At 39.7% G+C, this 72,089-nt stretch overlaps 1 long non-coding RNA gene across 2 annotated transcripts; it reads right to left on the bottom strand.

Moving 5' to 3' along the window:
• Nucleotides 1–23,739: 23,739 nt before the first annotated feature.
• Nucleotides 23,740–60,525, bottom strand: LOC311608477. Of its 2 annotated transcripts, none has more exons than XR_014782983.1 (3): nucleotides 60,305–60,525; nucleotides 29,834–30,053; nucleotides 23,740–23,967 (listed from the first exon to the last, which is right to left on the bottom strand). It is a non-coding gene; the product is annotated as an uncharacterized lncRNA (long non-coding RNA). The 2 variants fall into 2 exon arrangements; XR_014782984.1 differs by lacking the exon at nucleotides 60,305–60,525 and adding an exon at nucleotides 30,760–30,848.
• Nucleotides 60,526–72,089: the final 11,564 nt, after the last annotated feature.

Below are 72,089 nucleotides of genomic sequence, written 5' to 3'. Positions count from 1 at the left end.
TGTTGGTATAGTTTCAGAAGCCAGCACAGCATGAGCAAGAGACTCTGCCAGCCAAGGAAACAGTCACCCACCTATCTGATCCCCTGTGACATGCTGAAATCATGGGCACCTATGGGCACATTATGCTTATTCTAGAGGAATTTGAACGTTTTCCACTTTGGCTTAAATGATCTCTCTTGCACCATTCCAGAGGAGACAAGAGGGCTATCCAGGCACAGATGCTGCCTAAGGGGAAAGCACAAGCATTTCTTGTGTAGGGATTGCTATAAAGTGATGGGTTTGGTCCTGGATAAGCTGAGGATGAGGATGGCTAGTGTTGTTTAGGATGCTACCTTTTCATCAGTGAGCATGTTTAGATGCTGACTAGGCCACAGGCTCTGTGCTAAATGATACTGATACAATATTGAATACATTCAGATACACTCTTTATTGTACATAATGTGGAAATGATGGCCAGATTGAAGAGGTCTTTGATGGTCATCTATAGTCAAGAGGTCTCTGGCCACATGAGACTTTAAATTTGGAAACATGTGTCTTTCACCATCAACTTCTACTGCTTTTACTCCTATAGTTAAATTATTTCTTCCCAGACAATTTATTTATTATATCTTGGCTGGATCTCTCTAATGCTAAGAAATACAATTTTTAAAACTTGTTTTTATACTTCATTCCATTCTTTATTAATAGTAATAGTAAGAGCAGGAATGTGTTATTGGGGACACCTTTGCCAAGAGGTCACTTGCGGTTGCTTGGTTGGCATTCAAAGCATATTATTTAGTGCTAAACCTTGCTACCTAGCACACAGGCCTATGTTTAGTCCATAAGTGCCTATGCAGTAAGCAATGTCCAGTACAACTACATGAGAAAATGTTTTCTTGGAAAGACACACTCAAGGAATTCTGGGAAAATAAAAATTATGACTTATTTGAAACAAGTCGTTCCTGTTCTAATGATATAAAGACCTCCATTTTGGTCATTTCTTACCATATCCCAGACTCATTCTGTAATAAGTGAGGAATGAGAGCTAAGATTAACCTCAAGGTGGGGAGGATGCTTCACACCCAATTTTGAAAGTCTCCATAACTGCAGCCATGCTAATGCTTTTGACCTTCCTCTTCTTCTTCTTCTTCTTCTTCTTCTTCTTCTTCTTCTTCTTCTTCTTCTTCTTCTTCTTCTTCTTCTTCTTCTTCTTCTTCTTCTTTGAATTTGGGCACTAATAGCCTTTGCGTCCTGATATTATTAGGAAGCTGGGTAAGACCATAGGAAGTATTTCATGTCTAGCATATGGTGTGGGCTCAGCGTTAAGGGCGGCCGGAGCCCGAGAAGAGCTGTGTTATATGTCACAGGGCAGTTCACAGTTTTACAGGCAGGCTTTCCGTCAGTCGGAGGCAAGATCATACCGCCCTTGGGAGATCTAATCTGAAAATGGCTTCTCTTTGAGAGAGTCTCCTTTAGCCATCTTGGAAGGCTGTGTGTGGCCCTGAGTCTGGCAGGGACTGAGCTGAGCAGAGCTGTTCGCAGCAAGTCTGTGGTGGTGATCTTCTCGTCTGTCTTCTAAGCTGTGGGCGGCTCCTTCTTTGGGAAACAAGTTATAATCGGAACTTGGAACAAGCTACGCGGCAAACAATGCTCTCATTGCCTCTCCTGCCATTTAATTAATGCCAGTCTGAGTTTATAGAAAGTATATAAATATGACTTATGCATATTTGCACCTATTTTTTTTTCACGAGGCTTGCCATGAGGTGTATAGACATGCCAATTACATCCTCCTGATAAAAACCGTTGTCCTGAATGTCTAACGTTCTTCTGATAGCCCCATTTCAGACACATGGATAAGACAGCACTTAACCTAACCTTTAAGTTACCATTGAAGGCAACCAGGATTTGCACCACCTGCCTATTCAAAATTATATTTTGCTGGAAGACTTAGGTAGATTTTAGCAGATCAGAGTCAACGGCCTTTTCCTAGTGCTTTCTTTCCCATTCGTGTCAATTTAACTAAAGAAATTCTGTGACCTGTAGGCCACCACTTGAAAGATAGGCCAACATGAGCCGAACAGTCTGCTTTTCCTTTTATCTCCACAAGATCAAATCAGAGCATGACTTTAAACGCACGCGGCTCCTGAGTTGTCCTAAGGGACCAATCAGGTGTCTCAAGGAAGATCTGCTGTTTCAATGCAACATCATTTGCCATGCGTCTGTGAGCATGCATGTCAACAAGCAGATTTTATTAGTAGAAACTTTGAAGAAAAGCCTGTTCCTTTACCAAACAGGGATTAAAAAAAAACAGAAAACAAAACAAAACAAAACAAAAAACCAATAAAATTAGCATTGTCAAGTCACACGGAATATTGTCCTAAGCAGGAGTCTGGAAACCTGGTTTTGCTTCAGTTCTTTATTCAAATTAACAAACAATACATTTGTTCTAAAGCGTTTTTGACCCCTTTGCGACAGAGCTAGAAGAGCCCATCCTACGGAAATCCTCCTTTTCCAGTATGGGATCCGTCACTTTCCCATAGATTTTCCAGGTCAGCCAGCCTTGTGTTTATAGGCACCAAGACAAAGAAAGATTCGGTCTCTAGAATCCGACACTTGTATTTTTAAGAAGTGATTATAACACAGACCTTCAGTTTTATTTTTTGAGATTTTCTGTGGAAACTATAGAATCAGACATTAAAATGCAAAAATCATATCTTTAACATATTTAGCGCAAACCTTCCTGTTGTTTTCTTCCTTTAAATTTCAAATTGACTTTATTTTTAACCCTTGCTCTACCTCCTTCCTCAAATTTTAACACTAAATGGTTACCTAAAATTTGATACTTAGGAAGAATGTAGTGGTAACTGCAGGACCATGAGTTGATGGATACTTCTTGAGCTAAAATTTCACTGTAAGAATAATTCTTGAACGTCTGTAAATAGATTTATTTTTTTTCTTTTTCCCTGATGTTACCATGTTACATAAAATTCTTCTTCATTCATTTGCCAAAGTACGTCCCCAGAAGACAGGACTTAAAAATTTCTCAAGCCTTTTATTTAACTAATTTATATTCATGGTTAGTATCTCTGTGACAGGATACAAACAGTTTTAATAGTAACATTTTATCTTTAATTTTAAACAATCTCCTAAATAGTCCAGGTAGGTGTCCCAGTGCTTGTACTTGGTGTCATGGAGACGCAGCAGGTCAAACGGCTTGTCCATAGTTACATGGTTGATGCCATGGCCACAATAGGGATCCTGATCTTTATGTGCAAAGCACTCTTTACTACCCTGCACAAAAGTAAACTGTCGAATTAGACAAACCTCTAGGTAGGTGCTTGGCCAATGTGATGAGACAGCTATAGGGAGCAAGGCATCCTCCATTCTCGGCAGTTTATTATGGCATTCCTGGACATCCAGCTCCCTGGATACTCTCTGGAATTAGTCTGAAGTTATAATGGTGATTTCAAGCATGCTGGAATATAGCATCGGAGACCTGGGGAGGTCCAAGTAGTGGACTGGAATAGCTACAGCTATTAAATATCTAGGTCACCCTTTATATAGGGCTGTAATACATCCTCCAGCCTCTGATTTCCGTGCTGACAGAAGGAAAAAAAAATTCCATCCTGCTAAAATGTAGTCAGACGGCAGTTTGTCTTTCCAAAACATTATTAGGTATTATTACAGAGCGTGAACACCTTTCATTCCTGACAAACAGGAAATGTATGCTGCACTACTGGTGTGTCAATCAGAGTGATAGCATCAAATTTATGGTTTTTAATTCATCCCCACCTCCTGTGGAGCCTTTTGCTCATCCCAAATTATGAATCTTAAAAGGTACATGATTAAGAAGAAAAAAATATCTCTGCCTGTGTGAGCTCCCCGTGTGAAGAGCTGAGAGGTAGATATTTCAGAGATTTGAAAGCATCCCCTGGTTGCTCAGAAGCTGGACAGGTTACTTTCCTGCAGCCAGGAATATCTGTGCCTGCTTTCCCTATGGTCTTTCACTAGAACTCAAGGGTGTATTTCTAATATATTGCTGCCTTTGTATATTTAAGGAATAATAATTTTAAAAATAATGTGATAGATGCTACATGTGTCAGTCCATGGCGCTACTGAAATCTGTTTCAATTCAAGATTTCTATGGCTGTTTCTTGAACTGTGATGTTTTCTTGCTTTTTGATATATTAAATAATGAAAATGTAGCCAATTTCATAGCCTAGCTTTCCATTAATTAGAGTGATAGTTTACATAAATCTTTTTTTGTTCTGTCTTTTTATTCTTTTCTTCAACATATAATAAAAAAATAAGAGCATAGTCAGTTCAATATGAAGTGAAACTTTGCAAAACTAAATTGGAAATGTAAGCACACACACATGCACGCACGCACAAGCACGCACACATGCACGCACACACACACATACACACAACTTCACAACAGGGGATTCAGGAGCCTGGGGTGTCGGAATCTGTCCTCTCCGGTTCCTTTCTTGTTTCTGGTGAGGAGCCATTTTTCTTGTTTTTCCTATGTAGCTCCACCTGGTCTCCATTTGTTGCCACAAATTCTGCAAATACCACACACTTATTTACGATTTAGGAGTGTGACCTGATAGGTGCTGTTGGAAGGTGAAGTAATAATTAGCAAAGTCAATTTTTTCTGTTGCTGACTGCAAACCGATGGCTTCCTGGTCTGCAGACAAGTCTCTATTTGCTGATAGCACATGATGAGCTATTTTGGAGATATTTTATAGGAACTCTCACTGTATGGTGGCCTTCATGTTCAAATCGCACTTGGTCATCTCCACCACGGCTTTAACATTTCTGATGCTTCAGTGTCTCAGCGTGAGTGCATGGGGCTTTTAAGTAACTCGTGTAGCATTCGCTTGCACAGAATATCTCATTCTGCTTTTTCCTACAACTTCTTTATGATTCAGGATGGAACTATGTGGGTTCTCATGCAAGAAAGAAAAGAGAAAGGAACTACGAATTCCCATTTTCCTGTTGGGCCCCCAGCATAGAACACCAACCTCGGAGAGTGATGGTAGCTAGGTAGGTAACTGCCTGATGCACCGGGACTTGCCTTGTAAGGAAAGAAATGACCTAAAGGAAGCTATCTTTTTCAATGGGGAAGAAATACAGGATCTGGGGACTCTGGTAGAGGAGCTTCCTCTGAGGACCTTTTCCTCACCTGTTTTTGTGTTTGTGGTGTCAACATTTCCAAAGTGTATGCACCCTCTGTCTCTTCCTTACTTCCCCAATTAATTACATCACAGTGCCCTAGGCACACAAATCCAAACTTTGGAGCGGTGGACAACCTGCCTTATTTCCTTTAGTTCCTTTAGATGGTGCATGGTAGAAGTCAGCTTTGAACCTGTTTTCCACCTCCAAAGCTACTGTTCTTTGATACATGCCTGCATATATCAAAGTAGGACATATAAAAAGTAGGGCCTCTTTTTGACACCCCCTTTTAATTTGAATTTCTTTGGAGCATATTTGATTGTTCCTTAATGAAATGAACATATTTATGTAACAGGGACCTGCACGTGGTGCATTCTACCCTAAGTAATTTTGATAATGGGATTACCCTATTTTCCTCATTCACCTCTTCTTCTTATTATTATACAACTTACAAATGTGAATGTTTGTAATTATTTTAAGACTTATCTCGGGCAATGGGAACACTAGTTGATTATGATGGATGAAATGTTAATGTTGCCTCAAAATCCAGGTTTTGAAGCTCTATCCTCTAGTGTGGCTACCTTTGGAGATGAGGACTTTAAGGAGGCAATTGAGTTAACGAAGTCATTACAAAGCTTTGATTTGATAGGGTGAGATCTTTGTAGGATGTGACGTCAGAAAAAAAGAGAAAAAGGGACTGGTCACTCACATACCTACTTGACAAACCAATGTAAGGATGAAGAGAAGACAGACTTTTACAAAACAGTATTTCTTTTTGTATTTGTTTTTGTTTGTTTGTTTGTTGTTTCTTTTGCTTGGGAACTAAGTATTTATAGTCAAGAAAAGTGAAATTAAGCAGAAGTTATGTTGTTTGTTTCTTAAGTTCTGTCTTTTACTTTAGCAAGCCAGAAATATCATCCTCACCTAACATGGAATCACTTGGAATTGTGAGAGTTGTGAGAGTAGATTTTCAAGCCTCTGGATCTGTAAGAAAATATTTTTTTTCTGCTTTATCTGAGCACTCTAAGATGTTTTTTACAGGACTCTTGACAAGTGAATGCCCTAAATACGTATACCTCTGGAGAATAAATACACGTATTTAGTCCCTCTGAGATTAAATATCAAGGTTATTATATCACTGTGGTCAAAACACCCTCCATGTGAAATAGCAAAATAAAAATTGATTAAATAGCATGTATGTTGTTTAATTTTATGCACCAGTAACTGTGTCTGCAATTATGACTAACGGGGACCAGGCAGACTTCACAGAGATGAGCTTGTGTCTTGCAGAACAAACAACAGTTTTCTGGCAAGGAGGGTGGAAGAATGTGTCCCTTCCACAGAAAGAGCCGTGTCATGAGAAACATGATAGAACCAGGGTTCTGGAGACTCTTCCAAACTGGTAAGCAGAAGTCAGGGGCCACGTGGAAGACAAGGCTGTAAACATAAGAACCAGTTCATTAAGAACACTCCAAATGCTGAGCTTATAACATGGGTGACATAAAAGGAAGTGTTGGTCTAGAGAAATGGTTCAGTAGTTAAGAGCAGTTGCTTCTCTACTGCACGGTGACTTTGGTTCCTAGCACCACCCTCAGGCAGCTGACAATCACCTGTGACTCTGGCTTTAGAACCCAGTGCTCTCTTCTGAACTCTGAAGACACAGCAGGCAACAATCAAAATATTCCCTCCCTCCCTTCCTCTCTCCCTCCCTTCCTCCCTCTCTCTCTCTCACACACACACCCTCATGCACACATAATTTAAATATTTTTGAAATGATATTTTATTTTTATAGTTATAGAATCTGGTTTACAGTTTTGAAATTTAGTCAAGGTACACTGGAGATAACATGAGAATTAGCCCAGGCCTTCACATGGTACTTCGATCATACTGGACCAGAAATATCTTATAATTGGTTATTGCATTTTTTCTTTTGTTACTATCTTACCTCAAGGACTCAGCTCAAAATCCCACCCACTTTAGAGTTCAAATAAGCCTCTATATTCTTTGTTACAGAACTTAGCTTATTTTTTTTTAAATAGTAAGTAATCACCCCCTCTACATGCAAGTTTAATTTTTCCATGTGGATTTTACACCACATAAATGACACTCATCTGTTGGAATTTTAGAATGACCCTACATGGGTTAGCTAGTGGGCGTGGTAGAAAGCTGAGCTTTGTTTGCCATTTTGGAACACTCTTTAGTTTCATTTTTCTGAGGTACCACACTGTCCCATGTTTTTAGCTGTATCCACTTGGATTTCCTTAGTTTGATGTTTTAGAAACCAGTGAAGGGAACAGTGTGTATATTCGCCAGCTAACTGTGAGTGCCAACCCTGAATTCAGCACACGTGCTAACCTGTACGGAGGAATCTTTTGCTGGCCAAGATGCTGTGTGGTGAACGTAAGTGACCAATGGGAGAAAGGTTTATGTTGGTGATATGAACTGGGTTTGGATTTCATGGGCTAGTGGCTAATGTACCTTAAAACTATAAGTGACTATTATCCCTAAACTCTGCTGAGGATAATTCGCTTTTGGAAAAGGGGGAGAGTTGTGGCTTACAGTGCACATGCTTTTCCTTATTATCTGTTCTGTCTTTCATTCACCTTCAAGCAAATGAAAATACCGGCACATTGGAAAGACCCTTTTGTGTCGCACATGGAACACTTTACGATGATGTGGATATCATGCCACCAGCAACTGTCCTGCTTCGTGTGCACATATTATCAATCTGGGAATCTTGTTACCCTAGTTACCCCAGAATGTTTCCTTCTGACTGCATTCTTTCTATCTGTAAGTAACTCTTTTACTCAACAGGGAACAAGGGGCCAGATGGCATGCAGACATGTGCTTAAAGCTGGGCGAGTCTCATTTGTTCTCTATTTCTTGTTACTTTCTGTCACTCCTTAAGTAACCACACAGAAGGGACAGACCCTGTGGGCTGCTTTTCTCTGTGTGTATCTGACACATGCTTTTAGCAATGTGTTTTGTGTTACCATTACTGTTATCGTGGTTTCTTTTCTTCTATACTTGTTGTTTTAATCCGCTTGAATTTTCTGAAAGATGGGATAAAAATAAGTTCAACAATATAGACAGGTCAGCCAGAAGACAGACATGCAAATACAATGAGTGTTGTCCGTTCTAATTAATAACCTTGAGCTTATTCCAAAAGCAGCAGTACAGTTCAAAAATAATTTTATTTAGGAAACTCTTTCTGGAAAGTTTCCTTTAAGCCTCTGCCTATCAATCACAGCAATCATCCTTTAAGATTGGGTTTGAGCTTTTTTAAACAACTCATTGAACAAATAATTGTTAGGTACTTCTTAAGTGGCAGGCAGTAGATCAGGAGCAAGGAGCAAGACAGACATGGTTTCTGCCTTCCAAGACATTTATGATCAAATCTGAAATGAGTGTCTGAGAACTGGATAATGCTGCTTCTGATAAGTGCGAGATTTGACTATACAGTGACAACCTTAACTACCTCAAATGACAATTTTAAAGAAGAGATTTAAAACATTTTGAGTAATGCAAGCATCTCTGGAGTAGCTCTCAAACATACTACCCAGTGAGAAAATACTAATTTTTTTTTCACATACGGTTAGGTAATATACAGATCACACATTTGATGTACATTAATATCACTCCTCTCAGAGTATAAATATTGGACTGTTCACTAGGTATAGTAGCTTTTCTCGGTTGTCAACTTGACTCCATCTGGAGTTCAGTAAGACCCAGGTGACTGGGTACACATGTGAGGAATTTTGTCTTAAATCATTTGAAGTGGGAAGACCCAATTCTAACCCTTAATCTTTTGAGGTGAGTAGATATGCCTTTACTCCATTTTCAACTTGGCCACACTTTCTGCCAGAAGTCTATATAAAAGACACAGAAAAAGGAAGCTTGATTTCTCATTGTTTGCATGGTCTCTCACTGTTAGCAAGTCCATTCTTTCAGTGGCTTATGACTTATTGGGGTGGGGGAAATCTGGCACAGCCAAGCTCATGGACTGAAGAACTACAGGATTCTTGGACTTTCTATTGGTAGAGAGCCATTGTTGGATTAGCTGGGCCATACCTATAAGGCATTCTAATAAATCCCATTTATGTATGTATGCTTGGGAAAAGAATCTTCTCTCTAGCAGCCACAGAGCACAAGTTTCAGGAAACCAAACCAAAGCTCTCATTTTAAGTTTGTTTGAATTACAGAAAAAAAAAAGCAAAACAAACAAACAAAAAACAAAACAAATCCAATCCTTTTTCGGTGTTGGTGGTTAAAGTAAAAACATGAATGGACAAAGAATAGATCCTATAGCTTGGGATGAGGATGTGTGGGAAGACCCTCTTGAAGCTGAGCACTTTGAACCCTCAGAATCTCAAGGGTTTCTTTCACCTGAGGAAATAGTCTCTCCTTCTGTAGTAGACAATGACTTTCACCCTCATCCCCTGAGATGTTGCCTTTTTTGCCTTTCACTGAGGAAGTTAATCCTTCATTGTCTACTAAACCAGCATTGACTTCCTCTGAAGGAGATGCCAGGCAAGACAGTACTGATATCCCTTGGGACCCAACAAAAGTTGACTCTAGACCTATAATGAGACTTAAGGCTAAGCAGATTTCTAGGCAGGAGGTAGAAAGTACAGTCCGTGAGATGGTATGCTACACTACTAAAGAGGTAAGTGAGTTTGCAAATTCATTCCACCAGAAATCTGTGGAATATGTGGGAGAAATGCATTTTAAGAGTGTGGAATCATAGTGGAAGGAACATAAAACTGGATCAGGCTCAGATTTTTGAGAGATTCTATATTTAACATGGTAGTTCACACAGTTAGGAAAGGTGTCAACAGCATCAACAAACCAGAGCTCACAGAAACTGAAGCAACAATCAGGGAGCCTGCATGGGTCTGACCTAGGTCCTCTGTATATATTATGGTTGTATAGCTTGGTGCTCTTGTGTGACTCCTAACAGTGTGAGCAAGGTCTGTCTCTAACTCTTTTATTTTATTTTATTTTTTGGGGGGAGCCCTTTCCTCTTAATAGGTTGCACTGTCCAGCCTTGATATGAGATATATGTCTAGTCTTATTGTAACCCTTTGTGCTATGTGTTGGGGATAGTAGGCCACATGGCCAGTGTTCAGCCATCTTGTCCAAGTCTGCAACTTTAAGTTTCTATTTCTCCCAGAGCTTGCCTTTTACCAGAAACTAGCTGATCCTATTATGGTTTAACAGATAGACTAGACAAAGATAGAGCAAGATATCCTGTGTGGCAGGATGTTATGACCCTGCCTGGAATTCCCTGTGTTTTGAGATAGCCTGCAGCTGGGTTGCCACAGCAATATGCCTCCTGCCTTATAAAAACTGCTGCCTGAAAAAGAAAAGTTTGAGAGCTTGATCAATATTCAGACTTGCTCTCCTTCTTTGTGTCTTGTGTTTTTTCCCTCATTCAGATTATTCTCCTCCTGAGCTTTAGTCGAACGCCCGCTGGTTGGGGCAGCTATGTTTGGCTGATATCCCTGGGTTGGGAGAGGGGAGAGCAGCTGCTCTTTTCTGGAGATAAATGGAAGAAGAGTGGATCTCTGGGAGAGAGGAGGTGGGAAAGAAGGACTGAGAGAAGAGAAGAGGGGAAACTGTGTTTGGGATGTAATACATGAGAGAAGAATAAATAAGTAAATAAATAAATAAATATGTATTTTAGGAAAGAAAAGTGTAAAAACGCTTGTTTAATGGTTGGTTGAAGCATCTGTCAAAAGATGGTCTATGGAATGGGAGTTGGAGATGCTTGATATCCCTTGGCTTAGTGTTGATTAATGGATCTTAAGACTCAGGGTATTTGCAATGTGAGAGTGGGTACGCTGTATAAAACCTAATCCTCACAAAGGAAAAGCCCAGAAAACATGCCCTTCACTAATCCAAAAGACACAAAATGGTGAGAGGAACACCAACACTTTGAAAGGCTTTGCTACTGGAGACATTGCTCAGTTGGGTGAATTTAATGTAATAGGTTTAATTGGACCAAGAAGTAGTAAGGACTAGGTGGCAGGACCGAATTGCCAAATGCAAGGTGATCATAGTTATTGTAAAGGCAAAGCAATGTTAATAATGGCCTAATCCATATTGGCCAGCACTGGCAAAGTGGTGTTATTGCCATATGACTCATATAGAGTTTTGGTACAAGCTATTCAATTATGGTGTTTCCAGGCAAGATCTAGATAAGAAGGCTATAGCATTTGTATTTGTTCTAGTAAGTGGAAAAATTCTCAAACAAATGAAAGGGAACCAATTTCCAGAGTAGAGCCCATTTAGACCCAGATCCCTTGAATGAAGGGAAGGCAAGATTCCCCCTAAGAAGGACCTTGTTATGACTTTTGCTGTTAGTCTTTCTCCAGTCCTTCCCCAGAGTGACCTAATGCATTTTAGGAGAATACCTGCACAATGGAGAAAATCAACAATCAGACTGTTTACACTCTCCTGGATATTGGTTCTGAATTGATCCAGACAGATTTAAGGAGACCCCAGAAACACTATGGTTCTCCAAGGAAAGTACAGGATTATAGAGGTCAGGTAATTAATGGAGATTTGGAGGAAGTCTGTCTGACTCACAGTAGGTCCTGTGGGTCTCTCATCTCATCTTGTGGTATTTCCCTCACCCCAGAATGTATAATTGGGATCGCTATGTTGGAAGGTTGGCAGAATTCTCACCTCCATCCTCTGACCTGCAGAGTGAGGGCTGTTAGAATTGGAGAGGCTGACTCAGTGAATGAGTATTGCACTCTTTTAATATAGTTTTTCATGTTGTAGTGACCTCCAAAAAATACAATTATTTTCATTGCTACTTCATAATTAAAATTTGCTCTTATTATGAATTGTAATGTCAATATTATTGGGGATAAAAGTTTGCAAATGGAACTGTGACCTTCAAGTTGAGAACCGTTGGACTAAATGGAAGCCTTTAGAGTTGCCTCTGTCAGGGAAAATAGTGAATCAAAACCAATATCACATTCTTGGAGAGATTGCAGAAATTAGTGCAACCATCAAGGCCTTGATGGTCCCCATCACATCTCCCTTTAACTCTCCTATCTGGTGGTTGCAGAGGATAGGTGTTTTGGATCATGGAATGACAGTTGCTTACCTGAATCAAGTAGTGACTCCAATGGCAGCTTCTGTACCATATGTGGTGTCTTAACTTGAGCAGGTGAACACAGATCCTGGTGAATAGTATACATCGATTGATCTAGCAAACTCCTTTTTCTTGGTACCTGTCCAAAAAGACCACTAGAAGCAATTGGCTTTCCACTGGTAAAGTCAGCAGTATAGCTTTACAGTTGTACCTCAAGGATCTATGAACTCTTCAGCCCTGTGTCATAACTTAGAAGAGATCTTGATCACCTGCCTCCTCCACAAAATATCGTATTTGTTCACTATCTTGAAGACATTATTCTGATCGGACCAAGTGAGCAGAAACTGGCAATCACTTTGGACTTGCTGGTAACACAGATGCATTTTAGAGGATGGGAAATAAATCCACCCCAACCTCAAGGACCTTCTACCTCACTGAAATTCTTAGGAGTCCAGGGGTATGGAGCACAAAGAGATATTCCTTCTCAGGTAAAGCTTACATTATTATACCTGCGCCCCACCCCCCACCCCCATCACCATGAAAGAAGTACAATGTTTAGAGTGCCTATTCTGAAGACAGTACATTCCTCACTTGGGTGTGTCACTCTGGCCTACATACCAAGTGCCTCGGCAAGTTCCTAGCTTTGAATGGGGCCTGGAACAGGAGAAGGCTCTTAAATAGGTCCAAGCTGCTACGCAGGCTGCTCTACCACTTGTAGCACATGATTCAGCAGATCCAATGGTACCTGATACATCAGGAGTAGACACTAATGTTGTTTGGAGAGTTTCCGTAGGTTCCTATACATGAATCACAGAAGAGACCTCTGGGACTTTGGAGCTGGGCTCTGCCATCATCTACTCTCTATTTGAGAAATGACTCTATTGGAAACTGAACACTTAAAAATGGACCACCAAGTTACCAAGTTACCCAGGCTGTCCATCATGAGTGTGCTCTCTGAAGTAAGCCATGAAGTAGGCTGTACATAGCAGCAATCTATTATCAAATGGAAATGATATATATGTGATTGGGTCCAAACAGTTCCTGAAGGCACAAACAAACTACATGTAGAAGTTGCCCAAATGTCTATGGTTTCTACTCCTATTACAATACTGCCTGCTGCCAAACATGAACCTGTAGCCTCATGACTGTGCCTTATGATCAGTTGACCGATGAAGATAATACTAGGGCCTGGGTTACTGAAGGCTCTGCAAGTTATGCAGGTACCAAAGAAGTGGATGGCTGCCACGTTATGACCCCTTTCTGAGACAAACCTGAAAGATACTGGAGAAGGGAAGTGTTCAGAGTGGGCAGAACTTTGGGCAGTACACATGGTCATACATTTTATTTGGAAGGGGAAATTGCCAGATGTGCAATTGTTCACTGAGTCATGGACTATAGCCAACGCATGGGTTGGATAGTCAAGGACTTACAAGAGTTAGGAAATTGATGAGAAAGATGTCTAGAAAAGTATATAGATAGATCTCTTCACATGGGTGAAGGATACGAAGATACTTGTGTGTTATGTAAATGCTCATCAAAAGGTGACTACAGGAGGGGAACATTCAATAACTAAGTAGACTGAATGACTCATTCTGTGGTCAATCATCTTATTTCCCCAGCTATCCTTGTCATTGCCCAAAGGGTCCGTGAACAAAATGCCATGGTGGCACAGATGGAGGTTGTGCATTGGCTCACCAACATGGATCACTACTCTGCAAGGTTGACATGACTACAGCTGTTGTTGAGTACCAGATCTGCCAACAACAGAGTCCAACACTGAGTCTCAGATATGGCAGCATTCCACATCATTCGACAGGGTGCCCAGGTAGCAAACTGACATCATTTCTTCAAAGGAGTAGATACTTAGTCTGGTTATGGATATGCCTATCCTGCATGTAATGCTTTTGCTAAAACTTACAGAATGCCATATCTACCATCATGGTATTCCTTATAATATTGCTTCTGACCAATGAACTCACTTCATAGCCAGAGAAGTATGACAGTGGGACCACAATCATGCAATCTACTGGTCTTATCACGTTCTTCACCACCCTGAGGCAGCTGTCCTGATAGAAAGATGGAATGTCCCATTAAAGAGAAAGCACCAATTAGGTGCAAGCAGAGGGATGATGCTAGGTCCTCAAGATGATGGTATATGCTTTGAATCAGCATCCTATACATAGTACAGTTCTTCGATAGGTCCAGGAATCAAGGCATTGAAACAGAATAGTTCCACTCACTATAACTCCAAGTGACCCACTAGGACATTTTTTGTTTCCTGTTTCCTTAAGTTCTACTGGCCTAAAATTTTGGTTCCCAGGCAGGGAACCAAAGCACTTGTGCCAGGAGACAGAACAAATATTCTATTGAATAAACTTCCCTTGGCCACTTTGGACTTCTGATGCCCTTAAACCTACAAGCTAAGAAACAACATTAGGAGGGATGATTGATCCAGATTACCAAGGGGACATTGGATGGCTTCTCCACAACAAGGGTAAGAAAGAGTATGTCCGAAGGGTACAGGATTCATCACAATGTGGTGCTACCCTGTCCTGTGAAGAAAATCAATGAGAAAAATGTAACAATGCCAATGTCATGCAGGCAAGATAATAAAGGGCATACAGTCTTCAGGAACAAAGGTATGGGGCCCTCCTCCAGAAAAAGAGCCAAGACCTGCTGATGTGCTTGGTAAAAGGGGAGAGGAAGTAAAGAATGGGTAGTAGAGAAAGGTAGTTATAAATAATAGCTAAAGCATGTGATCAGTGGTAGAGACAAGGATTATAATTGATAAGAACATTTCTGTCACATTTTGTTAGGAGTGCATTTGCATGGACATTTGTATTTTATCTCCTTGATTTCTTTAACATAAAGTATATTTACAATTAAAAGAATTATCAGTCAGCGGTTATTATATTTAAGTCTGAGATACTAAAAGAACATCCCTTAAGGGACATTGCCACCTATTCTAAAACTTATAATGCATTTGGAGTTTCAAGAGGAAGAGTTATGACATATTAGGTCTAGTTATGACGTTGTCTAGTATATAATGAACTTACAGATTGCACATGGGATGGTTGTAGCATAATTATGACCGGGTTATTGTTCTAATTTGAAAAGTAAGCATGGCTTAAGGAGATAATATTGTGTGTTCAATTCACAAAGGGTAGGTAGATTTCTAATGGCTATTCTTCATCGTCGACCGTACCTGAAATTAACTCAAAGCCAAGCGGCTGGAGATACCTGTGAGGGATTTTTCTTAACTAAATCATTTGAGGTGGGAAGACTGACTTTCAATCTGAACCTTTTGTGGTGGGAGATGCTCCCTTTAATCTGGCTCACACCTTCTGCTTGGCAGCCTATATAAAGGACATAGAAGAAGGCAGCATGCTCCTGCCTGCAAATCCACTCCTTCACTGCAGTGAGAGACTACTTGTTTGTGCTTCTTGTGTATACTGAAGACCGACTGAGACATTCATCCTTGTGAACTAAGCATCTACTGGATCGTTGGACTTTGCATTGATATACAGTCATTGTTGGACAAACTGGACCATAGCACATAAGCCATTCTTAAAAATCGCCCCCCTTTATGCATCTATCATCTATTGATAGATATTTCATCTATAGATATATATCCTTTATATGTAGATAGATAATAGATAGATAGGTAGGTAGAGAGACAGAGACAGAGATGGAGACACACACACACAGAGAGAGAGAGAGAGAGAGAGGGAGAGAGAGAGAGAGAATAGATAGATGATAAATTCAGTCTATAAGCTGTATTCCTCTAGAGAACTCCTACAAATACCGTAGGTTCAAATGTAATTTTTTTTCTCCTGAAAATGAATGATTTCTAGAAGTTTTTTGCTATTTTTATGTTCCCTGCTCCATGTATTCACAGTGTTACATGGCTTTCTCACTTTAGAAAAGTACCATGTGGCCTGATTTCGTAACAGAGATGTGAGTTTTTCCTGCGTATGGGGCATGTAGGATCCCGGGAAAGGTTGAACTGCATTCTTTCAATCTCTAATTGAGGAGTAGGGGAACATGGTAAAGTCCTAGATGTAAAGCATGAGGGAGATTCTGAAATATCAAGTTTAAAAAACAATCAAAGAAAGTAAGAAGACCTAAAACACACAGCATTGGCTAGGCAGAGGGAAAGGTGAAGCAGAGGATCTAAAAGGTCACCTTAAAGAAATGTGGTTTCTTCTCATGGGTGTGAGCCAGAGACCAAAAACCACTAGAGAGGTTAAACGCAAAGGGAATCTTTTAAAAACTGGCTTTCCCCTAATCCCATCAGTTAAACAACTAAAATAAAAATAAAGTCTAGCCGCACTCTAAAGTTTTATGCTGTTACCTGTTCTACCCTTGAGATTTCTTTGAAATGAAAATGCCGAGTATCCATCAAATGGAACATATTGGTAATCAGCTAACAGAAAAGTATTGAAACTGAAGTTGACTTTCCTTTACATCTCTTGCTCTCTGAGCTTTCTTTGTCTATATGAAAAAAAAAAAATAGAGGTGTTTCTAAGTCCAAGTAGTAAGTAGATATAGAAATGGCTTTTCTGTCAAAATTGTATACTCGGTGGAGAGTCACAGGAAATCTGTATAAAGACTTCCTCAGCCCATACAAATAACTACAGTGTTGGAGCATGACATTTTAACTCTCAGCTACCTCTCCAGAACCTTCTCTGCCTGTGTGCCACCAAGCTTCCGACTATGACTATAACTGACTAAACCTCTGACGCTGTAAGCCCAGGCCAATTAAATGTTTTCTTTTATCAGAATTGTTATGGTTATAATGTCTTAATGGGCCATACCAGTAGGAACATAGAAGATGGTGGTGCTGAGGGTAATTTGAATATGAGGGCCCAGCTCCAGAAGTTTCAGGGGATAACAATATTAATATGTGGCCTAGAGTCAGATCTTGTGTTATTTTAGCAAAGAATGTGGCTGCTTGTCGCACTTGTCCAAAAAAATAAAATAAAAAAGTAAAATCTGCCTGAAGCTAAATTGGGAGACTTTTGAATTAATGAAATTGACAAGGGAGATCTCAAAACAACTTAGTATTGACACAGCTGCATAGTTATTAGTGGCCAGTCTTATGCAGATCTATAATGAAAAAGAGCAAATTGATCAAAGAACAATAGAAAACCTAAAATGTGGGTAGCGGAAAGTGTAATGGAGTTAGGTCCTGTGCTCGAAGAGAAAAACAGATTTAAAAAAAGGATGGATGCTAAATGGAATAAAGGGAGTGGTAACTTCAGCTCAAGTGTTGACCCAGCTAAGCTTCCAACTTGTAAAATGGAAACAGAAAGCTGGTGAAAAAATGTATTTGCGCTATTAGGCCGTGTTCCACCCCTAGAAAGTAGCAGAACTTGGGCAGCTTCAGCCAATTGGTTCTGACTTTAGAGTCAGGACACACACACACAAAAAAGAAGGGTTCCAGAATGTCTTTTTGTCACTAAGGAGAGCTTCTGAGGCCATCAGGCATGTGGCAGGGGTGTCGCTGCATGAGCCCCAGAAAGGCCATTGCACGAAGCTGCAAAGGTAAAGCCTAGATTGCCTTAGAGAACCCCAGAATATTGAAGATGCTGGAGCTGTAGCAAACCAGCTGAGGAAAATTGCTGCCAGGGAATAAAACCAGGCCAAAAGTGAGAAGTGTGATGCAGTCAACAAAGCTAAAAGGAGTTGAAGATCTGAAAAATGCTTCCCTGACATCAAACATGGGGATGCAGAGTTTGGCGTTTGCCTGTGATTCAGCCGGGGTTTCTCTTCCTCACAGACTGGCCCTTTCTCTCCCTACCTCCGGAGGAGAACTGCATGGACCTCTAAGTCAAACGTTCCAAGGTCCTGTTTCTTGCTTGGGGGCAGCTCAGAGCACACAGGGTGAGGCCTGAGGCTGGGCACTTAGACCTTGCTACCAGTCTGTCAGGGGGAGGTAGAAAATTAGTTTTCTACGGAGTGTTACAGTGTAGCTCTTTTAGAAAGAGACTGTAGGTCTCAGATGGTAGTGGATACTTGGGAGTTCCACAGCCTGTGGTGATACCAAAAGTGCTATAGCTCCTTGTGTTGAGCGGCTGCGTTAAGCAAACAGAGGAAGAAGATGGATGTTTGAAACCAGCCGGTAGGCGGATCCTGTGAGATGTGGGTCTGGTGATGCTTCACCTTGGGGATCAGCACTGGGCTAGTATAGGTGGAGCATCTGCCAAGGCAGCTCTGCCATTGCTGTCTTACCAGTGAACACCTAGTGGCAGCGCCGCCAGCTCCGTCCCGCCCCCCGCCCCCCCCCCCCCCCGCCAGGAATAAATGACGTCTCATATGGTTATGGTGGGGAAATGGCGAGCAAGTGATCAAGCAAGTCAGCCTGCCTTTATTTATAAGCCTTGGGCAGTAGGGAGGGGTTTGGAGGTGAATGTGACTGAATCTACGGGACTAAGGGTGCCAAGATACTTAATCTACATACAAAGGTACAGGGCCTCATTTTACAAGCAGTAACATAAGGTCCAATCACCTGAAGAAAGCGGCCCTTAATTAGTCTATGAGTAAGTGCAATTAAAGGTCATTTGCTGGAGGCTAGGATCTTCTCAGCACAGGGTGGGGCACTTCCAGGAATTCCCTGTGTTTGCTGAACAAGTTCCTTTTCAGGAAAGGATTGGATCTGTAATCTTCCTTAAGGGCTATGTGACACTCCTTCAAAGATCTGGGGTTACCAGATCAGGTGGAGTGGGCGCCCCACTGAGAAAAGGGAGTCTACTGTCCTTGAGCAAAATGGCTTTCTAGAGACATCAGACTTCAGCCTTATCCAGCCGAGTCCCACATCTGCACAGCTGATTTTAAGTCTTGCTTTGGTCCAGAGTCCAGTATTTCTCTATTACGTTCCCTTTTCTCCCTTTTGGAATGGTGTGTATTCTATGCCATTGTTTTTTTAGAAGTATGTTGCCTCTGCTTTTCCATTGCGGTTTTACAGGGGATTACAGTTAAGAGTACCAGGAGACTCCAAAAAGACTTTGGACTTTGGGCTTTGAAACAGTGTTGAGACTGTGATACACTATGAGGACTTTTGAAGTTGGGCTAAATGCGTTATGCATTATGATGTGGCTACATGTCTATGGGACGCAGGGTGTGGAATGTGATGGGTTGAATAAGAATGGCGCTCATAAGCTTACAGGATTCAGTGTTTGGTAACAAGAGAGGGGCACTATTAGGAGGTGTGGTCTTGTTGGAGTAGGTGTGGACTTGCAGGAAGTGTGGACTTGTTGGAGGCAGTGTCACTTGGGGGGTGGACTTTGAGGTTTCAAATGCTCTAGCCAGGCCCAGTGTTTGTCTCTCCCTGCAGCCTGCAGAGCCCGATGTAGAACTCTCAGATAACTCTCTATCACCGTGTTTGCTCGCATGCTCCCAAGCTTCTAGCCATGAGAATGGTCTGAAACTGCAAGCAAACACACACACACACACACACACACACAGAGAGAGAGAGAGAGAGAGAGAGAGAGAGAGAGAGAGAGAGAGAGAAACAGACAGACAGACACACACACAGACACACAGACACACACAGAGAGAGAGAGAGAGAGGGAGGGAGGGAGGGAGGGAGGGAGAGAGAGAGAGAGAGAGAGAGAGAGAGAGAGAGAGAGAGAGAGAGAGAGAGAAGGCAGGAACACATGAAAGAGCACTTGGAACATTTTGCTTCAGGCTTTTTTTTTTTTTTCCTTCCACATTTGAGGCTGTGTCCCTTCATGCAAATGAGATGAAAATAGCTAGATGAATGCGCACACTAGTTGCAGGTAAAAGGAAAAAGTTAACAGTCTGCGTCTAGATTATTATGGTTCTAGCTTTGAGGGTCTTTTGCTTCGAGACACAGTTAATAGTAATTCATCACACTGACGCCTCCCCCGACCCCCGGGTTCTTCAAAGGCTACTTGGTATCCAGGCGTTTCCCCCCCCCCTGTCAGCCACTTTGCAGAAGTTTGACTCCAGTGAGTGCTCACAGGCCTCTCCTACTTTGCTGTTGTTGTTGTTTATTCCACTTGACACATTTATAACATGAGGTCACACTCTATCCCTGAAGCTTTGTTTTCCATCCGCTCTCCATTTTTATTCTGTTATTAGGCTGGGTTTCTGGTATCTTGATCCTGCTTCATTTCCAAGACCCTTGCTGACATCAGTGGGAAACGTCGTAGGCTTGAGGACAGTGTGATACTCCGCATGGCTCCACAGACTGTTTAGAGAAGGCTGGTTGGTCTTCTTGATGTTGGACTTCCGCTGGATGAACCCCTGCGTATTTCCGACAGACAGTGAAGCCTACGCAGAATATGTAAGGCAACCTCCAGTACAGAATGATGTACCTGATCCACCACCTGCACGTATTGACTTTCTGCTAAAAGCCTTTTAACATAAATATTAAGGCAACAACCAAATACCTCATAAGCTATTGCTGATAATGCAAGCTTTTTAACTATGTTTCTCCTACATTGATTTCAGTTAATATATTTCAACCGCCCCCTTATTTGACTGTGCCTTTTAATTTGGTATTCATTTCTTTCAAGCCAGAACTGTACAAGAAGCACTCTAGACCCACAGGAACTGAAATAGTTTGCTTTCGTTATCTGGTAGGACTTCTCGAGTCAGTAGCCCTGGCAGAAACCACAAAACTGTACAAACTGGCAACTGTGGCTTTGTCTGTTCTCTATTGATTCTATTTCTGGAAAGAAAGACACACACACACACACACACACACACACACACACACACACACGTCAGTGAACAAGCCATGTGATTGTCTTACTTTAAGCCTTTAAGCTACCGTCAGAAGGAAGACAGGTACCTTTTTTGAGCAGGTCAGGATGGGATGTAGGTTTTGTACTATTTGCCTTTCATGAATAGATTTTGGTAGCTCTGTCTTTAAAGTTTAACTCTGAATAGTCTGTGACCTGATATGTACAAGACTGCTAAATATGTGATTACAATTTTGGAGTTCCATTAGTCAAACTGCTCAAACATTTAAGAAGCTACATAATAAAATAGTAATATAGACTAGTTTATAAAGACTCAATTCTTTCTTCTAAGAACTGGAAAGCATTGCTACCATAGAACTATAAAGAAAAAAAAATACTTGTAATTTTCAGAGATTAAAACTCTGACCTTGAATTGTCCCCTTCTCCTTTCAGTGACCTGGCACTACTCAAGTAAATAAAAAGTAGGGTTTTATTTACTTACTTATTTACTGTTTTTATGTTGTATGGCCTAATGAAAGAGTTCTGGTGCTTGTTTTAACAAGCTAAGTGCCTTTGGATCTTTTTTTTTTTTTCATATCCATTAACTATTAAATGATCAAAAGATTGCTAGTGACTGTTCTAATATTCAAAGTAAAAACCAGCCTTTGCCAGCATGGGAGAAGTCTCTACAGTGGAGAACATAGGGAGTGGAGAACAGAGGTCTATGAAACACACGCATGGAATCATACACGTATACACACTCAACAGAAAAACCAAAATAGCTCCTCTCTCCTCCTCCCCCAACAATGACAATGCAGCCATCTGTTGGATGTTCCACTGCACTTAGCAGCTGCTCTCAGATACAGAAATCTGCATTCCTGCAGCTTGTGTGGTATGCGGGCAGCATGTGTGGGTACTAGCATTTGACACTCCCACCCAAAGGAATGGCTTTCATTGAATAAAAAGGATCACAGGCGTTTCTTATTTTCTCATCCCATAAATGCCTGCTTCCTGACCATTGGCATTTGGGCTATCTCCACTCTCCTGCCTATTAACACGACCATTTTGGACACTTCACGTCAAGCAAGAGCCTAAAATTGAAAAGGACAACCAGGGAAGTGCTTCAGGGAAACCCTTGTCTTGCTAGAAACTTCTTCCTTGAAGTAGAGGGAGCCTGGCAGCTGGGACATGAGCTTCCATTCGACTTTCATTTTGCCTTGCCCCCCAGCAATGCACTGGAGAATGTGCATTGTTCAACTATGGAGGCTAGGAGGCTTTAAACACAGCATTAATCTTAACATCAAACTAAACGAAAATATATACGAGTCTCAAAATAAATAAATAAATAAAAAGAATGAAAAATGAAGTTTCCTGAATATTCTCCTCCCCAAGCCGTCCTTCACGTGCTGAACTTTGTCTTCTGCGTGTATGTTATATAAAGCGCCACATCTTTTTTTTTTTTTTTTTTTAAGCACTTGCAACGTGGGCTTTGGGGGTTGAAAGGAGCCACAGTTCCAAACACACAAACCGAGAAAGGGTCCTGCCGGCTCTAGAAGAGAATCTTGTGTAAAATTGGATCCTCTTTTGAGTACATAATTTAGGACATTTGTTACAAGATTACTGTGGTTTTCTATAAATGTTACTTTGCTGTATTATTTTCCATGAACTAGTTTTCGAAAATGCAGAATATTTTTGCCCCCCCAAACATGGAAGCTGGATGAGACACTGATTCATGGGGTGTCACCCAGAAACAGCTGGTCAGCCATCTGCAGCCCCAGAGTCCTCTTTTTTTTTTTTTTTTTTTATTTTTTTTTTACTATATTCAGCTAATTCTTTATGTAGAGGGGAGGAAGATGCATAAATCCTAGGAGAAAAAGCACAGCTCGTGTGAGAAATGACTAACTCCGGCCGGAGAAGAGCTGGTGGCCTGATGTGCAGATTGGGGCCGCCCTCTTCTCATGCACACTAGACTCTAACCTCTTCCCTACATGTGCACTATTTTCTGTGCATCCTGTTCTTTCGAGATGCGATTGATTGGTTTGTGGGAACCGGTCCAGATAAAAAGCTCCCTCGAGAGCTATAACCGGCCATTTCAAAGCAGGCCGAAGAGTCTGCAAGACCAAGGATAAGCCTGAAGTTCTGACCTGTGTGTCTGTCCGCTCCTCTCTCAAGGGCACTAAACTAGACCTTTTAACAGCTAGAGATCTTGTGGTTAAACATGTTGGGCATGACAAATGCTATAGATTTTCTTTTTTGTTGGGAAGATTAAGTGAAATAGTACATTTTTAGACAGTGTTCCTCTACTTTAAGCTTTGGTATTACTGTATTACATTTGTAGATAGCCAGAATAAATTTTTTGTTTTGTTTTGTTTTGTTTTCCTTCCTTAATGAGCAAGGGACCTTTTTGGCAGAGGAAAGACGGCTAATGATGTTATGCCTTTCTTGTACTACTTGAGACCACTCATTCAGATATCAGAGCCATGTTGGTAGGTGCCCAGGTTCATTCTGCCTTCCGGCAGGCATATTATAATTTAACCTTATCTTTGTGTGTCTCTGGAGAGCCTTTTGGGCATGGGCATACCTTTAATTTTTTTTCTTGAATCATCAAAGTCTTTTATTCATTCTTCCCATAAGCATAAATATATACCGCACACACACACACACACACACACACACACACGCACATACACACACACACATGCACACATACACGCACACATACATGCACACGCACACTCACACACACACAGACACACACAAACATGCACACAAATACACAGACACAGCTTTCTCACTTTATTTCTTGATCTTGGTTTATTAGTACTAAGGATTTAAATCTACTTTATTGTATATACTAGGGGTTGGAGAGGTGACTCAGTGGGTAAGAGCACTGGTTGCTCTTCGAGAGGACACAGGTTCAATTCCCAGGCCTGACATGGCAACACACAACTGTTTGTAACTCCAGGCCCATGGGATTCGACAACGTCATACCTAAAAATAAAAATAAATGAAATAAATTATTATATGCACTATCACAAAACAAGATCACTTTCCATCCCTAAAATAAAAAGACAAGAGAGAGAAACTTTCATCACTGCTTATGATTTTTGTGGTTTTAATGAGGTTCCAACATAATTGACTTATCATCTGAGGTTTTTCTGGTATGTATCTATGCTAACTTCATAGAACAAGAGGTAAGTACACCTTTCATTGATAAGGCAGAACATTTCATAAAAGTATGGTAAAACCGTCTGCTCTGTAAACTCTTGAGTTCTTATTCATTACTGTTTACTTTGCTCCTCAGCTTCAAATAAAGACTGTTTTCACCTCAGCAACACCCAAATCACGTGGACTATCCTTCAGGCTGTCAGTCATAGAAAAGATATACATATGCCCAGAGCATACACTTGCGCTTGTTCAGTGTTATTTGGGGAAAATATGTTGCATGTTCTCCTGGCTCTCCTAGTTTTACATCTTGAATTAATGCAATTTATTCTAATTTATGGCAACTGTTTGAAAGGCTCAGGCTCCATTTTCCAGTTTATAAAGAGGTTATTTACATGGAAGTGGAGCACAGTAGGAAAATGAATCGATTTGTAGGGAAATGAATTGACTTGGAAAATCAGGTGGACTGAGGCAGACAAAGTGAGTGAACTCCGCTGGTGAGTCAGCACTGTGCTCTAGGGCTGGCTCTGAGGACATCTCTTGTAACAATTTTTTTTTCTGCCTCTTTAGATATAAGAATAAATTTATGGAGAACCTTTTTTCCTCCCGCTTCTTAAAAAAGCTTTATACAATCGAGCTAATTGCCTCCTCTTTCTCTCTTGTTCTCTATTCTTGTATTTATAAAGCAGCTATCACAATAGGACCTACACATATTGATAAGAGAACTAGTCAGTAGGGGCGGGGCTTATGGCAAGAGGAAAATGTTGCTCCTTTTTTTCCGACAAGATTCCCCTAAGGTCAAGCAACTGTATCAAGTTCAAAGGGATTTTAAGGAATCATCGTTCACAGCCATCACTAGCATTCATGCTGCCAAATCCCTTGTTTAAAACAAACTCCATTTGCACAGGGCTCTATCTTGCCTTCTACCCTGCCATCTGGACTCTCTTCTGAAAGGACCTAATAGTGGAAAAGGAGTCTTCCAAGGCCCACAATTGAGGAGATGAGATTGCGGGAGCAGTAGATGCTCCAGATGTCCCTTGTAGTACTCATGAAGTTCCATCTCCTGCTGACTGGCAGCACTTACCTTGATCACCTTATTACACGGATTTGTAGCGTCAACGCAGCTATTAATTGGGAAAGTCACCAGTCTTACAAGGGAGAATGGACCACATTCCAGTCCGAGATATGCCTCACAATCTTACATGTATGTGGATGCGCTAATTACTTAAACCCTGTAATGTTTTTATGTAGCATACCCCATTACAGGGAGTAATATCAAATTACATAACTGAGAAAGTGAAGTGACCTCTGAGGACATGAAGTAACAAGTGTGTGTGTGGATTTGCTATTTGAATGCTGAGCCATCTCATTTGAACATCTATGGTTTTAATGACCAACCGGGCTATTCTGGCTCGCTATCATTTTCCTCGGAAGTACCCTTTGAAGGTGCAGGTGTTAAGGGATGGACTGACAACTGCTCATCTTTGGGAAGCAGTTGGATTATGAGGACACTAGCCTCATTGGTAGACCCATGACTTGATGGCACCGGAAGGTGGTAGAAAGTAGGAGGGTCTGGCTTTGCTGGAGGAAGTAGGACACAGGAAGCACGACATTAAAGATTATCAAACTCTTCCCCTTTTTTTTTTCTGTTTCCCAGCCACTTCCTGTGAGCTGCTTTGTTCCACCAACGTTTCCTGCCATGTCACTGCACGCATGAAAACGCAACAACGAACAGCAGAGACAGTAGAACCCAGGGTTCACATATTAAAATTTCTGAAACCGGGAACCAGAATAACTCCTTTCTCCCTTATGTTGACTCCCTACGTGACAATGGTGAGATGAAGAGAAAGACCAACTTCAAAAGAAGCAAGGAAGTCTTACAGTGAATCAGAAATCAGACCTGGAAAATGTTAAAGAAGCATGGTGTGAAGCCTTCATTTCTGTCCTCACACCACAAATCTAATCAGGCAACTGTACTATTGTCTTATTGTTGGGACAAAATACCCAACAAACACAACCTAAGGAAAGAAAGATTATCTGGGCCCACACTTTGAGGGTATAGTGTGCCATGTCAAAGATGTCACGGCGGCATGAGCTTGAGGCAGTGGGCCACACTGCGTATCTGTTAGGGAGCGGAAATGTTCATGTTCAGTTTGCTTCCTTCCTTTTAAAGTAAGCCATTGAAGTCTTATTTACTTAAGAAGAAGTAGAAGAAGAAGAAGAAGAAGAAGAAGAAGAAGAAGAAGAAGAAGAAGAAGAAGAAGAAGAAGAAATGTTTCTTCTTCCACATCTTGTTTATGTACAGCTTTATATCATGTAATTAAAGTTAGTTAAATCAAGAAAGAAGAAAGAGAAAGAAAGAAAGGAAGAAAGGAAGACAGAAAGTAAGTAAAAAAGACAGGAAGAAAGAAAGAAAGAAAGAAAGAAAGAAAGAAAAAGAAAATGAATTCTGTGGAGATTAATTATGTGCTGAAATGGAATGAAATAAAAGGAGGCACAGTTCCCATGATTAGCTAATGAGTCCAGAGGGGCTTCCTAGAGGAGATGAGAGAACAATTCACTGATGATGTTAAGTTGTTGAGTGTGCACAGCAGAGGCACTTTCTTCAACTGTCTTTAAGGAACCAGTCTCCCTTTTAGATCAGCTATATGAAGATACAGCAATCCTGGGACTGAGGGAGCTCAGGCTTAGAGAGAAAAATGGCTTGCTCTGAGTCACAAAATTCTTGTAGGCAGATCAAAGACTCCAAGTCTGTGGTCAAACCTTTCCACATCCTTGTGGCACATGACTCTGAAGTTTGTGCAGGCATCTGCTGGGAACGCAGCCCTCTGTTCTAAGTGTGCCCTGCAGTTCTCCTCCAAGCCTCCTCTGCCTGCTCTACCCTGACACACCAGCACAAGAAGACAGGGCTAGTCTTTCCACTTCTCTCTTCTGTGCCCACCTCTATCCTTTAGGCTGGGACCTGCAATCTGAGCAAATATCAGCATTCATATAGGGAGAGCTGAGCCTTCCTGAAGCTGAGTGCCACCTGTATGGTACAGATAGATGAACATAAGACCAGCAACTGGGTGTATCAGTCACTTCCGTGTTGCTATGGTAATAGCACTTAAGAGAAACAGTTCGCAGAGAGGAGAGCTTATTTTGGTTAACATTTAGTAGTGTCCACACCATGGGCAAGAAGGCATGGTGTTCATACCAGTCAGTGAATGCCACATTCTCATGCCACAGCTGGTTAGGGCACAGAGAATTGTGGGTTATAAACCACAAAGGTCTGCGCATAGCTATGGCTTCTGACAGGAAGGCCTCCCCTTCTAAAGTCCCTACCATCTTCGAATTTATGGCCAATAGCTGGGAAACAAAAAGCCTTTGGGGATGTCAAACACAGGGACAGAGGCGAAAAACATGTTGAACTTTCATGACTTAGTGCAGACAGTTTCATGGAACACTGAAACTGCTAGAAGAAAGCATAAAGGAAACATTTCCTGGGATACGAATAATGAAGAAATCCTTAAAAAGGACTGCAATCACTCAATAAAAAGTGTCACGTGTGGACAAATGAGACCACATGAAATGAAAAAGGTTCTCAGTGAGTTCGCAGAGATGGCACAGTGGGTACAATGGAAACATGAGAGCTTGAGTTTGCATCTGGAGAAGCTATGTGAGGTCTGACATGATAGAGCACATCTGGAACACTAGTGTTCCTTCCATGAGGTAGGGGATCAACACAGAGTCTCTGACTATGCAAGGGGGCAGTTTGCCTGGCATAAGCATTACCAAACAACAGAGAGCTGCTGTCTCAAACAAAATGAAGGATGAGGGCTGACACTTGACATTGTCCTCTGGCCTCCGCTCATGTTCTGTGGCGTTCAGTTACCCACACTCAACTCATGCACACATTCAAGAACACATATACCACACCACACACACACACACACACACACACACACACGTTTGCAGAACAAAGAAAAGAATCAGCAAAATGAAGAGGCAGCCTATAGAATGGAAAAAAAAATCTCACCAAAGAGTTAGCATCTAAAATACATAAAGAAAACAAACAAATCCACAAATCCAAAATCTTCAATAATAGTTGGTCAAATGCATTAAACAGATATTTCTCAAAATAAACAAGTTCAACCAGAGGTAAATAAATTAAAAGTACTGTGCAATCCCTTCTCATCTCATTAACTGTAATTCTCATATATATCTCACATATGCATGTGTGTGTGTATGTGTGTGTGTGTATGTTAAATAAGTGAGAAGAATAATCAGAGGAAAGAGGTTGTCACCTTGAGAGTGAAGAGGCATGGGAGGGGCTTAAGGGAGAGTATCTAAGAGGGCAGAAGCTATGAAAGTTATGTACTTCTATTTCAACTAAAAACACATTAAATAAAATAAACATATGATCCAAGGATGTAGGCAAAAAAGAAAAAGACCCTAATACATTATTAGTGGGTGTGTATATTGGTTATGACACTATAGAAGAAAATTATTACTATGGTGGGTCAGAGAGAGAGAGAGAGAGAGAGAGAGAGAGAGAGAGGAAAGAAGAAGAAGAAGAAGAAGAAGAAGAAGAAGAAGAAGAAGAAGAAGAAGAAGAAGAAGAAGAAGAAAGGAACGAAGGAAGGAAGAAAGAAAAAAGAGAGAGCAAATCAAATAGAACTACCATATGATCCAGTCGTAGTCACTTCTGGATATACCCCTAAAGGAATTGAAGTCACTTATTAGAGAGATAGTCACATATCTATGATTATTGCTACATTATTCCTAGTAACCAAGAAAGGGAACCAGCATAGATGCTCATCAATATAAAAATGGATGATTTAAATGTGTTACCCACACACAATGGAGTTTTTTTCAGGTAGGAAGAAGAGTTAAAACGTAACATTTGTATGAAAATTGACTCTAGATGTACAAGATTTTACACACATACAGAGAGAGAGAGAGAGAGAGGGAGAGAGACAGACAGACAGACAGAGAGAGAGAGAGAGAGGGAGGGAGGGAGGGAGGGAGGGAGAGAAATTACAGGAAGAACTGTGGGGAAAGAGGAAAAACCTAAGGGGAATAGGGAATGTAGGAAGGTACAACTTTTTTTTTTTTAATTTCCTTATATCATGTGGTTGATATAAATATAAATCTGCAGATAGAAGGAGGATGATTCATGAATTGGCAGTTGTGGAAGAAAAAAAGAGGTAGGAATGAATAGGAGAAAACTACAATAATAAACACATATATCCTGAAGCACAAACAAGGAAAAGAAGCCAGCGAAACTACAGCAGTCGTGATGGATGCCAAACATGACGGCCCTCAAGAGTCAAGCAAGTTCTCTGTACAGGATCTTTGTTTCATTTACATAAGCAAGATAAAATGACAACGCTGAATACCTTGCCCTAATCTTAGAAGAAGTGATAGCTGGTTTAATTTGCTGCCAGTCAGTAAGACCCCAATTCTAACTACATTGTACTACAACACTATGTGGGCTCCTTCAAGGTCTTTAAGGAATAAAGTGGAAGGCTATACCCAGTCTCTTTCTTAGAATCATCCAGAACCTCAGTGCACTGCTCAGGATGTGCTGGGTCTTCTGCTCACCCCTGTGTAACCACTCCTGCTACATGCCCCTATTTCACTCGGAACTGTTTCTCAACATGCTCTCCAGATTCCTGCTTCGTTCCTTCCCAGCATGACCATCCCTTACCTAATTGGCCCTGTCTCCAGCAGAACCATCTATTCTGCATGTCCAGTTCAGGAGGGTGGGGCCCATTCTTCTTGTTTCTACGATTCTCAGCATTGCAAGTTTCCCAAAGTCTGTGGTTTCTCTCATGAAGCATATTCCAGCAGGTCTCTTTGTTATGGGGCGTAGTTAAAGAGATCCTTATTTCTTGCTTACACTGTTCGCATTAATCAGCATTTCCTTGCTGTGAAAGAATATCCATTATTGTAAAGATCAAGTATCAATTTGATGAGATCTAGGGTTACCTGAGCCCTTGGGAATGCTTGTGAGAGATTATCTTTTTTCTTTCAAAAATTTTTTTATTAATTTATTCTTGTTACATTTCAATGGTTATCCCATCCCTTGTATCCTCCCATTCTTCCCTCCCTCCCATTTTCCCCTTATTCCCCTCCCCTATGACTGTTCCTGAGGGGGATTATCTCCCCCTGTATATGCTCATAGGGTATCAAGTCTCTTCTTGGTAACCTGCTGTCCTTCCTCTGAGTGCCACCAGGTCTTCCCCTCCAGGGGACATGGTCAAATGTGAGGCACCAGAGTACGTGAGAAAGTCATAATGGGAGATTATCTTGACCAGGTTAACTAAGATTGGAAAACCCACATGCTATGAGTGGGCCATGTTCCCTGGTCTGGGATACTGAGCTGAATGAAAAGGAGAAAGTGAGCTGATTGTCCAAATTAATAATCTGCTTCCTTTGGATGCTTGAGAAAAGCTGCCTCATTTCCCACTGCTATGACTTCCTGTATGGTGGACTACAACCTTGAACTGCGAGTGCATACACACTTCTCCTTTCTTCTATGGCTCTTGTTAAGAGTATTTTATCAGAACAGTTGGAAAAACAATCAAGACAATATTGAACACACAAAAGGAGGAAGTAGTTATTTTGGCTCACGTTTTCATAGGTGTCAGTTCACAGTAGCTTGTTCCATTTTTTTTCCTGGGCCTGTAGCGAGATGGTGTGTCATGGTGGATTGGAACAAAGCTGTTCAGTTCACGTGGAGGTAGGAGGTAAGAAGAGGAGAGGAGAGGAGAGATGATCAGAGGAGAGGAGAGAGGAACATACCTTCAAATGTACAGGCACAGTATATAGTAGCCTACTTTGGTTTTGATCACATCATTAGGGAGTAATGAACCCTGGTAAGTCATTGGGTTCATGACCCAATTACTTCTCCATGTTATCACCAGCTAGTGATGAAACCTTCAATACCATGATCTGTGAAGGATATTTTATACCCACACCATAACAATATTAGAAAGAAACGGGAATATGACTAATTGTACCTCAGACCATCAGACTGATACTCCTGATCAATTATCTGACTATCTAACTTTCTTGTTTAGAAGTTTTATGGAGTCTGTGAAATGGTCCATGGGTAAATGTCCTTGCTAGGAAGCCTGAAAAAAACCTATGTTCAATCCATGGAACCCAGGTGGAAGGGGAGAACCAACTCCACAAAATTTATCCTTTGACTACTGACTACCACATGTATGCTCTAGCACACATGCATGCTCATGCACATATATCATATGCTCACATACAATAACAATAAATTTAAAGATATCGATTCATTGCTAAATAACTGGGAAAACAGTTTCCCAAGAATAGTTTGTAAGTTTTCAAGTAACAGTTTGTAAATTGGGGTACCAAATAACTCATATAACCTATTTCCTTCTGCTGATCAAAGGGAAGCACTCACTACATGTTCAGAGGTAAACAAATAAGCTGATGATAGTGACTTGTTTAAACTTACACACACGAAAGAATTAGAGGCGTGCGAGTAATAAATTGTTTTTGTTCAATTTCACTGTCCTAATGTAGGTAATGCTACTCAAAGTATAAATCCAAAACATTAATACTGAACAATCAGACTGTGCGTGGACTATGAGCCATCTTGTCACGCACAGCACTGATCCTGGATAAACTATTATTTGCTGGGTAGTTTTACATTATCAGAAAATCCCGAAGCACAGCCCACACTGCTTCTGTACCTAGCTCTCTGGCACTGGATCCTGGTCTAGGACCTGCTGAAGCGTCAGTGAGTTTGCCTTGAGACAGAAGAAAGACAATGACGAAAGAAGGAAGGTTCAAAAAGGAGCCTAAAGCTTCAAATGGTGAAAGTCTAAGAATTTACGTGGATATAACTCAGACCACTACCTTTGACATCTACTCATACGTCAAGGTCTTATAGAAAGAACTTGACAGGCATAAGCAAAGAATATATAGAACGTTCCTCCTTCTGAGCACTCAGCTTTCAAACTTTTGGTTAGGTGGTCATCACTTTCTATCCATTCTCTGTTTCCATAATCTTCTCTCTCTCTCTCTCTCTCTCTCTCTCTCTCTCTCTCTCTCTCTCTCTCTCGCTCTCTCTCTCTCTCTGTCTGTCTCTCTCTGTCTCTCTCTGTCTCTGTCTCTCTGTCTCTCTGTGTGTGTGTCTCTCTCTCTCCTCTCTCTCTCTCTGTCTCTCTGTCTCTCTCTCTCTCTCTGCTTACCTCCCTCCCTCATCCTTCCTCCCTTTCCCTCCCTCCTTCCCTTTTCCCGTTTCTTATGATTGTTCTCACCTCTCCAGTTGCTTTCTCTCCTGTTTCCCTTTCTCTGAAAACCATCTTTGTTCCTTAATAAAAATATACCCTCCTCCCCATATTTAGCATACTCATTAAATAAATTTTCATACTTAAGAGTTAAATTAATATTACTTTGTTATTCATTTTCTCCAAAAAGGAAATTATACCAAGACCAAAAGTTTGCCATTGCATGGGTTGAAGAAAACCTTCAGTGCTTATTTTCTAAAGCGACAAGCAGCTATAACACCTGAAAGAAAAACTACTATGGTCTGAGAGCTTAAATCGGTTTCTGAAAGGGCAAATGAAAGATAGACCTGCTATCAAAAGGAGGAAAAAAAGAGGCAGGGGGACACAGGGACTAAAGTTGAAAAAGAAAAAGTATCACAATAGCGAGAAAAATAAGTGATTATCCAAACCTCTCATTCTGGCCAGGATCTTCTTCATCTAGACCTAGATTCTGGTATAATTACAATACAATCCAAAGAAACTCTGAAGTGCACGCACTGCCACTTTATACCATGTCTTCTTTTAGTCAGTTGAGAATGATGTAAGACCTGGTATTGGCACTAGCCTGCCCGTGCTTCTTTTCATGTACAAAGACCCTTCTTTTGAGAGAACATTCTCATATTTTGTCACCTTCCCTTTGTGTCATTAACATGTGGTCCTGGAAACCAAAAGTAAAAAGCAGCAGAAAAGCAAAAGAGCGAACCCATTCCCAGGCAGCTTCTGAAAGGCTTGGCTTCAGCTAACCCAGAAAGAAAACCTAGCTCTTCTCCCGTTGTACGTACATCTGCTTTTCTGTCCCCGACAAGCACAGCAGAATACGCCCCACCTTATGTGGTGGAAGTAATGCACAGCAGAGACCTCCTTTGTGCTGCTGGATATTAATGCTAATGTTCAAGAGTTAAATATAGCACAAAGCAAGTGTGTCGGAAGGGAAAAATACTGCAGCAACTCGTTTTACGCTGCAAGGGCTTGGGTAGGCGAGGCAAGGTGTGATTATTGAATACTGGAATAAACTGCAAAAGTTGCAGGCTGCTAAGAGGAGATGGGGTAGATATATGGAACTTCAATCACACTAATCTAATGTACTCAGTAGCAAAGGAAATACAAGTATATAGTATGCTAGAGTTATATTATTATGCATATATACAATTAACTACCTATAGCGAGAAGAACCATGACACAATCAGGAAGTATATAAATGTTACATTCTTAGTGTTTTGGCTACTTGTATTTGGCATCCTTGAAGAAAACATCTTTCTTGGTGCATGTAAAATTCTGAATGTAAATCGATCTCCATCACATCTTGTCATTATCAACTTAAAACATCTATCTAGACCTTAAAAACATCTTAACCACATAAACAACTAAGCATCATTGTAAAACTAAGCTACCTGGTCTTCAGCTCCATCAGAGACTTGAGAAGGAATAAACGTGATTACCTGAGTATGACAGGAAAGCAGGTTAGTAGCTTTCCAAATGAGAGGTGACAGAGACAGTTTGCTACCTGAATAGTATCTCCTTAAATCTCTAATAAACACAGTAAGTGATATGTGTATAAATTCTATAAATCTGCCTAGCTCCTATTCCCTAACCATTTTGAAGAATTCTAGAAGAAACGTTTTATGGGTACATTAGCTATTTTTATTATTGCAGCAACAGACACCTGACAAAATGACTCAGGAAGTAGTCATACGTGTTCAGGAAATAACCATTTGCCAGTGGTGGTTTGAACAGGTATAGCCCATCTGGGTAGGGAAGGCATAGTGAGCTGTGTGTGAGTGTGCTGGTCACTCTCCACTTGAAGTCAGGAATCAGGGAAAGATGAATGTGCATGCTCAGTTACCTCCCATCCTTTGATTCAAGCTGAGCCCTCAGCCATGGGAGGGAGCCACCCATCTTTTTTTACTGCTACATCCCACTACACAGGTACTAATTGAGATAAATGCCCAGCCTGTATGTCACATTCACTTCTGCCATGAAGCTTGTTGTGGAGAACTCTCATAGTTTGTCCATAACTGGAGTGGTTGACTGAGTCTATGCCTGTTCATAGAGTGAGCTCAGTAGCCATTACCTCTTCAGCTAATATAGCTAGCTGTTCCTGTGGCTTGGGACAATCACTGGTCCTCAGTAAATGGTCAGAAAATCTTGCACAATTATAATGTCCAGCTAAATGGGTATTCATATAAGTAAGTCTTTAAATGCTATGCAAAAAAAAAATCCAGAAATCTTTCAGGGTTTGCAATACTGAATGTTAAATAAAACCAAAAGGCTATGTACAGTCTGTCCCTTATGACCTGGTAACCATGTGCAAGTCAGTTGATCTCTTAATCTCTCTTAGTTCAGTGTTCTTGTAAAACAGAAACCAGCGTTACAACTCTCTCTCTTTCATATGGGCATGGGGAAATTTAAAAGTCAGTGCATGGATGGGCATGGTAATGCTAAACTCTAGTGCTAGCAGTTCAGATGCTGGGGCTCTAAGTTAGTTTGGACTGCATAGAAAACTGTCTCAAAAATAAAGAGAAGCAAAACCAAGAAAGTATCACATTATTGTCATAGTAAGAGAAAAACAATAAAGAGCTAACAAATACTAAACATATTTACATTGGGTTTGATTTCTAAGTACACAAATCAAGAGGTAAGGATTTCCCACTAAATTTATAATAGGTGCAAGGATATTTTATTAAAGTGCAGTTTGCTAACTATTTTACTCAACAAAAATGAAGCACTTCTGAATGATCTTCCATTGAACTAGATTGTGTTAGGTAATGAGGAGAACCGAGGAGTCTCTTTAACGGAAATCAAGAGGTTGGCAACTATTGTTTAAGGAAAAGAAGATTCAATAAAAAGAACACATAGGATCCAAGTCAAGGTTGTTGATCTGACATGGGCTTTGGGTCAAGACATCAAAACAAGGGTATCTTAGAGAATAAGCTTGAATGTGGCTCCTGCATCAAGGACAGTTTGCTTATATGCCAGGAAAATTTAAGGCCTAATGCCCACAACAAGTTGCCCAAGCTCCTGGTGCATCTCAGAACTAGGAGGGCAGTGCCAATGACAAACAGACTGGACAGGATGTGTTGCTAGGGATTTGAAGATGTCTTCTCGATTGCAAAACCCAAACATAACCAAACAGAAAATACAAACAAAAGATTATCCTGAAGAAATAAGTTGGAAATATAGGAATGGCTTAATCCCTAGAAGAAAGACAGACCAGCAGCCTAGAAAAAGGTAATGTCTGATGTCTGGCTTAAATCAAAACCACTCTTTGGTTGAACTGAAATAGGACGGAACAGAGCATTAGGGAGCAAGCCCCTTTGATTCATCAGGTTTGTAGGGCCACAGAATTTATTCTGCTCTTAGGTTAACAGCACAAGTGATGAATTTCAAATTCTACGATGTGTGATTTACAGTACCCCTGTGCATTCTTCTTTGACACTTTTTCGGCTCGGAGAGTTAAGCTGACTGTAGAGACAGGTGACAAAGAAACTTTGCAGAGGCTGACAAGGACACTATAGATGAAGTAAAGGCAACAGAAGGAAGAGGATGAGGAGAAGAAGGAGAAGAAGAAGAAGAAGAAGAAGAAGAAGAACAACAACAACAACAACAATAACAACAACAGGAAGCACAACAAGAAGAGGTAGAACAGCAACAACATGGATCACAGAGAAGAAACCTAAACTGAAATGAATAATTAGTGAATGAATGGCAAACAGAGAATAGACCTGGGAAAGGTACAGGAAACAATTCATTGCCTTTCCCACCCAGGTCTCTGGGTAGTGACCTGAGAGTTAAAAAGAACACTCACATTATACCTAGGTTTCATTTTTACCATTAATTAACTTATTTGTTTATTTTACATGAGCCTTTAATATAGTTCACGTTGTGACCACCCCAACCATAAAGTTATTTCACTGTCACTTCATAATTGTAATTTTGCTACTGTTATGAGTTTTAATAAAAATACATTTCAATATAATGTAAATATATTTTAATATAAATATATGATATGCAGAATATCTGGCATATAACCTCCAGAGAGGTTGTGACCCTCAGTTGAGAACTACTGCTTAAAGGGATGTTGAAAATGAATTAGACTCTTAAGAGTTACCTGAAGCAACCTTCTGAAAGGTAGAAATCAGAAGCAAACATTATAAAGAGGAGAAATATTGTGTAAGTCAATAAACAACCCGAAGGCACAGGGCATCCTTCTCCAGGTTAATAGTCTGAGGCTGAGCAATAGCCTCAGGACAGATGCTGATCTTACAGTAGCAGCTCAGGGCAGCCTTGATAATGGTGGCCCAGTAGGACCATGATAAGGGGAAAGACTTTGACTTTATGATGTGGCCTTTGTGATCAAAACATCACCAAATGTTAAAGAAAGAGAAAGGGCTATAAGCATTCAAATGTTGTCTTCTCTAGTCTTGGCACTGTTTTGGCACCAAGTTTGTACAGCTGTGTTCTTGCTTGATTTCAGTTCTTTGATTGACTGTTTAGTCTTCCCAGTGTTGAAATGCTGCAGAGATTGAGACTAATTAGAATTGCTTACAATCAGAGGTACACTTCCCATCACGTGGTCTTGCCTTCCTACATGGGTTTAGGCATGCTCAGTTGCCAGGAAACTGCTGTGATGTTTAAGATGTCAGAAACATGACTCACTTATTTCACTTCCATGTGATGCCACTGACTGGGATATCAATTTTTTAAGTCTCAGTCTTGCTAAATGTTTGAGACCCAGGAACCAATGATTTTGAGGCCAGATTGTGTGGGCCTGTGTTTGAACGGCAAGGAAAAGCTTAGAAAGCACATAGAATAGTTCTAATAATTTCAGGGAAAGTTTAACAAAAATAAGGTAAAAATATGTAATGCAAATACCCCTAATCAGTTTTGAGTTGTTAATTTTCACTACAATAAAGATTCATAATCAGTGTTAAATTTGGTAAATTTGACTACATAAAAAACATACTCATTAAGGAGACACTTTGAAAAAATGGGCTGGGGAAGAAAAACAAGTGACTAAGAAATACCTTTAAAAATGTTCATTTTCCACAGCAATTAGAGAAATACAAATCAAAACAGCTTTCAGATTTCATCTTACCCGAGTCAGAATCTCTAAGATCAACAAATCAATGAACAACAGATGCTGGAGAGAATGTAGGGTAAGAGAAACCCTTATTGCTATTACTGGGATTACAAACTGCTCCAACCACTCTGGAAATCAGTGTGGAGCATTCTCAAAAAACTAAAACTACATATCCCATGATCCAGCTGTACCACCACTCGGCATATGCCCAGAGGACTTGGCATCCTACTTTGCTGGGCCTTGTTCAGCCATGTTCAACTGTCACTCTGTTCACAGAAGGTAGGGAATGTAAACAACCTAAAGGTCCTTCCACTAACAAATGAATAATAAAAATTGTACTATGGAGCACTGTAAAGACAAGTGGCATCATAAAGTGTGCTGTCAAATGAACAGAACTAGAAAAGCTTATATAGTGTAAGTTAACCCAGAGAGACAGACATCACATGTTCTTTCTCATGTTTGGATCACAACCGCAAATCTTCAGATGTAACTGTATAATCTGGAGTAACTGCAGGAACCAGGAATGTGAAAAGGGGACCAGGGAAATGGGAGCAGTACAGAGGGGAATAGTAAAAGTAATCGGAAGGAGGAAGACTGGAGGATGGGTGCTGCATTTAAGAGAAGGGAGGGAAATCAATCCAGAAGGAGAGAGAGGGAGAAAGATAAAATAAGTGTAAAAAATGCCTAAGAAATCATATTATTGTCTATTTTACTAAATTTATGTATAATACATATAAGTATACATATATATATATAGGAACCAGGCTCGACTGGGCTGCCTGCCTGTCTTGCTGTTTCGTGTCCTGTTTCTAGCAGCTTCCATGTCTGTGTTTATCTTGGTTAGCTAGTCGTGTTTACTGCTCTGAGAACGCACCCCTCCCTTCCTCGAGACTTTTCCTCCTGTGTGCAATCACCTCTTGAGGGATTTCACCTGGGAGGAGGATTCCTGTTTGGCTGCCTATAAGAAGGCTCTTTGGAACTCTGGGAGAAATAATAATAAACTGCTGTCGCGGCTGCTGCTGCGGCTGCTGCTCTCTTAGCACGAAGGACCCTCTGTGTTACTGTGTGTGTACGTGTGCGTGAGGCGTGTGCGTGTGCGTGTGTGTGTGTGTGTGTGTGTGCGTGCATGAGTTAAATCCGCAGCCCCTTGCCCTCGACTCAGTACTGCGGTGGTGCGGGTGCCGCACGCGCACACACATACACACACACACACACACACACACACACACACACACACACTATTTTCAATAAGGAGCAACTTAAGTAAGCAATGTATATGTGTGTGTGTGTGTGTGTGTGTGTGTGTGTGTGTGTGTGTGTGTAAGCTATCCTGATTAGAAGTTCCTCCTCCCTCAATTCCTTCCAATTTCTTCCCACCTCCCCTTTCATCCAGATCTATGCCCTTTTCTGCCTCACTAAAAAACAAATAAGACCCACACTTGTAGACCACCAATACTCCTCCAGGTCCCATCCAGCCTATCTCCAACTGTTTCTCCCCACCTTGTTACCAGATCCCAGCCCACATCTCTGGGGGAAGCCCCCTGGTCTACTGGGAGTCACACTGGTCACCAGAACCCCAGGTAGATCGGTTGTCTACAGACCAACCCTACTATCTCAGCGCTTGCCTAGTCCACTCTCAGTTGGTGCTCCCCTCTTTGTCACCATATGCTGGGGGGCCTAACCCCAGCAGAGGCACCGTGCTATACTAAAGGACATGCAGATCACCACTGGTTTCCATTTGCTGTAGGAGGAATCTCCTGTGATGAGGGCTGAACAAGGCACTCATCTATGAGTACAGCAGAATATTAGTAGAAGTCATTTTATCACTACATTTTTTTTTCTTATTTTAAACGTGTATTAGTTGGTTTTCCCCTATGTCACTGGGGTATGTAGTATCAGATTGGCAGTTACTTGAGCAATGCTGGGCACAGCCTCACAGTTGTGCCTAGACGCTTGTCTTCTAGATCATTCTAGTCTGTGATGGGAGTCAATGCTCACTGTCACATCTGCATATCACGTTACAGGGACACCCAACATGCTATGTTCATTTGTTGTATCTCTTCTCTCATACACAGCTATAGCAGCAAATCACGCAGTCATCGACTGAAATTTGAACACATATTGAAGCAGATAAATTGTCATCAATACAGAAAATGTTAAGGCTGACTAAGACCTGGAATCTGTTGTCTCAATCCCGACCACAGTCTCTTATTTTGCACAGATTTTAGAATCTTGTTTTTAAATCACTAAATAATACAAATACCATCATGTTATTGCGTAGCTGAAATAAAACTGAAATATTTCAAGTACAAATGAGTTGTTTTCTTAATTTTTATTATAAGAAGGACAACCTACTCGGAAACTCTTCTCTCTGCCATATGGTTGATCACTACTACCACGTGGCTGGCCTCCTCAAACAACACGTATCTCTTTTCCCCTCCTAAACTCCCATCTATGAATCTATGATAAAATTCTTTAAAACTCAACAAAGAAAAGAAGAGCAAAATAAAGATTTCTTCTGGATGCCATGGGAACTTTGTGTAGTGCCCTTCAAAGGTATGACTTGACTCCTGAGAGGGGTGAAGTGATTTGAGGACAGAGTAGTGAATTTGTTTGACTTAAATTGGATAATTGGACTTTAGAAGTGCAACGTTAATATAAAACAAAATGACTCACCCAGCCAGACGTGGGCAGGGCCCTCTCCAATCTTCAGTCAAGAAAACACCCCATAACTTGCTGACAAGACAAAGACAATGTAATGGAGGTATCTTCTCAGTTGAGGGTTCCCCTTCCAAGGTTATGCCAAGGTTGGCCCACACTCTCTTCTCAAATAGCTCCCTCCTCTCTCTCTGTCTCTCTCTGTCTGTCTGTCTCTCTCTCTCTCTCTCTCTCTCTCTCTCTCTCTCTCTCTCTCTCTCCCTCTCTCTCCTTTTCTCTTCTCTCTCTTCCTTCCCTGTTTCTTTCTGTTTGTCTTTCTTTTTTGTTAACTTGTAATTTCTTTCTAAAAAGTATTTATTTATTCACTTACCTACTGAACACACCCCCTCTGTTCTTTGCTCCGGGTCCTACCCTTCCACCTTCTTCCCCCCCCCCCCCTTTTCCTCCCCTTCTCTAATCCACCTTGGAGCATCCAATCGCATCAGGACTATGCACATCTTTTTCCACTGAGGTCAGACAAGGCAACCCACCTAGGGGAAAGTGATCCAAAATCAGGCAACAGAGTTCATGTCAGAAACAGCCCCCATCTTTTCACTTGCTAGGGGACCTGTATGATGACCAAGTCACCCATCATTTATATATCTGTCAAGGGTCGGGATCCACATGGTCTGAGTTTAAGCCATGCCTCCTCTTTGGTTGGTGCTTCTGTCTCTGTAAGCCCCATGGACCTAGATTAGTTGACTCTATTGGCCTTGTTGTGGAGATCTTATCTCCTCTGGGTCTCTGCATCCTTCCACAAGACTCTTGAAGCTCTGCCTAATGTTTGGCTGAGAGTCTTGGCAACTGTTTCTATCCACTGCTTCCCCTTGCACTTTCATGTCTTATTATATTTTTGCCTTTAAATCTACATTTTACAAGCGAAAGACAATATGCTACATTTGTCCTTTTGCAGCAAATTTATTTTGGTTAACATCCTGATCACTAGTTGCATCCAGTTTTCCACAAGAGACTTAGATGACTTCTTATTTATGGATGAATAAAATCTTGTTTTGGTGTGTTATAGCATTTCCCTAATTTGTCCTTCTAACTTTTTTCCTGCTAAGTAGACTTACAGAACAAGCAACCTAATTCATTCTGATTTCTACTGAGGACTGCGAAGTCTCAGACTCTAATTCTACTTCAAATGAACTGATTCAATAAGGAGTGAACATCTTTAGAACAGAAAGAGCTAATTGTATTAAGGGCCCTGTAGGTCAGTGGTTCTCAAACTTTCTAATGTTGTGACCTTTTAATACAGTTCCTCATGTTGTGTTGGCCCCAACCACAAAATTACTTTTGTTATCCCTTCATAACTGTAATTTTGCTACCGTTGTGAATTGTAACGTAAATATCTGAGTTTGCCAGTGATCTTGGATGACCCCTATGAAAGGATTGTTCGACCTCCAAAGGGTTGCCACCCACATATTGAGAACCACTGCTGTAGGTGGTTTGTAGATGCTCTTTTAGTTATGCAACCGGAGCTGAAAGGCTATAGTAAGTTCTTGCCAGCTGCTTGCCTACTTATGCAACAGACACCCTGGAAATTCTATGATGGCAGTGTGATCGATGCTTACGTTCCAATGGGAAGGTTCTTATCAACATGGTCTCTGGAGAATAAATAGTAGAGAGAAAGGAGTAGTAGAGGATAATTACTCCAGAATAAACAGTCTGATAAGATAGCAGAGGTGAATAACTTTTGATTTCTGTTGGCACAAACATAGACTTCAATTCAGCCAGAAACCTGGAACAAGCTCAACTTCTTTCTAATCCCCTGAATTTAAATAATCACCCGTCCTCCTCTACTTGGATTCCTAAACTGCTCTTTTTTTTCTTTTCTCTCCTCTCTAGTTCTAAAAGCACTGTCTTATTTTTAAACATTTTTTTCGTAATATTATATTTGTCTTCTTGATTCTGCCCTCTCTATCCTTGTCTCTGTCTGTCTTTGTCTCTCTGTCTCTGTCTCTGACTGTCTGTCTGTCTGTCTGTCTGTCTGTCTGTCTGTCTGTCTCTCTCTCTCTCTCTCTCTCTCTCTCTCTCTCTCTCTCTCTCTCATACATACACACACACACACACACACACACTCACACACACACACACAATTTGCATAACTATTATTGATGTAAATTTTTCCTTTCAGGCCTTGCTAACCATGAGATTTTAAAACAACATTAAAATTAACAATAACAACAACAAGCCAAAAAGCATCCTTAATTGCATCCTGTTACTTAATGGGCAAAGTCCAACTGTTTGGCCCTAAGTAACAGATGAGGCTCAGCTTTCTTCAAAGAATTAGCCTATAGCCACATGCTTCTAGGGTAGTAGCCAAAAGAAAACAAAAGCCATTTCAGTTCTTTGAACTTGCTATTTACCTACAGCGTTATGTTAAAAAAAAAATCTCTTCTCTTTTATACCTTTGCAACCGCATTCATATGGTTTTTTTCCTCATATGTCACATTTTCATAAAGTCTTTCCTGCAAAGTCTTTGGCTCTCAGATGAATTTAAACTGTCTCTACACTGGGCATTCAAATCATATGGTAGACTCTCGTTTACATAACACCTCACAACGCATGGAACGCAACACATTGTTCTATAGCATCAAGCATTAGAGGTCACAAACCTTGACCCCATGTTTCTTTTCATCGCTAACTGACATACTGTCTAGTATTGCCTTTGCCAGGTATTACTAATGAATGGAAATCTCCCAACATTCACTCCATTTTTCAATTAAAACTAAATAAACAGAATGAAATGAGTTTTAAGTGACCTAGTATTCTACAAAAGTTGTACAGCATCTTCTTGGGTAAGAGAGAAGGCAAGAGGCTCAGAGAGGAAGGCACTGGGCTTCCAACTCCTCTTCCTTCTAAGTATTATCTGTCACTTACCTCAAATATTAGGAGTTGACACAAAATTTTATGCCAAGAAGTTTCTATTGCCAAAGATGTTTGAAACCTGCCATGAATGATCAGAACTTAGCCATTTCTAGGTGAATGCGAAAATGCAACTAAAGAGTGGGAAATTCAGTACTTAGGTACTTTCAAGTCAGGCTACCGAAAAGGCTTATGAGTTTCCACTAAATCATCATCTTTCCTGGACGTGTCAGTGAGAGCATTCGCAAATCAAAATTACAGACTTGAGGTTTTTACTCTTCTTAAGCAACTGGCTCTGTCACTTTTAGTATTTTACATACAACCTGTGAATCTCACCTTCATCATCTGTCCAATTAAAAAGGGGGAGCTTTATAACTAGCTGGCAGTTAGAAATAACATCTACAAGAGGAGCGTCTAAATTGTGTGGCACCAGGATCACAAGTTCACTAATATTAATTTTTCCTCCTATCCTCTATTCTTTGTCTCCCACTCAATGAGTGGGCACACTGAGTAGTATTTACCAGGAGACTGTGAAGTGGTGCAATACACATCATTTCTAGGCCAAGATTTCTAAAAGGTAAATAGTCTTTACTTCTTTCTTAATTTGTCTATTTAGAATAAAAAACACAGGTGACTATAATTATAGAGTAATGAGATCAAAAAATCCAGGTTCCTGAATAATCATGTGAAAGCAAAACTTTTCACCAGCCAAGAACACCCTCTTGGGGTTACTTTGTGGGCAAGAAAAAATATAATTTGTGTTTCAGCCATTGCATCGTTCTTTAAAAACTCTCAGCCACTGTTTCATGTCTTGCCCTGGTTAATTCAGCTACTTATATCCATGAGATGCAGTTATATGCATGTTATATTACACTTTAGTTAATAATCTATCTCTATGTCATCTGATTCTTGAGACAAATGATACTGTGATAAACCACAATATGTGAGCTTCGGTTTTCTATCATAATACATGTACATGTCATGTACATCCTTTAGTTATCAGCTGATGGCAGTGCTAATTCTTTTCATTAAATTGAAGATTTATTAGCATTGAAGGTCACTCATTGCTGAGCAAAACTCTAACTTTGTAAGAGTTAGAAAACAGTCATGGCATTCATACAAAATGATACAGAAGAATGAGGCATTCTCTTGGTAATCTCTGAGTATATATAAAAAAAAAACTTCTCGGGTGACACAGCCTGGTTTTGGTAGACAAAGGATGGGCTTTGCAAGATTTTGATATTCTGAGCAGAGGGAGTATAGGAACATTCCATTTAATTGGAAAGATGTAGACAAAATAGTAACATAAAGACATGTGACACTAGTTATCGAATCCAAGGACATAAGTTGAGAACAAAAAGATACATCAGAATATTATACAATTCTTACATTTTAAATGGGTATCTAAATGTTTTCACAAAGAGGATCCAAAGTAGAGATTGCCTGCCATGTGTGGTAAGCTGTATGACTTTGATAGGAAGAGTGTAGACATCCATAAGTATTAGGAATATTGTGGGAAGTATTAAGAAGTAGAATGTGGAATATTAGGAAGTGTGTGGGAAAGAAGTGAAGAGATATTGAACTAGGAGATCAAGGGTGGGAAGAGGAAGAAGGCTCAGACCTGCAGAAAAGCAAAAAGAAAGAAAGAAAGAAAGAAAGAAAGAAAGAAAGAAAGAAAGAAAGAGTTAGCATTGGTAGGTAGAGTGTGCTTGCATAGAAAAGAGTGATGCAACAAGGCCTGGACCACCACATAAAGCTTACGGTCTTGTTGTTTGTGGAGACAGAGCCTCACTATCAGTCTAGCCTCAAGTCATCATCCTGTTACCAGGGTCTCCCAAGTGATCTCTTCTCACACCATTTCAGACATATGCGCCTATAGAGATGGGTTCGTTTGGACTCTAACGAAACATAAAACTGAAATGTTTTAGGTCTCATATCTCTCACTAGGTTGCAAATAGAACACACTTAAACAGTTTTTACTATGCTAAAGATTTTACTTTAGAACATTTAAAATATGTTAGCTCAGTAAATGTTTAAGCAAGCATGAAGTAACGGCTGCATTATCTTTTGTCTTACACGGCATTAATATATTAAAAATCACACAAGTGTGAAAATGGCAAAACAAGGTTTTAACTCAGATATGTCTTGCATTTTCAAAAATCCTTATTTTTAATTATTAGGAAATCTTCGTTCTCTAAAATCATATAAGGAAAGTTTCAGAAAAAGCAAAAAAAAATATGGTTAATGTATAATGTGTGTGTGAGTGTGTGTGTGTCTTTAGGGACATTTGCAACTGCTTTTAGTAGGTTTATCTCTACTTAATCGAGCTGCCAGTACCTTTGGAATATTCCTAATGACTAAGCTAGTACTAAGTAGGTAGGCATTATCATGATCTGAATGACTCCTCTGAGATTCATTGAAATGGAATTGCCACTGTGGTAATATTTATTGCAGGGTGGTCCCTTTAAGAAGTGATTTGGTCGAAGAAGCTCCAACTTCAGGAGCCATGTTTGTACCATTATCACTTGAGAAGGTAAGTGGCTTTGAGAGTAAGTTCCCCTGGATGCTGTCCTCACATGGGTATTCTCCACCATCTTCAGATTCAAGAAGGTCCTCACTACGACATTCCCTTGTGCTAGAATTCCTGGCCTCCCTAATGTGATGAGTATATTCTTTCCTCTCTGAATTACTCACTTTGTCACATTCTATTATAGAAGTACAAGACGAACTGGATAGTATTTTTCTCCAGACAGGATACATTTGGATACATTACAGAGACTTATATGGGAATTTTATGGGACCTGACATGAGGTTATGTCACAGGAGAGGAGACTTTAAAGCATAACAACATGTTAGTGCTCCACAAAGAGAGCCAAAGAAGTTTTTTTTTTTTTTTTCAGTTTGGTCCCTCACGCCTAACCTTGTTCTTTATGGCTGGCCTTCAGCCAGAGCAAATCCTCACAACTGACAGCTGTCAACTGTCACAGGTTACAGACTTAAAGTGACAAAGTACTAGGCAATAGTGGATGGAAAATTACTATTGACTCAGAGACACTAGGCAGATTCTTCATTGCTGGGTTCTCAGCTTTTGGAGTAGATCTCTCTCTCTCATAACCTTATCTTAGAACATTTTTGACTCTGTAGTAATGCTAATAGCTTGAAGAAGCTCTTTAGTGGTACTTTCTAGTTCAACCCCTTTGACCTTACCTCTTCTTTTCGATGTGAATCCAGAGGCATAATGTGGTTTGGTTTGAATGAATGTGTTTCTTCTAAATGTTTATTTTGAAAACCTAACTCAGAATCTATTGGTATTAACTAGAAAGTCTTTGCAAGTGACTATGTCTTTAAGTGCAGAGGCCTGTAAATGACATTAGCACCCTTATGATAAAGGCCTGTTAGTGCCTTTGTTTACTAAAACATATGAGACAATGTAGGACTTAACATAGGTAAATGCTGAAGTTTTGCAAACAAAAATCTGCTGTTGTCTTGATCTCGAATTTGCCTGTCTTCAGATCTGTGAGAAATATGAATTTATTGGTTATAAATTACCCAGGCTATGATAATTTGTCACAGAATCATAAGGCATTAGAGGACCAAGACAAATGTATATATGATTATGGCCCAAGTCTCCCATATTTTATTCATGCCCTAACATATTTACAGTGAAAAAATAATCAGTAAGTTACTAAGAGGCAGTGACATCCACCAACAGCCTGATTTCAATAGGAGTGATGAACAGGCGATGTCAGACTCCACTTTCTCCTGACTAATCCTTGTTTTATTTTATTTTGTTTGTGTGATCCTATTATCAACTTCTCCAATGACACACTCAGAAGACTTATGGCTTACATCGTGAACAGCGAGATCCCTCTATTGTTAGAGAAAAACCTTAGGCATCATGAGTCAGCAGATTCAAGACTTCTGTTCATCTTCGCTTATGGAGTACAGTGTGGGCCATGATCTGAAGGGGCTCACTGATTCTCTGCCACACAAGCAGATATTAACAGCCTGGTTAAAAACAGCCCAGGCCTCTTTGTTACCCACATCACCATCATCATCATCGTCTTCACTTTGATTCTTGAAAAATGGAGTATTTAACTACTAAAGGTGTTTGGAAACGTATCTGAACAAAATAATATGATTAATGAAGTAAGACAGGCTGAAAGTTTCTCTCCCAGCATCTGACCTCACTTCTCATTCTTCTTGTAGAGGGTGGGAGTTTATTTGGATGACAATGTTTCAAGTTCAAGACAACATTTCTCAGGAATTTACAGCAAGATTTGCACACACGCGCATGCGTGCGCGCGCACACACACACACACACACACACACACACACACACACACACACACACAAATGTCTGTTACAGGAATGTGATCAAAAGCAAGTGGCCTTCCCCTAAATCTTGTCCCAAGAGGGAGAAACATAGCTTTCTTTGCTTAGTGTGCAGTGTGCTGCACAAACTAGCAAGAGACCTCTCCATCCATAACCTGACATCTCGAAATGAAAATGTTTCTAAGCTACCAGGTGACGCTGCAACCACTGCTTGGCTCTGCATTGCTTGTCTCTAGGTAACTCTGCTGGAAAAGAAAATTCTTCCCCCAACCTCTTCCCCTACCCTGATTCTCGTATGTATGACGGTTGTTTTTGTTGACATGTAAATACACTGGGTTTTGTTCATTTGTTTGTTGCTTGTTTGTTTACACTCTGACATAATTCTTTACTGATTCAGAAAGAAAACATAAAATTTCCATATAGTTATCTCTTGATATACATAGGGGAATATGACCCACAACCTGCTTTGGATACTAAAAATCTTTCTCTGACCAAGTCCTTTATATAAAACAGGGTTAATATGTAAATATGACTAAAGCTTATTCTCCATGTCTAACCATGATATCTAATATGATATAAATACTAGATAGATAATTATCTTTCTGCCTTCCTCAGATAGTGAAGAAAAAGAACCTGTACAGAGGCAGTCTTAAAAATATTTTGATTCAAGGCTGGTTGAATACACATAGACTGAAAGTGGACTGCAGGGAACTCAGAATGGAGAAGCATTTAATGCTGGGAAACAGCAAGGGAAGAGAAGAATTCCTTTAACCTGTCCGTAGAACTTTTACATATACAGTTTGCCATTGGGAAGAATTCCACCGAATTCAGATGTACTCAGAAAATCAGAGGGAACCTATGTGCAGCAGAGGTGATACTCCACATGTGAACGGTGAAACACACAGAGTATGTTCAAATTATCCTTAGCTTTCTGAGCTGACTCTAAAACCAGTGCCAACACTTCAGCTTGGACTGTCTGGACAACTTGCTTTAAAGAAAGGCTTATTATAAAGTAGCATGGTATCAATTGACTGCAAAATGCTCTCACAACTTCCCAGAAGAGTTTCAGCTCATTTCAGCACAATATGACCGGGCAAGACTACCCCATTACAAGATGCTAGCACGTGAATTCATTATGTGCAGCGTCTAAGCCCATCAATGTTGATCTAAGCATTTTGATGACTGAGGGCTCATAGATCTTTCTTAACTCAAAGTCAGAAGTTTGAGCTTTCAGGAATACATCACGGACACTTTGTTGCTTTACCTCTTGTAGAATCAGAGGGCTTACACTTGGGTATCTGAGGGCTTGCTAGGAGTGGGAGCAGATGGAGTTTTTATATGTTCTTTTTATAAATGCATTTTGAGCAGGTTTTTTGCATGAATATTTCATTTATGACAGGGTGCTGCTTAGTTATATAAAAAAGTAAATACATAACGAGTGAGGTGTAAGTATAGCAGCAGTGTAGTGTTGAGGCTAATGGGTGGAGAGGGTTTTAAAAATATGAAGAATTCTCATTTTCAAAAGTGCTTTGCAAACTTTCAGAGATAAGTAGCTTGTTTGCTTCCTGCTTCTGTTATCTACATTTCTCCCCCTGTCTTATGTGCTTAGCCAGGAAAAGAGAGAAGGCTTTGTGTTCAAGAAGTCAAGCGTCTGGTTTCCAATTTTTATTACAAACAATATTGTTATTACTTGAGAAGGGAGAAAACAGCCCACATGATGTAAAAATAGCAAGGGCCAGTGCCACGAATGGCAGCTTGGGGCTGGGAGACCTGGATGGCGGGACACACAACCACCAGCAGGGGGGGAAAAAAAAAAAGAGGCATGGAAAACAACAGCTGTCCTAAGCTAAAATGGTGGTCCTTGATCTTCACAGGGGACAGGTGGCCAAAACATGCCACTCGTCCTTGTGTGAAATGGTATAGTTACAATGTTCTAGCCTTTGGAAACTATTGCCAAAGAAAAATGTTTAAGTCAATGTGAGAAAATACATTAAATCTACTCCCCTATGGGATTGATTTTTCTAAGCCCATACTAAATATTACCCAAGTAATTTAAAATGCATTCCCTCCTCATTCTGAACTTTATTTAAACATACAGTGCAGCTACCAATATACAAATAAGCGCATGAAAAAATAAAGGAACAGTGTACAGTAGAAGTATACATAAGACTCCATGGGGGTTTTTGTATCACATTTAAGAAACAGAATTAAACAAATGTCCTGATCTTAAAAAAACAATAGAAGTAACATCCAACATCTTGCAGATTTAAAGACAATACGGGTTCTGAGAAGCTGAATATCACAAAGCAACACTGTTTTCTAAGTTTTCACAGAGATGAGGATTTTACTTCCCCCTAAAATTCACAAGTGATAACATAGCTCAACATTAATGATATCCACTCGCCACGCAATTGCCTCCGTGAGGCATTTCCTTGATGGCCGTTTTGTTTCTCCGATTATTTTGTTGCTACCTGACACCCATCACCAGAACCAGCCGGTAACTTTATTTGCCGCAAAAAAATTGTTTTGTTTGTTTGTTTGTTTGTTTGTTTGTTTTTATTTTTATTTCTCACAAAGTATGTAGCTTTTTTTATCATGTCAGGAGGACAGCAACATAGTAACTTGACCACAAGCAGAGAATATATGTAAGCTACCGTGAGAAGCTATGTGGACCAGTCAGCAAGGCACACTCCAGCTAAGGGATTCTTGCTAAAGAGGGGTCGCTCGCCACATGTAATTCAATTTCACGCCTCAGCAGAATTACAAACTGCTACATGTCATGAGCCCTTGACTATTGCCTGAGGGTGGTCAACGCAGCAATGGTAAATCCTCTTTCAGTGACATGTTTCTCTGTAGTTTCTGAAAGTGTCAACTACAACCGCTAGCATGCAGCAGTAGGTTATATACGCTTTTAGGTTGGTTGACGGTCTGATTGAGAGTTGGATTTGGCAAGTGTGGAAAGGGAGAGCTGTTGGGTAGGCCAATGGAGCACCCCACATTGACTTGCACTTTGGCCCCCTCTAGTGCTTCTCTATGAAGAAACTCAGAAGTTTGAGATGTGAACAGCAGTAGCCTAATGGGCGCTAAGAGGTGGCACAGCTGTTAGGAGGAGGGGAAGATCACACAGGAGACAAATGTGGTCTGCATAGAAGGAGTGAATGGCAATGTTGGAATTCCTTCTCAACTCTATTAACCTTCTGTTAATTTTTTTTTTTTTTTAGCGATTTCTGGAGAATTGGCATTAGCAATAAATCAGTAAGTCAACCAGCCAATTGCTCTTGCAGCTAGAGAGATTCAAGTTTTCAGACTTTACGGAAATACATGGAGAATATTTCACGTTAGTCATAGATTTGGGTTTATACATAGAACACTTTTATTTTACTCACTGAGTGATAGAAGATGTGCATACAGTGCTTAGGATGAATGATGGCAATTTCTTTGTCCAAAAAGAAGACAAGTCAGGTGTTTTTGAACAAAACTTCCTTTTAAATTAACCATCTTTAATAAAAATTTGAAATATTTAAAAACCTTTAAACGCTTTTAACAAAAGTCCTGTCTTTTTATTTACTGACTTCTACCATTTACAAAACAGAAACTAAATTCTATTGATATTATTCCTAGGGTCATTTATCTTTGCTTGAATACTTACTTGTGTACAGACCGGCCTGATACAAGCGAAGGAAAATTGTTTCTTCCCATGAAGTCTTGAGGAGAAAGAGCATGTACTGCACTCTTCTTCTTTAGCTTTCTAGAACAAATATTGCAAATCTAACTGGCTCTCCAATGTGTTAAGCATAAAGATGCTTTGTTAGTATAAATAAATAATTTAAAAAGAATGGCAACCTACTTGGAATCTCATCTTCCATAAAGAGTTCTGGATATTTGGAAATATTGGTTGAATGCACAAAACAAATAATTGTGTATTGTTTTTAAAAGACGGCTTTACTCTATTTTTCCTACAAAACTGGCTCATTCTCACATTTACTTTTTTTTTTAAATTAGTAATCCACAAACTTGATGGATTCTTGTAACAGACAGGAATTTTGAAATGCTCACATATTTTCAGATTTGTATAAAACCAAACAAATGTTGGTAATAAAAAATATATTAAACCTTTACTTCTATTTTCTGTTTCAATTCTCCCTGGATCAACGTTTGTTACTTTTAGGCCTTAAATCTTAAGACTTAAAGTCTATCTTCATGGCTGACTTGCATGCTGTCTGAGCTACTTCATTATAAAGTACAAAGGGGGAATGACTGAAGCTTCCTAAAACTATAAAGATTACCAGAAATAATTAATATGCTTAAATATCAACTACAGTGAAGTCCAATAACTTGAGTGTCCAGAATGAGAGGTGATGGAAAGTTCTGGATGAGAGATTTAAGTATAAGTGAGAATGGCGACCAGGAGTCAGAGACAGGATTACCCAGAACTACAGGCTAGACAAAAAGTGGCAGATGTGGTAGTGAAGGAAAAAAAAAGGGAAGTAAAATCAGGGCTAGTCAGTGAAGGAACTTGAAACTGAGGGCTAACATGGTAGTTTTTTCAGACAAACCAAAGGCTTGTTTAAAATGTTAGTCTATATAATTGTAAAACACACCGTAGTAAGTGCATTCAAAGTATGTTCGTGAGATTAATTTCCTGCGGTCGGTTTTCTAACTGGTGTTTAAACAGTGATTTTTCAGGGCTACGCAAAACTACTGAATGCTCCCCGTAAATTGCCACAATTTCAACATCAGCATGAATAATTTGTATGGGAGAGAGCATAGGAAGAAAGATTCAGATTTGCTAAAGAGGAAGAGCAGACACCGGGAGCCCTAACTGTGGTTATTGGGCAATGTTGTCTGGTCCGTAGCTCAAGACTTTGACACTTACTGACTTTAACAGGCTTGTGCAATCCTTGGACACGGGCATTTAGCTGGGCTGAAAATGAATGCACTTTACCTGATAGTTTTCTCAAGAAGATGATGGCTCCCAATGTCTAAATTAATATTTTGACTGAATTCCACCCCTGATGCCTCATCTCTCTCCTGCACAATGGAAGGCTTGTGTTAGCTGTCGATTAATAGAGGACACAAGATTATCCCATAGTAGACTAAATTGTAAATGACGGAAAAGAAGCTCATTTGTGTCTATTTATTCCTCCTTATTAATAGATTTGGGCACTTAGAAATGCCTCAAGGAAAGGCAGAAGTGCAAGTAAATAAGTCTGTGAATGCTCCCATTAAACCCTGAGATGTTAGAAATACACAAAGCTCAGGGAAATTAAGGATACAAAAATCTCAAGAAATCAGATTTTCTAAAATATATTTATAACTCCAACTTAAATTATTCCCTCTTGAATAACAAATGTTTGCTAGCCAACATGAAGATCATGTAAAAGTTCAATGAATTATTTGCATCAACCTTGATTTGAAAATCTATCAAGAGAATTTTATTTAAGTAGTTTTCAGCGACCTCCTACCTCATTCCAAGCCACAAATATATGAAGATCATTACTAAACACTTCCTTTTTTCATCAAAGTTTATGTCAGAATAACTGGATAAGGAATACAGAAATCTGGTAAATAAAATAAACACTATTGACGATTCAGAACATCAAAGTTTAGTCATGAGAGATGACAAATCCTTTTATACTTCTTGGATATGAAAATATCACAAAACAAAACAATTGTGGTGGTGCATGTCTTTAATCGCAGCACTAAGGGATATAGAGGCAGATGGATTGCTGTGAGCTCAATGCTGACCTTGTTTACAAAGTGAGTCTAGGACAAGCAAAGACCATACAGAGAAACCCTGTCTTAGAAAACAAAATATTAACAAAAAAAAAAAAACCCCACAAAATAAAAAGATAAATAAGCAGGAAAAAAACCACAAAATAAAAAGATAAATAAGCAGGAAAACGTATAATTAACCATATTCTGGTATCCTGGTTGTCACCATATTTTTATACAACCAGGAAAATTTACTCATATTTTCTGAGCCTTGTTTTTCATGTCCATGAAATCAAAGTATTACAATAAGTAACATGAAAATCCTGTTTCATATCTTAAATGCTATGATATTATTATTCTGTGCCATAATGTAGGTGCTTGTAAGCTCTTTTTTTTTAAAGTTTTTTTCTTGAGCCATATCAGTTTGTTTCATGGCTAAAATTAAAATAAGTATGATTGACTAGAAAATTAGACACTTATTTTCCTTAATTCAATGTTTTCTTCAGTATTTTAAATGATAATAGCGGCTACTACATCTCTTTAGAAAAGTAAAATACAAATACTACTTGATGTAGCATAAAGCATTCATGTTGCACAGTTTTAGCTAACCATGCTGTGATGGCTCTGTGACTTCTGTGTCAGAAGGCGACGGTCCAGTCCGCTGTCTCATTCTATGTCTGAGCTCAGCACATCTTACGAGCTCCCAGGGGATCGTGTGTTCATGATCAGTTGGTTCCATCTGATGACAGCATATCAGCTAAACTACTAACACATACCCAACAGATCACTCGGGAACTAGACCTCACGTGTCAAGAAAACCGAAAGGGCCCAAAATGAATTACAAGTCTGAGAATCGGGGGAAACAGGGAAGTACTTGCTGTTCTTTCAAAGCACATAATTAAGTTTGTAGATGATAATCACTAGACTCATTAGAGGAAATAATTGGGGGAATATTTTGTATTCTAAGTGCAGAAGGAGTAAGCTACATGAACCAATAGCTAAGTCTCCCTAAGAGTCCATAATGAAGTCTTTTAAGGTGTATCTCTATGTCGAGAAAGAAAGTGCGTATATGGTATTTTGCTATATTAAGTTAAACAAACTCTCACTAATCCTACATGGTTGTTTAACTCAGGCAAGACACTGAAAATTTTAAAGAATAAATAGCTTCCTTATCATAACTGCTTAAATTCCCATGTTAATGCTAGCATATAATTTCACAAGGAATCTTTCTACCATAGAAGACAAAGCAAGAACATTATTAATACATTTAATTCTTTCCTTACTTAAGTACCTCTGAACCATCTAAATGATAATTGAAAGATCCTATGGATGGCAGAAATGAATGTGTTTGTCATATGGAGGAAGAAGAGAGGGAAATTTTTCCTGAGGAAAGTGTAGCTGGGAAGACAGAACTAAGAGGACAGCAAACCGACAATCCTAAAGAGGAACACAGTGAGTGGACATGGTGATAAGCCACGTTAATGTTCCCAACTGAAAGTGGGAGTTTATTTTTTTTTTTTGAGTGTTTTCATTTTAGTGGAGCTCAAGTTATAAATGCCTAGGGCACATGGTATGACCAGGACATATCATAAAATGATGGCCTCCATCATTTTATATTTATGTAGAAAATGATTACTGTATGATTGAGAAGAAGAATGCTAGATCCAATCCCAAAACGACATGGTTCCACTATCTCACAAAATGTATTTCTTCTTATAATATTCATTTATCAGTTTTTTTTTAGAACACTTCCTTTATTTACTGTTCACAGCTCTGAGAGTCTCGGATGTCCAGTGGTACTCGAATTTGATATTGACTGTCATAGTTAAGTCGTGAGGCCTTGGCTGTGATGTCATGTAAAGGCAGAGAAGATAAGCACACCTTTGACACCAAAGCTCCTCTTTGATGTGGAAGACTGTGAACCAAAGTAGCCATTGCTCATACATTAACCACAGCCTTCTTTTACATGTGCCACTGGGGAAGCAATGGGTACTCTCTGTTATCTCAATACTTTGATTTGTTACTTGACAAAGACAAACTTTTTTGCAAGCTGTCTTTTTCATGTATTGCTGCCACTTCTATAAATGCAACACATATAATCTAGTAGCTGTCACTCTGATTTGAGGGTATATTCTGGGTACATTTGAGTACATATTACTGTTGGTGAACCTACTTCCTCTTTCTTATCAGAAAGTGTAGTTCTATACTTGTTTAACTCCTTTCACACTTAAGGACAGCCTTTGCTTTTAGTGGGTATTTGCTTTTGTGGGTATTCCTTTTAGATATCTAAAGTAATGAACTGGATTACTGTATGTTACTGTCAAAAGATTTCTTTAACATCTCATCAGAAGATATTTCTCTTTATTCTTTTGTAAAGAATTATACCATTTTCTTTAATGACCATGTGAAAGTAACTGATCAATGTTTTTTTTTTTTAAATGGACCCGTGGAAACTTTCTCTTTATGATTTCTGTTCAAGAATATGTTAAAAACATACAGTAATGTTCTTTATTTATTTAATGATGTTAAAAACTTTTCTTGTTCGTGTTATTTTTTTCCCCTTTGGGGTTTCTCTAGACAACACTGTTTAGAGTATATTATTGTTCGGGTTATCAATGTGCTTGCCAGCTAGACTCACTTTAAGTACAGGCGGAGCACAACACACAGCTGGGGGAAATAGTTTGCTCTTAGTCATTTACTGGACTCCCAGGCCTCTGACAACAACATATGCCAGTTTCCCATTGAAAATGAATGCATGTGCACATGGATAAAGCTGCTCTCTGAACTTTTTCAGGGCTATTTTGTTTTTTTGCTTTTTCCTTTGGCTCTGTCGTATGAGTTAAATTATCTTGTCACCTAGTAGCTTGCACAGGGACAGGATGGGGATTTGGGAGCCTTCCTTTACAAGCATAGGAGCTCTCTTTCCTCTACCTACCCTCATTAGCATGCCCTTAAATTAACTCTGTAATTCTGATTTGTCCATCTCCTGTAACAACAGGGTGGTGGCCTACAGGTTTTTCTTTGTTTGTTTGTTTGTTTCAAAATGACTTGATGTGGTATGTTGGAAACATTATCAACAAGGCGGAGTCACTATTAAAGTGTCTGAGCAGCACTTTTCCTTTCTGTGTTTTGCCTCTTGCTCTTTCATCCAGCTCCAATGTTGTAAGTTCTAATGCTTAGTAAAGGTAGAAAACAACTCAAACTCTAAGAGACAAGGGGCTGTGGAGAGTCCTACGAGAGCCAGAAGTGAAAAAAATGAGGAAGCAATTGGGGTGCAGAGTTAGCAGCAGTGGAGCCTGAGAACCCCTGGAGCTGAGGGAAAGTTAGCTAGGGATAGCCGGAACTGGGGTTGTGTAGGATGAATTAGTGCTGTGACTCACAGTGGGACAGAACCGCCCTGAAGTATAAACCCGGTGCATGTGGCACACCGGCCATGATGTCTTTCCTGTCTGGGGTTTCTAACCTTCCTCCAGTACCTCTGATGGCTGAGTGCATCCAGAGGGGAAGCAAGATGAGGAGGAGGAGATGAACTCAAAAGGCAAGCTCCCAAAACTTGATGACAAAGCTGTCCTTTGACTGTGGCTTTAGCTGGGTTTCCTTTTCCTCTGGTTTTAACAGCAGCAGCATAGATTAAAGAGGAGGTGCTTTAAAATAAAAACAAGTAGTGTGACAAAAACTATCTAAAACTTAAGGTTTTACACTGTCAGACAGCTCTGTCGGATTCCTACACTTTTAAGCAACCTCAAATCACTGCCTTTATGAAGCTCCATTTTAACTATCCGAACTCCCCTTCCAATTTGAAAGGGTAAAATTATTTTTTTAATGAAAAATACCTTTGTTAGATAAAAACTTTGGAGAGGGCTGGTAACAGGTCACTACTTTTCTACTCAAACTTCTAACCTTTACTCCTTTCTAGAATTTACCAATCCAGCCTCAAGTATGTGGTAGCTCACCTGCCTTTGCTGCCTGAGTGGGAAGTAGGCTCACATGTGTGTGCCACCGTGTGTGGATCCATCCTGATTCTTCTGGTCAGTGTATTCTTACTCTAGTAAAACTCGACCAGTTTTCCAACTGTTCATCTTTTTCTTTTATTAAATATTTAAATAGCACCTAGCATGTGACAAGTACTGCACAGGACACTAGAAGTATGGGGAACAAGAATAAGTTTCATTTTCTCATGGAGATTACAATTTAACATAGGTTTGGCATAATATATAGTAAGCAAATATGTACACAAAATGAAATATGTAAATATGTGTGTATGCTGATATGATAGTTATAAAGCAATTGGATGCATATTTATAATATCTATGGGGACATCTATGTGCCTCTTCCATATAATATATACAAAGTTTTAAACATAAACATAAATTTATGGTTTTAAGTACTCCAGAGACCTGAGATGACTTTCCCCACATTATGTGATGTACCTTTTAAATCTAATTCCAATCTTTTTTCTCTGCAAGTTTCTTCCCTTACTCAAGTGGACTCTGTCACCTCTGTGCCACTTGTTTTCATCCTACATTTTGCTCTAATACTATGTAGTATTCATTTTTGTCCCTTCTGCCCAGCCCTTCCTCTTATTCTTGTCACCACAAGAATACCTCTTTTTGAGCTGTTGTCTAATTGAGACCCATCTCAGTCCCTAAACATCGTCACATCTCCCCTGATCACCTGGCTAAGGGCTACTTCTTCTGAGATCTGGCTGCCCTTAGTCATGTGTGTGCTTATTTCATGCGTCGCGCTGTGATTGCCTGATCTTATGTTGTGGTGGTTAATTTAATTTATACGGGAAGAGCTAGCTGACTATTATTGGCTAACAGTGAAAAATAGACCTCTGCTCTAGCCAAGCTTTCACTTTAGCTTTTTCGTGAAACAGTTCCTTAAGGTGAGAAGACGTTTGTATGCCTTTGCAACTTAAATTCATTTTTGAGCAAATAAGATGCTTTGAATGTAGTCAAGATTTTGTGTGTCAGCGTGAAATAGTTATTCTGATTGAGGAAAGAGACAAGGAGGGAGGGGGAGGGAGAGGAGGGAGGGAGAGGAGGGAGGGAGAGGAGGGAGGGAGAGGAGGGAGGGAGAGGAGGGAGGGAGAGGAGGGAGGGAGAGGAGGGAGGGAGAGGAGGGAGGGAGAAAACATGAATTTGGGTGGGAGGGTTAGTGGGGGAGGAGTTGGGGATGGGTAAAAATATGATCAAGATGCATTGCATGAAATTGTCTAAAAATTAATAAGTTGTTTTTAAATTTTGCTATGTTTTTATCTATTTAAATGCCTAGATACCTTCTATTTAATTTTTTTATTGAACATAAAATTTTTATGCAATATATTCTGATCACAGTTCCTCCCTCCTCATCTTCTTCCAGGCCCCTCCCACCTCCACACCCTTCCAAAGCCATGCCTTTTTTCTCTCATAAGTTAACAACAAGAGGACATCCTATTGAGACTTTAGGCGAGAGTAGCATGGAAGAATGGGGAAATAATAGGACCCACAGGGTCCTGGAAACCTACAAGAAAAACTTTATGACAGGCAGATCTGGGTCCTGGGGTCTTCCTCAAACTAAGGCACCAGCCAAGGAGAAATAGGCAGTAAACTTCGAACCCCTACCAAGACCTAGCCGACGAACACGATATTCTCCACTGTTGAGTGGAGAGTGAGATCTGATTCTCACGTGAACTCTGGTGCCCCTTTTCTGACCATGTCCCCTGGATGGGGAGGCCTGGTGGCACTCAGAAGAAGGATAGCAAGTTACCAAGAAGAGACTCGATAATCTTAGAGCATATATAGGGGGAAGAAGTCTCCCTCAATCACAGACATAGGGGAGGGGAGAAGGGGGAAGTGGGAGGGAGGGAGGAATGGGAGGAAACAGGGGAAGGGCTAACAATCAAGATGTAATATGAATAAATTAATAATAAAAAAAAAGATACCAAAAAAAGGAAGAATAAAAACAAAAACAAAAACAAAAACAAACAAAAAAAAGTTAACAACAAGAAACATTTTTTTTAAAAAAAGGAATAAAGCAAAAAGTGAAACAAAACAAGAAACAAAAAACACAAGGCATCCAGCTTCCATCTTCTTATGTAACTTAAATATAAATTAAAACCATTAAAGACTTTATCTTCTAAAATATGTGCAGAATCTGCACATAAGGGAGGGGAGTAAGGGGAAAATGGGAGGGAAAGAGGAATGGGAGGACACAAGGGATGGGATAATAATTGAGATGTAATATGAATGAATTAATAAAATATATTTAAAAAGAAGTCAAGTTTTAAAAGAAGATTGTGAGAATATTGAAAGAATATTCATTTATGTATATTTTAAAAGGCATTAATATTGGTATTGTTATTTTACTTTGTCTCTCAATATTTTAAAAAGGCAAAGATTCACAGGGAACTTTGACTATTTGAGTGATTTAACTTGTCCATTCATAGTGTGTATGTGTACTGAGGTTTCCTCTCCCACCAATGCTGGTTCCCACCAGTGTTCTATAGAAAAGAGAAAGAGCAGAAAAGAGAAGTACAACACTACATTTTGCTTAGGTCTGTTGGCAGATTTCCATGATGTCAGCCCTATTTTCTTGTTGCTCTACAAGCAGGAGCTCATGGGCTTGTTTCTGAGTTTCCCTCAGCCAGTTTCCATTCATAATCCTGAGGTTCCTCCCATACGCAAACTACCAGATTATCTGCACCCGCTTGCAATTGTTTAATTTCAAAGATAGGATTTGTTTTTCTTTGCAGTTGACGAGTGACCCGGTTGCATTCTGACTGACCTCATGGAAACAGTACTGAGAAGCTGTCTATAAATAAGTAGTTTTGTTTACAGGAACTTACTGTGGAAGTGGACTTCTAACACCTGCCATTAGTTCAAGGTTGAGAAGCGAGAGGAAGGGGTTTCAGTCCTCTAAGATAATTACAATGACAGACAAGCCTCCCCCACGCCATCTCCTGCCTTACAGGAGATGGAGGTACCCTGCTCTTAGTAATGCACCCCAGAGATTATTAGGTTGTTGCCTTATTTTTCCCCCCATTAAACCTTTCCTTACTATAAGCTTTCTAAAAATCCACAGATTTTGACTACTGTGTCAAAGAAAACTAGGATGGAAAAAAAAAGAGGGGGATGTGAAAATAAAACACCTAGAACTATGAAAATAAGCATCTACAAAGTTTTATACTTACCCCAAATTCTTAATTTAAGCCCGCTAAGGAACTTCAGCCCTGTGGGCTAGTAGGAAACCGGAGTCTATGTGCAGTGTCTCAAGTGGTCTTGCAAGTAGGTAGCATATGTATATATATATATATATGACAGAATTTCTGTCATGTCCCTTCCATGGTCAGAGATTTAATCTTTTCTGTCTTTGGTTCATGGTGTGTCACAGCAGAAGTCACTGGTGCATTTGTTTAACACAGTGATCCCTTCAGCTAATAAACAACAGAAGCCAGACACATGTTTTCCTCAGTTATGTTTTTAAACTTAAAATGTCATTATGAAGACCATCAATCCTACTAATATAAGGCTTACTGAAAACTTGCTATTAAAGAAACTAAGAAATGAGTAGGCAGGGTTTTCTGTACATCCTATAAGCATAGAATAATGTGAAACAATAGTCTAAAAGATAGTCTGGGGGAAAAATAGCCTTTTTTCTATTCCCATTTACCCTGTTAGCCCACACTTACCAGTGTCATAGCCCACGCTGACTCTGATGGTTGGGAACACATCTCTAAGAACTAGTACTGTATTCTGAGTCACATTTTCTATTTTTATGTAAAGTCCTATTTAGAGCTTGGCTACTATTAGACTTGTCCTGATTTCCCTTAGTTACTGTGATTTAGCTGGCTGGTTATTTGCAAAATGCACTTTAGGAGTGAGAGACTGTTTTTGATGGATGCCCAAGGTTAGAGCAGCACACAGGTAGCCCATAATACGGAGGATTATGTCACCTTTAAAATGTCTTATTCATTTAACTAGGCAACCGAATTATATTTTCTTTACAGAAAGTAGGAGAGAATTATTTAGAAACTTTCACCAGAAACCATCTGTCAATGGATATAAAAGAACTGAAGTAGAGTTCAGGTCTCCACTCACTGCCACATTTTCATTAGTGATTAGAAGGCAGTGGATCCGGAAATAGACACACATGATATCAAACCCCCGCTGTAGTAGCCAGGGCTTTCAGACAGCGCCACAAAAACACGCACTCAGTATTTCACAATCGTCTTCCCCTGGCAATGTCACAACACTGCCTCGGGCAAGGTTCTCCTATCCTTTTCGGGTAAAATGTGCTCCTCCTCCTATAAATCACTTTTCTTGAAGGGCAAACTAAACTTTCCTGGTTTCAAAGGCGTGCTTGTCACCTTGAGGGAAACCCTGCTCGTGCTATTGGGAAGCCCACCTTACTGTGTTGGGTTGGCTACAGAAATGTCCCTGACCACCTCCTGTGTTCAGGCACAGAGGCCTAGGAAGAGAAGCTCTGGCACTCTACTAAGCTATTTTACATTATCCTTGTACATTTTGAAAGGATTCAAATATTATTGTAATTGCGGCTGTTTTCTGAGTTCCCTGAGTTTCTGAAGAAAAAAAATACTACATTTACTGAAGATATTAAGTGTAGTCACACTGACTTCCACCTTGTCAATAATCCCTCTCGTCCTTCTAAACAGACTCTTGGGCTAGCAAACAGTAAACACATGCAGAATTTGTATGTTTATCAGTTTAATTGATGTTAAGATATGAAAATAAATGCTAAACTTTTATTTTGCTTGTTCAGTGGGGGTTGCTTTTTATGCTTGAATTAAACAGATAATAACTTGGATGCAAGCTTTATGAAGCAGAACTTTAAAAATTGTGACAGTTTTCACTTACCACTCTAATTTAATGAAAATCACCGCTGTCTCACAAGCGTGCGGGATTAAAGACAATGCAACACAAATGGGTCACAATCGGATATCTCAACTAAATATTTTATAGTGGTGAAGCTTGGTTAAACCTTAGTGAGATAAGAATCTAGCATATTCTACCATCAGTTCAGCACTTGTAGAAACTCCCTGCTGGAGTGACTGTGAGGAGAACTCATGAATCCAGGAGGACAGAAAGGAAACTGTAGGAAATGGTGGAGTCTTACGTCCGAAATTCACCAAGGGCAGGCTGCAAGTCTGAAAAGAAACTTACACATCTGCCTTTAAAAAAATGTACTTACTAGTGATAACACCCTAAATACACTTGAAGAGTAAAGTTTGACCCCGTAGATATCATATATTTGGTAGTAGAAGTATATTTCAAAATCCGCATTAAAAGATGTTGATTCTTGTATTAAAAATTAAGAGAGACTAAAACATCCATGTAACGAACTAGATTTAATTTTTCAATCTCACCAACTTCTGTCTGAAAGAAAAAAAACAAACAAGTAAAATCGTTGCTTCATTTCACCATGCTTTAAAAATTAGATAATTGATTTTATTATATAACATTTAAAAAAAATTATAGTTTAGCCGCATAAGTGTGATAATAGGTAATTTATGTCTAAAAAGAGTTAAGAAGTCAAGTTTAAGTCTAGAGCTAATTTTCACAGAAAAGTCCTGTTTTCCCAACAGTTAAACTTTAGGTAAAAATATTGTCAGTGTGTTTGGGACAGAAGAAGAATGGAAAATACAGATAATGAAATTATCAGTAGGATCCTTCATGGGGAAATGGACTCATTTTTTTAGAATGCAGTTGAAAATATTTTCTTTTCCAATAATATCATTAATTCTTTTGAAAGCAAGATGAATATAGTTGCTACTGTATAGTCATAAGTCTCAAAGGAAACTGAGAATTTGGTGACATCCGCGGTTAAGGCCTGTCTATTTTCTAATCGAACTCTCTGCCTTATTCTTTTTCATTCTTCACTCTTCTAGACATAGAGCAGAAGATGGAGATTAGGCAGCAAGAAGCAATTGTTTCTCCAGCTAGCAACAATTTTTATATAGAAAAAGAAATACATGTCCTTAGCATATTATAAAGTAAAATCTACTCTGTATACTTTACCTACACATCAACACTTCCCAAGGATGATATTTGGGTTGGGGAAAATAGAATTTAGCCACTCAGTCACTCACTAATTAATTCTTTGAAGAAGTGTTTCTAAGAAGCAACTACTATGTGCCATAGAGCTGTAAACAGCACCAAGCAAACCTGACACATTTATATGTGTAGAGATATAAAAGTTTAAAAATTGATATCTAACTTATCGAGAATAGTATCTACAACATTTCTGAACAAAGTACTTGGCAACAGATAAACTTAAGCTGAACTTATCACTGCAGTTATAGCAAACAATGGGTTGTCTGAAAATTTTGGAATCATAATTTTCCAAATTTTCTATGTATGTGCAGAAGCTATATACGTGCATGCTTATTTAGATCTCTTTTTAATTACAAGTAAAATAGGATGTGCATTTTTGGTTTACTTAAAATAGAAGATGTACATACAACAATAAGTTAAATTAGGCACTGGAAGTGTAAACTGCATTATCTATACCAGAAATTAAGTTCTTTAGCAATGAAAAAAAGATCATTAAATTGGGTATGAAATACTTTTTATTCAGTAGAGGTTATAATTTAAAGATCAATAGTTGTGTATAATGTATGTATCATCATCATCATCATCATCATCACCACAACATATAGGAGGTTGTACCTGAAAGTGATTGGAAATTTAAGATATTCCTACACTGTGATCAAGGACCACATGATGCAAATTTGTCATAGTTTGTTAATTAGCAATGGCTGGAGAACAATGCACTCAGTTTCCAATTAATCTAAAATCACTCAGTAGTTTCAGCTACAATACTTTGTAAAATAAAGAAGGAGGAAAAGTAATATTGTATAAGTATTTGAGTCAAACATATTAACTAGGACATATTTTATTACAAATAAAATAGTTAAAATATAATCTTCAGGTGGCGAAACTCCAGGGTTGAAATGTATGGACAACTGTAACCGAGAAATGAACTCAGGTAACACGCGTGAGCCATCAGGAGGAGAGGGTGCAGATTTCATAGAAGGGATAATGGCCTGAGCTGACGTAAGTCTGCGTACCAGTCTTTGATGGAAATTTTCTTCTTGAAGGAGAGGCTGTATGCTGAAACAACCATAGAGTTCCATCTTATTAACTGGCTGCATCCTCTATATGAGTACCTGCATTAGCCAAGTGATAGGTGGCTGGCCTCAATTCTTAAGTGCCTCACAATGTTCCTGCTTCATGCTTTTATGAGGGAATAGGAAACCGTCAATTTTCTGGGGACTTCTAAGACTAGATAAATGAAAGCCAACAAGTTTGGCTAGAACTGGGAATGTCGACTTGCAGAATAGTCCTTCCTCAGATTGCTTGAACACCGACACTGATAGGAAAATGTGGCTGAAAGATACTAAAAACATGAGTCTATATAATATTTGACAACCAATAGATGATATATCTTCTCACTAGTGGAAACTCTTTAAAAAAAAAAAGGTATATGTTTTCTACTATAGCTAATAAACTACTTGAAGGTAATGCTGTCTTCATATTACCAGGAGGCCTCAGAGCCTGGCACAATGCCTACAACGGCAAGTTATGGATTATATTTTTCACAAAAAGAAAATCAATGCAATCGACACCTGTGTTATCAAAATGATATGCTGTAATATAGTCCTTAGTTCATAAAGAGAGCAAGAGAGACAATAAAAAAAATATAAATCTACATGTTGACAAATAGCTGACAAATTGCTATTTTGTTAGCTGTCACCAAGTATTCTGAGGCTGCGGAGATCTCTCTGTGGATAAAATGTGTCCCTGAAAAGTGTGAGGAACAGAGTGTGGAGCTTCAGAACCTATGCAAAAACTAATCAGCCAAGTGTAGTGGCTGTCCAGCATAGAGAGAGGGGGTCCCTGAGGCCATCGGCTACCTCGAAATTCTGTCTCAATAAACATAGGGGAGAGTAATCAATAAAGGTACTCACCATCAATTTTTGTACTTCACATGAATGTATACACTTTTGCACATATACATGCTTAGTCCCATACACGTGTATATACATAGAAAATTATTACAAATATGAAAAACAAGAAAAATATTTTAACACTTTTGTAGTCTGATATTAAGGAAGACTCTGGAATATTTATCTCCTTGTGGCTTTACTTTACACAACTTTTTCTAAGTTTACTCATGTTTATATAAATGATTATTTTCATGAAACAGTGAGTGGGCAGTTATTAGAGACTAGAAACTTGGGGGGGGGTTAGGGGCATGCTGACAAAAGGACACAAAACTTTAATAAGACAAGAAATAAAGTTCAAGAGATAATATTATATGCCATGGTTGTAGTGATTATAGTTTTCAGTAGTATGCATACGAAAACTTTTCTGAGCTGAGCTGGTGTTTTTGCAGCACAGATTATGTGTGAGTTATTTCTAGGTTAAACAGCCTGATTCAGCCATCTTGTGATGCATGCATGTGTCAAAACATGATGCTGTGCATCATAATATAAAACACTTTTATGTCCATTAAAATTAGGGCTAGGAATATAGCTCAAAAGTAGCGTACCTACCTAGTATCCACAAGACCTACAGTTCAGTTCTCAGTACCATCAAAACTAAAACCAAACAAGTGAACTAACAAACAATAAACCACTGTCTATTGACTTAATAAATCCAGTGTTTCTAAAGTAAAAGTCATCTTACCTTAGATTGAATGGGTTTGTGAATAATGCAACTAAAATGGGATTGTTCACCTCTGGAAAGTACTCCTGTAGTTTCTAATGCATCATAGGACAGGACCAAGCAGTGTAGCTGTCAATCACTCAGAAGTATCAGCACTTAAGGGTCATGGTAGTATTGGGCTTTGCCGGGGGCCATTGGAGAGAAGCACAGCAAAATGCTGCACTCTCTCTGACCTCATCTTTCAGGACCATGGGCCTTGTCTGCCTTGACATTAAGCTTTTGTCCTCCCATCTGTGTGAGGACTATCGTAATGTGCTAATGTTATCAGTGGAACACTCACCCCACAGGAAGTGTCACTCTCAAATAGAAGAACACATCTAAGCAAGAATAGTAGCACCTTCAACTTGAAAGCTCATATTTACCCAAGCAGCACTTTCATCTGTAACCAAAATGCTGGAGAATATTTTTAGTAATAGCCCTGTCGTACACAGTGCATCTACTGATTTCAAGCTGCAAATACATGTTTGTGAAGACGTTGTTATAGTCGGAGGCAGGTGGAAGGGACACTCAGGAGCTTCAATTATACAGAAACGTCTGTTGTTTAATATTAAGCTTTTCCTTTTTATGTACCATTCATTCTGTCTTAGGATGTGCCTTTGCTTCATTGAAAATTCAAAGTTTTGAAATACAGTTTTTTAACCCAGGTCTTAAACCTATGAAATGGCATATTCATTAACAGTGATTTTACAAGCTCTACCTTACGTTCTACTTGCCAGGATAAGATTTGTGGGTCCATTCCGTACTTGAAGAAACACGTGTGTGTACTCTCACCACCAAGGCTTCGCATTTTCTAGTCTTCCTTTTGTCCCGCTCTGCGACCTTGTACAAATGTACTTGCATACATGTACTTTTATAAAGGAACAGCTCTGATGGCAGAAACATCCTTCTCAAAGCTTTTAAAAAATTGTATTAAGGAATTAACGTCGGCTCCTCATCTTTATTTTTGACTCGCTTTCCTCATTTCAGTTTCATGTTACACTTCTTTGAAATTATTCTCTCCATTGTTTTTCCGCCATGTCATGTTGGTTGCTGACATTTGCATAGCCCTTTTCCATGTGCAGGCCCTGACCTAGTGTCCTTCCCCCCAAGACTTACTTCTAGGTGTCCAGCATTTACCCATCACCTAACACCCATCTTAGATGCTTCTGTCCATCAGCATCAAAGATACTTATTGTATGTCTCGAAAAAAAAAACAACCATGGTGATTTTCACTTTAGAACTCTTCACATACACAGATGGAGTTATGTTGCTAACTATCATTCATCTGAGGTGTGAGTTACTCCTTTATGAATTATATTTTCCTTCTTAAGCTGTGGCTTTACTATGCAGTGCTCTGATAAGTACTTTGGGCATAGTAACTGTGTGTCAAGCAAATATGCATTTATTCATAGTACATTAAATACATGAAATAATTAGAATTACATTTAAAAAGCAAATGGACCATGTCTACCTTTATGATGGAGGTGGTGACTAAAATTTTCATTTGCTTTTTTCTTCTTCTATTGAAAAGTACCTCGACCTGTAATTCAGTATCATTTAAAATAAAACCACCACCAACAAAAGGTATGAAAGCTTGAGAACACGACTCACAGGCCCAGATGAATAGTTAAGTCATTGCAGCAGTGACATGTATTAAATGAAGTGCTTTTCTATCTACCGCATCTACCCGGAGAAGAATATGAAAGATTTCTCCACCTACGACTTTGTCTCATAATAAACTGTATTGGAAACTTTTGTGTGCTCCTTGTCTAAAATAGCACAGCAGCTCCAGCATTTCCTTAGACGGAGTGCTGCTTACTTAAGAGCACCGCTTACACACTATTTGCAGTTATTTTTATAAGCTGGAGTTTCTGCTCTGGGAAATTACTTCAAATGTTTGGCAAACTTGGGCCTCTAACAAATAGTGCTTGTCAATAAATATTAAACAATTATATGAATATGGAATTGGAAATCTGAATTTTATCTATACCATGGGATTTATAGCCATCCTCTCAAGGTGCCTGGGATATGGAGGCTAAAAGGTCTATAGCAAATCCTGTATTATTCATTGAGAACACCCACAGAGGACCATGGCAGGAAACTTTTGCTACTCTTGAGGAGTTATTGTAATGCAACTTTCTCCAGTGTGTCATTGTATCAGAAAAGAAAGAGACTGCTTACAGAATGCTATCCTGCCCTCAGAGCTGTGGTTTACTCACATAAAATGATCTGAGGAGTCAACTCAGGGCATTTGGACTGGGAACCTCAGGTTTTATTTTTACTGAGTTGTTTAAAAAACAAAATAATAGGCTAGTTAAACCAAAAGGGAGCCGTGTACAGAGGAACGGATTGTATCCAGTTGTAGCCTAAATTGTAAGAGATGAGAAATGTGGCAGTTGTCGCGAGGGCTTAGTGAGCTGAAGCAGGGATTCAGATGTGGAGTGATAGCTTGGTTTTAGTCATCAGTGGTGATGTAAGCAACAGTATTTCTCTTTCTGTTTGCTGATCATGGAAGGTGTGATCACAAGTTGAGACCATGGACCTGGAACTAGGTAGCCTGGTTTGGACCAGTGTTTTTCTGTAACTTGGGGCAATTGTCCAGCCTCTTTGAAGCAGTTCGCTTACTGACTTGTAAAGTTGTTGTAACTATACTGCCTCCCTTTAGGTTATTGTAAGAATTAAACAAGTTAGTTTCTCTTTCTTTCTTTCGTTTTTTTTTTTTTTTCATTTTCTAAGACAGGGTCTCCTGTAGCACAGGTTGGCCTCAAACTTGCTATAACACAGAATCTTGCTTTGAACTCTTCATCCTAAGTACTGAGATTGCACACATGGGCCATCACATTTTAAAGAGCATTAAACATATTCCTAGCACAAATTAAATTGAATTTTATGTGTTAGATATTACTTCTAATTCAACCTCAACCTCCAAAGAGGTGGTTAGTATATGCTCAACACTCGAGAAATCCTAAATGGAATCTAGTCGCCTTCAGACTCATCCAGAAATCATTTGAAAGTCCTTTGCGATGGGCAAAATGGTGTCCAGATTACAACACTCCTGAATCTAGTTCATTGTGTCCAATTCCGCAGTCTGAGGAAGCTTCAGTGCAGCTTAGACTTACTCTAAACAAAGTCCCCTCTTGTGATCCCTTTTCTAATTGTGCTGAAACAAAGAGGCTTAACAGTTCAGTAGCTTCACAGTGACCATGATGCATTTCAGCTTGTCTGAGTAAGAGGAACCATAAAGACCACCTGGGCACCTGCAATTTTCTCAAGAATGAGAATGCAGACAGCCTAGGCTTTATTCTGAGACTCTGTTCTTTACTTCAACCATAAGTAGAACCCGGGGGGGGGGGGATTTCCAGTTCTGTCTGACTCATCCCAACTCTAATACACTGGATATGGTCTTAACCTCGCAGACTGGAGGATGAGGGGTGTCATGGCCATGCTCAACCCGCTCCTCTGGCCTCCCACTGAAACGAGTGTGTTAGCAGCATCTATCCTGTCTGATCTACCATCGGTCTTTTGGTTTGGTTTAGTTTTTTTCCTCTCACAGGATGGAACTTGAGCCACACTACCAAGCCTGCCTCTCGTTTCTGGCTCCCTGAAAGGACTGACGCTCTTAACGGAGATTGGTTGTCTAAGTAACAGAGTGTGATCTCCAATGCACATCACTGAGTAATACTTACGGAGAGACTGTGGAAAGTATGCAGTGTTGGCATAATACATCAAGACTTTCATCAACATAAAAGGAAAGGAATTACAAGGTACTTGCTGACAGGGAATTGTAGCTTGATAGGGCACTCAAGGGGCAGATACACTAAAAGCATTTTGGCACAGTGAAGTGTATTTCCTGGACAGATGTGTTCCATTCATGATAGAAAGGCCTCACACTTCTCCTGAGCTTTAACATACCCCGTTACAAGTAAGCTGAGGCCATGCTGTGTCAGCTACTGTTATCACAGGAAGTCCAGCATTGTCACCCTCTTAAAGTGACATTACTTTAAGAAAACCAGACCAGTCTTGTCTTTGAGGAAAACACAGTGTTTCCATTTTTGTTTAGTGCTTTTGCCTTTCAGTTTGGTGATTAAGAGGCAAACACGAACACGTTTTAATGTGATGTATGTGCTTGGAAAATCTTGGCCATGTTAGCACACACCTCTCTCTTCCTTTGTGTAATTTATCTTTCCTATTTCGAAATAGTATTAGTATTAAGGACATTTGTAAAAGGGAGCTTGCAAAGGGGTTGCTCAAAAAGAATGAATCTGTTAGATATGCTGCTTCTTTTCTTGAACAAAGACATAATACTCTAATACTCAGCAAAATTTTTCTTAATGTTTCAGTGGTATCACAAAGTATAATTCTTCTCTCATGTATTAGAAGCTGTTTCTTCTACTTTCATTACTTACAATAGTGTTGAAGCTCTTCTGTGTCAATAAAATAAGTGTTGTCCTTATTTTACTTAAATCTGAATTTGTTGATTAATGTTTCCTTCGCCCCTTTCACCATAAAATCTAGCAAAAGGGCTCCAAACATAACTACCTTGTCCCAGGCTGCCCTTTTCCAGTGGATGAAAGGTAAAAAGGGGCTGATCAAGTAACAAACTACAAATTGATGCAGGCAGTACGAACAGAAACCTGGTTTTCTGCCCTGAAACATCTGCACAAATGTGGAGAATATGGTTAAAAAAACACTGGCGGCAGCCAGTTACCGGAATAGCTGGCACTTCCAGGAACAAATGCACTCCTAATGAATCTGTGGACACTGCATTTACCGCAACAACAGCAGGTTTTCTCACGCAGGCACTCCACGGCATTGCTGCGCGGGGGTGTACTGACCTTCTGCACACACTGCCGGGAGAGTGGGCTGCCAGCGAGTAAGAGGCAGAGAGACGTCCAAAACATCTTGGAAAGGCCTCTGAGAGAATTTGTTCGTGTTTAGAAGACATACTCTTCTTCTCTGTGCCAAAATTCAGGTATTCTGTTAAAGGATCTAAAGAGTGAGACGAATGGTTTTTCTAATGACACAGTCACGAAATCCTTTCCAAGATCCACAACCCCGGGGAGACTTTATTTCACTCTGAGGCCACTCTGTAGTCTCTTGATTGCAGTTTAACACACCGTACACTAAACTGAGTGAGGAGGGCTCTTTTTTCCTTTTCGCTGCTCATTTATATGATTCTGTTATCAGCGTGCATGTAACACAGGAGGTAGAACAGCATCAAGTACTTTCCCACAGCATCCAGCTTTTTCAGCTCGCGTCTGGAACTAACAAGACAGAGGTCTCCGTTTTCTTCACATCTAACTGAATCCAGAGGAACAAACGTCATCAAAGAGAAATATTTAATCTCTTTTAAGTCTCATTCTGACTTCTCACCGGGAGCCAATCAGTTGGAAGTCAACATGCCCCAAGTTCACAAAATTGCAAACTCCATGTCGGTGGAAACCCTGAACGGAAGTAAGCATTCCTGAGAAGCGTGCTGCGTCGTCACAGGAGATGAACTGCCTCCCTTTAAAAATTCCAGGCTGCATTAAGATACCATCACTACCTTGTATGCCTCCACACAAGACCTGACCTTCCCAGGAAACACACTTTTTAACAAGAATTCTTTAGCTGTGGTAAACTATCATAAAAGGTTTTGAAGTTAAAGTTGCGGAGAATTTTCAGTCCAGGCCCGCTCAATTTGGGAAAGATGTATCAAAGGTGGAGTTAGTGAGGGGCCCTATGAATGCCACCCACAGTCGTCACTACTCTCAGCCAAACACAGATAAAGAAAATTGTGCCACTGCAAAATGTAATTAACATTAAATCCCCAGCATTTGTTGTGTATATGCCCTGGAGTACATGACGTACACAATCTCCAGGGAGGTGTGTGCATTTGTCATTTAATATTACCAGTGATGCCATTGCTTGCTCAAAGCCTACTCACCACACTTACCTTAACTCTGTGTCTAGATTTATACATAGGCTGTGTTGCCTGTTTGTGTTGCTCTCATTATTTGCTAACGGCTATACCATTAAAGATTTGGTTGATTCCCTGACTGGAATCTGCTCTTCAAGAGCTACGGACAGCCATCTTCCAGGGTGACGACAAAGGCATGTGGAGAGACCTTTATGAGAGGTAAAATGGAAGAACTTACCTGTCAGACAATAAGGATCTGAAATTATCCCCAAGGCCTAACTTAAATAGTGAAAACCTTAGCTCACATGTCTTTACCACTCCCAACAGGAATTCTGGCATCTCCTCACTGG

Source organism: Acomys minous (genome assembly GCF_964271855.1).
Source record: "Acomys minous genome assembly, chromosome: 11".
In the NCBI taxonomy this organism is placed as follows: domain Eukaryota; kingdom Metazoa; phylum Chordata; class Mammalia; order Rodentia; family Muridae; genus Acomys; species Acomys minous.
This window is presented reverse-complemented; position numbering and strand designations above follow the sequence as displayed.